This window comes from Heptranchias perlo, chromosome 2, assembly GCF_035084215.1.
Source record: "Heptranchias perlo isolate sHepPer1 chromosome 2, sHepPer1.hap1, whole genome shotgun sequence".
NCBI lineage: Eukaryota > Metazoa > Chordata > Chondrichthyes > Hexanchiformes > Hexanchidae > Heptranchias > Heptranchias perlo.
In genome coordinates, this window is record NC_090326.1 from 18909344 (window position 1) to 18981432 (window position 72089).

General features: G+C 43.4%; 3 protein-coding genes across 5 annotated transcripts in view; 1 reads left to right on the top strand and 2 right to left on the bottom strand.

Annotated features, from left to right (window-relative positions):
* Positions 1-5000: 5000 nt before the first annotated feature.
* On the bottom strand, positions 5001-35550 carry mturn (maturin, neural progenitor differentiation regulator homolog (Xenopus)). The gene is made up of 3 exons (XM_068000885.1): positions 35114-35550; positions 19626-19748; positions 5001-7215 (listed from the first exon to the last, which is right to left on the bottom strand). The coding sequence occupies exons 1-3, from the start codon at positions 35273-35275 to the stop codon at positions 7105-7107; spliced, it is 396 nt and encodes a 131-aa protein (XP_067856986.1). The 5' UTR covers positions 35276-35550; the 3' UTR covers positions 5001-7104.
* An 11602-nt stretch (positions 35551-47152) lies between these two features.
* eaf1 (ELL associated factor 1) lies at positions 47153-65173 on the bottom strand. The gene is made up of 6 exons (XM_068000915.1): positions 64926-65173; positions 62507-62601; positions 58599-58735; positions 56923-57089; positions 49410-49685; positions 47153-48544 (listed from the first exon to the last, which is right to left on the bottom strand). Exons 1-6 carry the CDS (start codon positions 65026-65028, stop codon positions 48498-48500), a joined length of 825 nt encoding a protein of 274 aa, XP_067857016.1. The 5' UTR covers positions 65029-65173; the 3' UTR covers positions 47153-48497.
* mettl6 (methyltransferase 6, methylcytidine) overlaps positions 64518-72089 on the top strand; it is a 9451-nt gene continuing 1879 nt past the window's right edge. Inside the window, exons 1-5 of one of the 3 annotated variants that reach the window (XM_068000893.1) lie at positions 64518-64683; positions 67187-67556; positions 68699-68833; positions 69470-69640; positions 72041-72089. The exon at positions 72041-72089 is cut by the window's right edge and continues 93 nt beyond it. In XM_068000893.1, coding sequence (XP_067856994.1) covers positions 64586-64683; positions 67187-67556; positions 68699-68833; positions 69470-69640; positions 72041-72089 — 823 coding nt within the window. In that variant the 5' untranslated portion in view covers positions 64518-64585. Of the gene's footprint in view, positions 65451-67186; positions 67557-68698; positions 68834-69469; positions 69641-72040 lie in introns of all 3 variants that reach the window. The other 2 variants (XM_068000899.1, XM_068000906.1) reach the window with 2 other exon arrangements.

Below are 72089 nucleotides of genomic sequence, written 5' to 3' on the forward strand. Positions count from 1 at the left end.
TCGAGGACATAGAAGGCATAGAACCAGTTATATATTCCCTAGAGGAGTTCAGAAAGGCAGTTGCAACTGTGTGAAGCTTCATAGTCATTGCCAGGAACTGAGGATCTTTTTGGCCTGCTTAACAAGATCGAAACAGCGTGCCTTGAGAAAAGCATGAATAATATGAAGCAGTCTACACTTTTTTTAAAAAACAGAATAAAACGTTCAATTCAAATTGTTTGTTTCTTCATTTTTCTGATGTAGCAAACCACCAAACCTGACAATAGCGAACACCCTGATACAACAATCGTTACTGCCGGTCCCAAGGGGGTTACTCATAGTGAATTTTGACTATAGCTTGTGCGGGCAGTATTTTTCATCAGATCACTATTTTGGCTGGTTGGACTGATTCCCTGGCCTGCCTCTTTCTGGAATTGCTGATCTGTACAGAATATGAATTAAAATAATTAACTTCAGCTAGCTGTTCTTAAAAAATATTTTCCTTTGTCTGTGCCAGGACAGAAAGGCAATACACAAATACAATCTGGAGACGACAATTAGTTTCAAAGGGAAACACCCCACAGCTGTTGGTGGGACTGCCTGATCAGAAACTAATGAGATCAAGTTTGTTGGTCAAGTACCTTCATTTTTGAAATAATAATTATGCAGGTTTGCTGTGATAGAAAGAAATTATGAGATTGTTGGAACTGTTTAAAAAAAAACTCATTGAAATTTCATTTTACATCCTGGGGAGGTTTCATGAACAAACAGCTAAAAGACAGACAAGAGACACCCTTCTACTTGAAGGGTGAAATAGATGAATAACATGATTTTGTGCATCATGCAAGAGAACCTGTTTGATGTGCAGTGGTGAAGCTATTCTTTGGAATGGAACAAGTATCTCAGTTTGCCAATTTCTAGGTTGGGGCAGTTGGAGAGGCTCAGTGTAGCTGAAGCACCAACAGTACATTCAAAGATTGAGTTAAAAAATTCCAATAAGATCACCAGGATTTTGAACTTATTATTTTCAGGACAGATTAAGTATTGTGTAAATCAAGCATTGTATTGCTGTATTTTGCTTCTGTGTAATTACAATTCCTGAATATAAATTCCACCACTGGTCTTAGCCAGAACAATATGGTCCAACAGTATGGTGTGTTTTACTTTCCGGAGTGGGTTGATGAGTGCCTATGCTCTCGTACATAAAATTGCCGGTTTCAGATCATAGAAGATATGGTCTGCTTAAAAAGTTTTTTTTTTGCTGAGAACACGAGGGGTAGGGGAATGGCGTGAACTGTAACACAAATTTTCCCAGACATTGGGATGGCTTCACCACCAGATTAACAACTGTGCAGTGATTCACATGTGTGCTGTTCTTGAACCTGCCCGGTAAAATGCACGGGACACAATGCAGCAGCAAGAGAACTAATACAACGGCAGAGGGTCAGTGATGGAACAGAGCCTAGTCTCTTATATTCAAGAGAATACGCAGGCTAGAATGTTTGCCCACAAAACAGCTTTTTACATTTTCAAAAGTAGTTAATTGATTGTGAAGTGCTTTGGGACATCCTAAATGCTAGTCCTCTCTGCTAAAGAAATAGTTCAGGAGTGAGATTGGTTGTAGGAACCTAGATATCAAAGAAGGTATTTGTGAGGCCATTGGGAGCTAGGATTCACCTACGAAAGAAGTCTAAAATATAGACACCAAAATATCTAGAGTAAGGCTAGGGAGGCCCAGAAATGCAAAATGGCACGTAGCGTGACTGTGATGCTCCCCATGGTTGAATAGCCCACTCCTTGACCAGACTCACGAAAGATTTCCTCTTAGACAAAGTTCTCCAGGATGGCTACTGCCTGTAGAACCTTTGAACTCATTTTAAAACCAATTTTACCTTTAATTTCCTTTTTGGTTAACAAGTCATTCCCAAATTTGCTCAGAACACCCACAAAATTGCTGGTTTTCCCTCTGAAAATCAGATCCAGAGACAGACGCTTCCATTGCTATCAGCAGGCGCATCTCAGCTCAATTTTCTGCATTAAAGAAACGGAGGCCTGGCTACTTCCTAGTCACTCTTCTAGCAGTTTCCATCTGATTTGCTACAAGTTACCCAGTCGCAGTTCAAATTGGATGGGGCAACGGAAAGAGGGGAAAATTCCCTCGCATTAACACAGGCAAAGGTGGGTTCTATTTGCTCCAGACGGTCACAGTTGAGAGCCAAACTGCAGGCGTATTTTGACTATAAGTCTATACAGAAATAAATTATAATCTATTTTCTATATAAAAAAACCTCCCAATATAGTATTTGCTTTTTAAGGTATCCCACACATCAATCAAGCCTACAGTTACTGATCCTAGAACTCTCTCATCAGTCATCACTCAAAATGGTCAGCAGATGCATCCATATCAATACCAACTGTGTCAACTGAGCAGGCGGGGGGGGGGCACGAGCAGTTAGCATTTAGCTTAACTGTGCCTTTTCCCCCCCACTGAGTTTTAGCAATGTGAGAGTAAAAGTCAGTTTTTATTTGGAATATACCTGTATCCTTTGGGGTCCAGTTAGCCCCTTAAGATTTCCTCCCTTTTTTTGGCATTAACAACAGAACCTGAAATGTATCCAAAAAGCCCAGGTTTTTAAAATTGCCAAAAAGAGCCCACTTTAGTGTTCCTTGACCCCCACTACGCAAGTCAATGCCTTCAAGGAAGGTGGTGGGGTGGGGGTGGGAAGGAAAGAGAGGGAAATGAGGAAATATGAACTTAGCAAGACTGTAAGATGGATCCCTCCTCACTGCTACATGCTATGTTTGATGCATCATTTTAAAGGGGCACCATCTTCATTAGGAAAAAAATTATTCAGCAAATTCTTAATCTGCAAACACACCCTGCAAGTTTATACACGGCACTACCTGCAGGTGGATTTGATGCAAAATATCATACATGGTTCTGTTTTTAAGACAGTTTGCCAAACACTTTTGATGAAGATAGAGCCCTATAAACAATTGCAATTAAAGGTTGAAAAGGCGGAAAAAAGGTGCAACTAATTTGGAATACTAAAACAAACAGACAGATGTTTGTTTTGCAAATGAAGGAGAGTGCAGAACACATTTGCAAGATTGACAAGAATAAACAGGCCAAAAAATATTTCTTCATCCTTGCATCCTTGCCAATGTTGAAGTGACCTGGCACTGGTGCCATTGTTTTGCCAGGGGAAAAAAAAAATCACAAGGGACATTTTGTTGTGGCAAAATCATGTCATAAAGAACATTGCCATACGACCTCTCCTGCTGCCAAGCAGTATGTTAAGGGGATCCTCGCTTCCAAGACATTAGTGCCACCGCCCCCCACCCTCCAATTGATAAAACATTCACGACGAAATAGTGTAGTGGTTGTTACTGGAGGATTGATTAATTCAGAGAACTCGAGTTCAAATCCCATCATGGCAGTTTGAGAATTTGAATTCAGTTTAAAAAAAAAATCTGTAAACAAAAATCTAGTAGCAGTAAAAGTGACCACGAAGCTGTTGGATGTTGTAAAAAAAACCTGGTTCACCAATGTCCTTTTGGGAAAGAAACCTGCCGTCCTTACCCGGTCTGGTCTATGTGACTCCAGACACACACCAAGGTGGTTAACTCTTAACTGCCATCTGAAGTGACTGAGCAAGCCACTCGGTTGTATCAAAAAGGCGGCAACCCACCACCACCTTCTCAGGGGCAACTAGGGATGGGCAATAAATGCCAGCCTTGCCACTAATGCCCAGATCCTGAGAGTGGATAAAAATAAAATAAAAAATTCACACTTATCTGTGCGAGATACTTTTTACTTTCAAAGTTCTCAATTTTCAGTATTTCAGTTGTGACCATTTAGCTCCTGTTTGTTGGTGTCCAGCTTCCTTATCCACTATCTTGGTACCATCTGTATCATCTTCATTTTTGCCAGCCATCCTTATTTTGTACTGATGGGTACTCTCGACTCATCATTCCATAAAGATTTGACTATTCATGCCAACTAGTCCTTCGCAACATTCAGTCTAGTCATACACTTTGCTAGCAGCAACAGATCCAGATTGGCTCCTTTGTTAGTCCAGAATCTGGACTTCCATTAAAACAGAACTGCTCTGGGATGCAAGTGGTTCCTTACCATTAGCTACATCACCAAGGCAGTTCGGAGGGAAGGAGACCAGGCATGACAGGTCTCCACTCAGGCAAGAAGTTTGATCTTTACATCCATCTTTTCCCAATGACTATGTAGAAGGAAGAGACAGCACTGACAGAAGTATTTTAAACAATGTAATGAAGGGAGCAGCCAACCATGGACCCAATCACATACCAGTGGCTTCAGGGCAGGGAAAACTTGGGGGTGGGGGTAGGATAAAGTCATTTCTTTTCGTATTTGAAGTAAAATCAGCAAAATTAAACATTAGAAGGAAATTTTCCAGCCTTCACAGCAGTAGATATGTAGGACAGCCTCCCAGCAAAAGCAGTTACCACAATGAAGTGTTGATTAATTCCTATTTTCCATATATATATATATATATATATATATATATATAATGTGAGTATCTGGCTAGGAATGAAATAGGGTTAGACAGGTAGGTACAGGCAGAATACATCGTGGAACATAACGGTTCCTGAGATTCTAGAACCACAGAAAGGTCAGGCAACTCTGGGTGAATAAGGTTAAGGAGTAAGGTTAGAGACATTCTTTTGTTTTGCTCAATGTACGTAGAGGGAAAGGAGATACTGAGCAGAACAGCTCGTCAGATAGGCTGGGTAAAGTCCGTGACTCTAATGCACATGCACTCAGTTAAATTGTTTCTAGATCAGTTTCTTTTTGCTGTCAATTCATTATGGCAGACAACGGACTTCTTCAGGTCACACAAAATTATAATAGGTGCCCTGAAAGTAAATCCTTCATTAAGTTTTGTCACTGTTTTACAGCTGTTCACTGAACAAGAAATTTTTAAAAAGTATTTCAGTTGACTCATTTGAATTAAAACTTTACATATTAAGGGTACCAAGATAGCAATGTTTGAATAATTTATTTTCAGCATGTTTAGTGTTGAGCATGTTAAAAGTACAGTATCCTTTTGTTCACCTATCCAAGTTACCTTTCCTAACTATTAAAAACAAATAAACACATTTGCTTTACAAATTTAGTCTAAATGCACAAAAGTAATATTTTAAATCAATCCAAAAGGAGAGATAACCAATTTCTGCAATACTATTATTTTATTAAATCTAATATAATTTCAAACAGTATTATGAGGCTAATTTATATTAGAGAAATCTGTCTGTCCAATTTGTTTTTAAACCATTTTTAAATCCAGACTGCTAGGTCAACAAAAGCATTGAGGTATCTATAAATGAAGTGTTGTAGGTTGTAACACATCAACTATAAAATAATTTTTATGAACTACCAAAATTAAAATAACACCTCCTGTATCAACCAGCCATGCATTTGAAAGAGAGAGGCAATTCAACAGCTGTTATCAGTAGGCTCCCTCCCTCCTTCAGGATAAACAAACAGATGCTCAACTGTCACGTAACACATTAAAACCACTGGGTACTGTTCACAAAGTACAGACCAAGCTTTTACTTTGAATATCTGTACAGTATATATACTGTAGAACAGAATATTTACATTAAACACCACTCGTCCATGGCCTTACTTACCCAAGTCAATAAAGGAACAGACTCTCTGACTGCAGGCAAAAGAATGCTCCGACCTGCTTCAAATAGTCAGCTCATTAGAAGGGTATTTTAAAACATTAAGTTTTTCTGCAATCTCAAATGTCCTAGCATACACAAGGCACTGTTTTACAGTATACACACAGATACAGTACAAGAGGTCCACATGCCAGGTACAGTACAATTTACAACTTACAACATATCGAATAACCCACCCATTATTCAATGAGCATTACATTTTTTTTTATTCTCTTCCATACACACATTACTAAAAAAAAATTCCACTAAAGGCATGTTTACAGCTCCTTCCATTAACACACATTAACGAAGAGCTAAAGTCTGTGCTATTTTTGATCTACAACAGGGAATGTTATAGCTGTAAATGTTTTGTCTAAGATGCATAGGAAGTAATCAGTAAAGTACCCAACAGACTGCAGTGCATTAAAAGCCAAGCAATAATTAATGCAGTACAGTATACAGTATCCGCAGTACATACAGCAGTAGCAGAAAACGGTATTGAATGCCCTCAAGCTTCTACACAACAGCACATTCTTTTGATTTTACAATGTAACAAGTTGCTGCAAGCAGATGTCAGTTCTAAGTCAGTGTTGCATTTTAATTAAAAAGTGTCCTCAAGGATATTTTAAGTGAAATAATCACTGTAAAACTACCTGATAGAACTTAAAAAGTGAAACCTGCACTAAACAATTACTCTCCAAATTCGCCACAATTGGCTGCTTAGGAACAATTTCATTGTTGGGCGACTTCAATTAAATACCCACAGTCACTATCCTTTAAAAAAAAATGCAATCAAGATGGGTATTTGAAATTCAAATTGTGCCAGAATAAATGGAAGGATATGCAGATAGGGTTAGGTGAAGAAGGGTGGGAGGAGGCTTGTGTGGAGCATAAACACCTGCACAGACCAGTTGGGCCAAATGGCCTGTTTCTGCACTGTAAATTCTATGAACCAACCTATTAATAAGAGTTTCCCAGTGAACAATCCTTATGGCAACGTGGGAGCATTTTAGCAGGACAATCACTGGGTATTGCTCGAAAGCCCTATTAATTGAAATGTGGATTCATCAATCCATTTTTTAAAAAATATCTTTTTTTTAAATAAAAGCCCAACTAAAAATCGGAAGCTGAAATTAAAGCAACTGTACATAACCAATGTATGTCCAAACAGCAGATTACTTTTACTCAAACCAATTTAGTATATTTACCTCAATGCCAAAATTTCATACCTCCTTATAGTTTGCTGTTTGATAAAATGAACAGTTAAATGAAGTAAAGAACAAACGAGATAAGATTTAGGAACACAGTTTCAACTTGATGCAAATAAAGGCTATTCAGGTGTCAGGGAGGGAAGGGTGAATGTGGGGCATCCATCAATAAAATGGCTGAACTTCACACAAGCTGACTTTTCTCTGCACATGTTTACTGTTGACTGACGCTCATATGCTGGCTGTCTGCTTCAGGCTCCTCCTCTTCGACATCAGCATTGTAATCTTCAAATGCATCATCATCTACATCGGGAAGACCCAGCAACTGCGTGAACGAAACACTCCCGAGTTAGTCAACCCAACCACCAAAAACAAATTGAACAAAGTAGAAAATTGAGCAAAGGTTGAGCCCCACCCCACCTCAAAACACACAACATATAAAAAGCAGCAGGAAGGAGTTACCAAGCCTTTAATACGTAGGAGCAGTTATCAAAAAGGGCACTTAATAAAAGCATGCGATGTACACTTAGAATCATAGAAAGTTACGGTACAGAAGGAAGACGTTCGGCCCATCATGTCCGTGCCGGCCGAAAAAGAGCTATCCATCTTAATCCCAATTTCCAGCACTTGGTCTGTAGCCCTGTAGGTTATGGCACATCAAGTGCACATCCAAGTACTTTTTAAATGAGTTGAGGATTTCTGCCTCTACCACTATCTTGGCAGTGAGTTCCAGACCCCCACCACCCTCGGTGAAAAAAAATTTCTCCTCACCTCCCCTCTAATCCTTCTACCAATTACTTTAAATCTATGCCCCCTGTTCACTGACCCCTATGCTAAGGGAAATAGGTCCTTCCTATCCACTCTATCTAGGCCCCTCATAATTTTATACACCTCAATTAAATCTCCCCCCCGCCCCGGCTCCTCTGTTCCAATGAAAATAACCCCAGCCTATCCAATCTTTTCTCATAGCTAAAATTTTCCAGTCCTGGCAACATCCTCATAATTCTCCTCTGTACCCTCTCTAGTGCAATCACATCTTTCCTGTAATGTGGTGACCAGAACTGTACGCAGTACTCAAGCTGTGGCCTAACTAGTGTTTTATACAGCTTTAGCATAACCTCCCTGCTCTTGTATTCTGTGCCTCGGCTAATAAAGGAAAGTATCCCGTATGCCTTTTTAACCACCTTATCTATCTGTCCTGCTACATTCAGGGATCTGTGGACATGCACTCCAAGGTCCCTCTGTTCCTCTACACCCCTCCGTATCTTCCCCTGTATTGCCCTCCCCAAATGCATTACCTCACACTTCTCTGGATTGAATTCCATTTGCCACTTTTCTGCCCACCTGACCAGTCCATAGATATCTTCCTGCAGTCTATAGCTTTCCTCCTCACTATCAACCACATGGCCAATTTTTGTATCATCTGCAAACTTCTTAATCATACCCCTTACATTTAGGTCTAAATCATTAATATATACCACAAAAAGCAAGGGACCTAGTACTGAGCCCTGCGGAACCCCACTGGAAACAGCCTTCCAGTCACAAAAATACCCGTCGACCATTTCCCTTTGCTTCCTGTCACTAAGCCAATTTTGGATCCAACTTGCCACTTTCCCTTGGATCCCATGGGCTTTTACTTTTCTGACCAGCCTGCCATGTGAAACCTTGTCAAAAGCCTTGCTAAAATCCATGTAGACTACACCCAACACATATAGGCAATAGCACATGATGGTCTCACGCACGTATGTGGGATGTGATTTATTGCACGAGAGAACCTACATGTTTTTTATGTGAGACATGAAATTTATGCCACTCGAGATAACCCATCCAGCAAGAACGATTTTCCCCACAAGCTAGCAGTCGTCAGTGGGAGGGAAAGGCTGCAGCTAGGCATCTGCTCTCGGCGCTAGCAAGAGTCAGCTGTAACAGTAGCAACTCACGCCACAGTTGCTGAGCTTTCTGCAGTGTCAGCATTGCAAACAAAGCACACTCACACTGAACAGCTGATACCAAATAAAAGGCAAACTCACCCAAGCATTCAGTGGACTACCCATCACCGTGGCAACCACCTCATACAACCCCTCCTCAGCACTACTGCTCATTTAGAAAGTGACCATTAAAATTATATTGCCGTTATGGAACAACTTTGAATCACAGCATTTATCCCATCAGGCCAGAGCTCTCCTAAACCAGTGTCAGTAAACTCTCAAATAACTAAAATTAAGCAGACTTCCCTACTACATTAACAATACACTGCACAAATCCTTCACTGTATCCCTTTTCTAGGATCACCCATCAACTGTACAGCCCTATAATAAGGCAAGCTACTTAGCATCCCAGGATGCAATGACATATTACAATACCCCATCACAGTGGATCAAATGCCAATGCTTTTAAAAAAGGTAAGTTTCATGTACAAACTGGGGGGGGGGGGGGAAAGAGAGAGTGTGTGTGTGTGTGTGTGTGTGTGTGTGTGTGTGTGTGTGTGTGGAGAAAATTAACTAGGGTTCCTGCTTCTAACCCAGTGATGCTGGGTTCAGCTGTCGAGTCTCCAGCAGAGATCAGCTTGCTCAACACAGCACAAGCAATGAAATTGGGGTCTTCCTGGGCTCACTGCACTGAGCCAGCAGGGGAGCTGTGAATTTTTTGGATCAAATATTCCATGAGGGAGCTAGAAACGTGGGTACTTTAAGATACAAACAAGATTTCAATCAGTAATTGAAGTCAGTCAGGTTAAGTACATTTTTTGACAAATTTTAGCCTGGCACTTATTCAGAACCTAGATCTTTTATACTTGTGTAGGTTGCCCAAATAAGAGTGTTTTGTTTAAAAATTTGACTATCAGTTCTCAGATGGGGGGCAGGGATATAATCAAGCATACCTTTTTTACAATGCAACTGAACCTGTAATGATTTTGTTTAACCTCACGACTCTACTTTAATTAGTTGGCCATCTCACAGCAATTGTGCCAAGTCAGCTCTCCTCCCTACTCTTACCCTGCTCTCCCAAAAAGAATATTCAGGATTCATCATTTAAAATATCAATTTGATGGAGATTCTCAAGTCTGTTTAGAATTGCTAAAAAGCGTTAATATTGTATTGGCTGTAAAAATTACAATAAAAAGCATGCTATAAGTGCATTTCAGCAAGAGTGGTGTTTAAGGCATTACGCAAATCACTGGTTCAGGCAAAGGCTCACTGTGCAATCATAACCACCTAGTTCAACCATAGCAATTATAAATACCAGGGGAGGGGTGGGGAGAATCTTCCACCACCTTGTGCTATCATAAACATGTTCATGATACAGCAAAAGAAATCTCCCTCTCCCCCTTCCTCCCACCGAAATCTACTGACAGCTCCTCCCATCCCTCCACCAAATCATTTTAAGTTAGCATACCCGACATCCATAACAACATGCCCAGACCAAAGCCTTCACCTTGCCCTAGCAACTGCCCTGATGTAACAGGGATATCCTGATTTTGTGGATAAATTTCAATCCTATCCCATTTACCCGACAGACAGTATTCCTGAATTTTAAAATCTATGTAATGGAGGAAGAGATCACGGAGGGGTTGTGAGTGGAAAGACAAATATAGCTGGGATCCACAAACATTCCATTAACATATTTTATCAGGAGAAAGTCAGTGGAATTAAGAAAGAAATTGTTGAGGGCGTAAACAGGTTCAGCAAGTGGAGGAGACTGGTAATAAATGGGGGCTGGTAGGAGTGCTGCTCAAGGAAGAAACAGGTTCTGTATCACCTTAAATTCTTTCCTGAACACCTCTCATTGATTTTCTGTCATTCTACCCATTAACAGATTTGCCCAGTTTACTGTGGACAGTCTCTGTCTCATCCCGGTGAAGTCGGCCTTACCTAAATTTAGAATCTTAGTAGCTGATACCGGTTTCTCCCTTTCAAACACAACACTGAACTCGATCATATTATGATCACTATTAAATAAATGTTCACGCACCGTTAGGCTATTAACTAAATCTGGCTCATTACTCATTATTAAATTTAATACGGCCTGTCCCCTTGTTGGTTCTAGGACATATTGTTGCAGAAAGTTGTCCCGAACACACAAGAAATTTGCTACCTTTCTGACATGAGCTCGTCCGCTTATCCCAATCTATATGAAAGTTAAAATCCCCCATTAAAACCACTCTGCCTTTGCTACATGTTTGTCTAATCTCTGCATTTATACATTCTGCCACTTCACAGCTGCTACCAGGGGGTCTATACACAACTCCCATTACAGTCTTACATTCAATTTCTTAATTCTACCCATAAAGTCTCCACTGCCTGCTTACCTCTCGTTATATCCTCTCTTATCATTGAAGTAAATTCATCCTTAATCACTAAGGCTACTCATCCCCTTCTACCAGTTTCCCTATCCTTCCTATATACCTTATAACCTGGTATATTCAGTTCCCAGTCCTGACCACCTTGCAGCCATGTCTCGGTAATGGCTACTATGTCGTACGCTCTAAGTTGAATTTGCACTTGCAATTTATTCCTTATACTCTGTACGTTTGTATAAACAATACTTATTTGGGCAACACACCGTAACTGATCATAAGAACATAAGAAACAGAAGCAGGAGTAGGTCATGCGGCCCCTCGAGCCTGCTCCGCCATTCAATCAGACCATAGCTGATCTTCAACCTCAACTCCACTTTCCCGCCCGATCCCCGTATCCCTCGATTCCCCTAGAGTCCAAAAATCCACCTATCTCAGCCTTGAATGTATGAGTGACTCAGCATCCACAGTCCTTTGGGGTACAGAATTCTAAAGATTCACAAACCTCCGCGGGAAGAAATTCCTCCCCAGTCTTAAATGGCTCACCCTTTATCCTGAGACTATGCCCTCTAGGTCTAGGCTCTCCAGCCAGGGGAAACAGCTTCTCCGCTTCTACTCTGTCAAGCCTCCTCAGAATCTTATATGTTTCGATGAGATCGCCTATCATTCTTCTGAACTCCAGAGAATATAGGCCTATTGTACTCAATCTCTCCTCATAGGACAACCCTCTGATCCCAGGAATTAATCTAATGAACCTTCATTGCAGCGCCTCTAAGGCAAGTATATCCTTCCTTGGGTAAGGAGACCAAAACTGTGCACAGTACTCCAGGTGTGGTCTCACCAAAGCCCTAAACAATTGTAGCAAGACTGCCTTACTCTTGTACTCCAACCCCATTGCAAAAAAGGCCAACATGCGATGTGCCTTCCTAACTGCTTGCTGTCCCTGCATTCTAACTTTCTGTGTTTCTTGTAAGAGGACACCCAGATCTCTCTGAACACCAACATTTAAATAGTTTCTCACCAATTAAAAAATATTCTGTTTTTCTATTCTTCCTACCAAAGTGAATCACCTCACATTTTCCCACATTATACTCCATCTGCCACCTTCTTGCCCACTCACTTAACCTGACTATATTCCTTTGCAGACTTTGTGTCCTCCTCACAGCTTACTTTTCCACCTAGCTTTGTACTGTCAGCAAACTTGGATACATTACACTCGGTCCCTTCATCTAAGTCATTAATATAGATTGTAAATAGCTGAGGGCCAAGCACTGATCCTTGCGGCACCCCACTAGTTACAGCCTGCCAACCTGAAAATGGCCCATTTATCCCTAGTCTCTGTTTACCAATCCTCTATCCATGCATATATTACCCCCAATCCCATGAGCCCTTATCTTGCTTAACAACCTTTTATGTGGCACCTTATCAAATGTCTTTTGGAAATCCAAATATACTAAATCCACTGGTTCCTTTTTATTTGCTCTGCTGGTTACATCCTCAAACAACTCTAAAAATTTGTTAAACACAATTTCCCTTTCATAAAACCATGTTTTATAGACAGACTGGGACTTCTATAGACAGACTGGGACTTTTTTCCCTGGAGAGTAGGAGGTTAAGGGGTGATCTTATAGAAGTCTATAAAATAATGAGGGGCATAGATAAGGTCGATAGTCAAAATCTTTTCCCAAAGGTAGGGGAGTCTATAACGAGGGGGCACAGATTTAAGGTGAGAGGGGAGAGATACAAAAGGATCCAGAGGGGCAATTTTTTCACTCAAAGGGTGGTGAGTGTCTGGAACGAGCTGCCAGAGGCAGTAGTAGAGGCGGGTACAATTTTGTCTTTTAAAAAGCATTTGGACAGTTACATGGGGAAGATGGGTATCGAGGGATATGGACCAAGTGCAGGCAATTGGGACTAGCTTAGTGGTATAAACTGGGCGACATGGACATGTTGGGCCGAAGGGCCTGTTTCCATGTTGTAACTTCTATGATTCTATGTTGACTCTGTCTAATCATATTATGATTTTCCAAGTGCCCAGTTACCACATCCTTAATAATGGATTCCAGCATTTTCCTGATGTCAGGCTAACTGGCCTGTAGTTCCCCATTTTCTCTCTCCCTCCATTCTTGAATACCAGGGTACGGTAGCATAGTGGTTACGTTACTGGGCTAGTAATCCAGAGGCCTGAACTAATAATCCAGAGTCATGAGTTCAAATTCCACCAAGGCAGCTGGGGAATTTAAATTCAATTAATTAAATAAAAAGTCTGGACTAAAAAAAAAACTAGTATCAGTAATGGTGGCCACGAAACTACCGGATTATCGTTAAAAACCCATCTGGTTCACTAAAGTCCTTTTAGGAAGGAAATCTGCCGTCCTTACCCGGTCTGGCCAAAATGTGACTCCAGAACCACAGCAATGTGGTTGATTCTTAATCGCCCTCTGAAAGCCACTCACTTGTACAATCTCGTTACAAAAAGTCATAATAAGAATACAACCAGACGGACCACTAGGCACCGGGACACAACAAAGGCAAACCAAGTCCAGTCAACCTGCAAAGTCCTCCTCACTAACATCTGGGGACTTGTGCCAAAATTGGGAGAGCTGTCCCACAGACTAGTCAAGCAACAGCCTAACATAGCCATACCCTCAGAATCATACCTTTCAGCCAATCCCAGACTCTTCCATCACCATCCCTGGGTATGTCCTGTCCCACCGGCAGGACAGACCGACCAGAGGTGGCGGTACAGTGATATACAGTCAGGGAGTGGCCCTGGGAGTCCTCAACATTGTCTCCGGACCCCAGGAAATCTCATGGCATCAGGTCAAACATGGGCAAGGAAATCTTCTGCTGATTACCACCTACCATCCTCCCTCAGCTGATACATCAGTCCTCCTCCATGTTGAGAAGCACTGAGGGTAACAAGGGCAAATAATGTACTCTGGGTTAGGGACTTCAATGTCCATCACCAAGAGTGGCTTGGTAGCATCACTAATGACCGAGCACTTAAGGATATAGCTGCCAGACTGGGCCTGCGGCAGGTAGTGAGAGAACCAACACGAGGGAAAAACCCACTTGACCTCGCTACCTGTTGTAGACGCATCTGTCCATGACATTATTGGTAGGAGTGACCACCGCACAGTCCTTGTGGAGACGAAATCCCGTCTTCACACTGAGGACACCATCCAACGTGTTGTGTGGCACTACCACCGTGCTAAATGGGATAGATTCAGAACAGATCTAGCAGCTCAAAACTGGACAGCCATGAGGTGCTGTGGGCCATCAGCAGCAGCAGAATTGTATTCCTGCACAATCTGTAACCTCATAGCCTGGCATTTTCCTCACTCCAGCATTACCAACAAGCCAGGGGATCAACGAGGAGTGTAGAAGGGCATGCCAGGAGCAGCATCAGGCATACCTAAAAATAAGCTGCCAACCTGGTGAAGCTAAACATGCTATAGACAGATGCTAAGCGATTCCATGACCAACAGATCAGATCAAAGCTCTGCAGTCCTGCCACATCCAGTCGCGAATGGTGGTGTACAATTAAACAACTAATGGGAGGAGGAGGCTCTGCAAGCATCCCCATCTTCTATGATGGCAGAATCCAGCATGAGTGCAAAAGACAAGGCTGAAGCATTTGCAACCATCTTCAGTCAGAAGTGCTGAGTGAATGATCCATCTCGGCCTCCTCCTCATATCCCCACCATCACAGAAGCCATTCTTCAGCCAATTCGATTCACTCCACGTGATATCAAGAAACGGCTGAGTGCACTGGATACAGCAAAGGCTATGGGCCCTGACAACACCCCGGCTGTAGTGCTGAAGACTTATGCTCCAGAACTAGCCACGCCTCTAGCCAAGCTGTTCCAGTACAGCTACAACACTGGCATCTACCAAACAACATGGAAAATTGCCCAGTATGTCCTGTCCTCAAAAAGCAGGACAAATCCAATCCAGCCAATTGTTGCCCCATCAGTCTATTCTCAATCATCAGCAAAGTGATGGAAGGTGTCGTTGACAGTGCTATCAAGCGGCACTTACTCACCAATGCTCAGTTTGGGTTCCGCCAGGACAACTCAGCTCCAGACCTCATTACAGCCTTGGTCCAAACATGGACAGAAGTGCTGAATTCCAGAGGTGAGGTGAGAGTGACTGCCCTTGACATCAAGGCAGCATTTGACCAAGTGTGGCACCAAGGAGCCCCAGTAAAATTGAAGTCAATGGGAATCAGGGGGAAAACTCTCCAGTGGCTGGAGTCATACCTAGCACAAAGGAAGATGGTAGTGGTTGTTGGAGGCCAATCATCTCAGCCCCAGGACAATGCTGCAGGAGTTACTCAGGGCAGCATCCTAGGCCCAAACATCTTCAGCTGCTTCATCAATGACCTTCCCTCCATCATAAGGTCAGAAATGGGGATGTTCGCTGATGATTGAACAGTGTTCAGTTCCATTCGCAACCCCTCAGATAACGAAGCAGTCCGTGCCCGCATGCAGCAAGACCCGGACAACATCCAGGCTTGGGCTGATAAGTGGCAAGTAACATTCGCGCCAGACAAGTGCCAGGCAATGACCATCTCCAACAAGAGAGAGTCTAACCACCTCGCCTTGACATTCAATGGCATTACCATCGCAGAATCTCCCACCATCAACATCCTGGGGATCACCATTGACCAGAAACTTAACTGGACCAGCCACATAAATACTGTGGCTACAAGAGCAGGTCAGAGGCTGGGTATTCTGCGTCGAGTGACTCAACTCCTAACGCCCCAAAGCCTTTCCACCATCGACAAGGCACAAGTCAGGAGTATGATGGAATACTCTCCACTTGCCTGGATGAGTGCAGCTCCAACAACACTCAAGAAGCTCGACAACATCCAGGACAAAACAGCCCGCTTGATTGGCACCCCATCCACCACCTTAAACATTCACTCCCTTCACCACCGCACACCATGGCTGCAGTGTGTGCCATCTACAGGATACACTGCAGCAACTCGCCACGGTTCCTTCGACAGCACCTCCCAAACCTGCGACCTCTACCACCTAGAAGGACAAGAGCAGCAGGTACATGGGAACAACACCACCTGCACGTTCCCCTCCAAGTCACACACCATCCTGACTTAGAAATATATCGCCGTTCCTTCATCATTGCTGGGTCAAAATCCTGGAACTCCCTACCTAATAGCACTGTGGGAGAACCTTCACCACACGGACTGCAGCGGTTCAAGAAGTTGGCTCACCACCACCTTCTCGAGGGCAATTAGGGATGGGCAATAAATGCTGGCCTTGCCAGCGACGCCCACATCCCATGAACAAATAAAAAAATGTCCTTGTGCTCTAATTTTGTTTTTCTCACAGATTTCTTATTTCTCTCTCCTGATTTGATTACTTTACATCTTTTGGTTTTCCCTTTAGTTGTAGTGCCTAAAGCATAATTTCTGACTATTACTCTACTCGCTTCCTTTTCATTAGTTTTAGGATTATTATTTATATTACCTTTTCCACCGAAGCCCTCCCTCACGTTTACTAGTTTAAAGTCCTTGTGACCGCACTATTTATCCTTTCCGCTGGGACCCTGGTCCAAGCAAGTCCAACTGACAGTGATTCACACTATTTGGATTGGATTGGAACCAAATCCTACAGGTGAAAGGCTGGTGTCTAATCCATTGCAGCAGCTAGGTTCCCCCTCCAAGCATCAACAGGTCATTCATTATTGTAATAAGTACTGTTTCGGTTCTGATAAACAATTGATGGTAACAGCAAGGAAGGGGATGGAAGGGATATTTGGCCTGAATACAATCAGATTCCTTTTAAAGGACGCAGAGCTGAAAACCCCAAATATATTTCAGTTCTGTACACATCATGTTTGAAAGAAGATGGACAATAAAATGCAGTGTTTGGCTCAAGTAGTTAATCCTACATATTTTAAAAAAAAGTAACAATGTAAGAAATAGGAGCAGGCCATACGGCCCCTCCAGTCTGCTCCGCCATTCAATCAGATCAGGGTTGATCTTCGACCTCAATTCCTGTATCCCTTGATTCCCCCTAGAGTCCAAAAATCTATCTATCTCAACCCTGAATATATTCAATGACTCTGCATCCACAGCCCTCTGGGGTAGAGAATTCCAAAGATTCACAACCCTCTGAGTGAAGAAATTCCTCCTCATCTGAGTCTCAAATGGCCGATCCCTTATCCTGAGACTATGCCCCCTAGTTCTAGACTCTAGCCAGGAGAAACAATCTGTCAGCATTTACCCTGTCAAGCCCCCTCAGAATCTTGTATGTTTCAATGAGATCACCTCTCATTCTTCTAAACTCCGAAGAGTATAGGCCCATTCTACTCAACCTCTCTTCAGAGGACAACCCTCTCATCCCAGGAATTAATATAGTGAACCTTTGTTGCACCGCCTCCAAGGCAAGCTTATCCTTCCTTAGATAACGAGACCAAAACTGTAGACAGTACTCCAGGTGAGGTTTCACCAAAGCCTGGTGCAATTGTAGTAAGACATCCTTACTCTTGTATTCCAACCCCCTTGCAATAAAGGCCAACATGCCATTTGCTTTCCTAATGGCCTACTGTACCTCCATGCTAACTTTTTGTGTTTCTTGTACGAGGACACCCAAGTCTCTCTGAACACCATTTAAAAAATATTCTGTTTTTCTATTCTTCCTCCCAAAGTGAATAACCTCACATTTCCCCACATTATACTCCATCTGCCACCTTCTTGCCCACTCACTCAATCTGTCTTTATCCCTTTGCAGACTTTGTGTCCTCCTCACAGCTTTCCTTCCCACCTAGCTTTGTATCATCAGCAAACTTGGATACATTACACTCGGTCCATTCATCAATATAGACTGTAAATAGCCGAGGCCCAAGCACCAATCCATGCGGTACCCCACTAGTTACATCCTGCCAACCTGAGAATGACCTGTTTATCCCGACACTCTGTTTTCTGTCTGTTAACCAATCCTCTATCCATGCTAATATATTACCCCCAATCCCATGAGCCCTTACCTTGTGTAACAACCTTTTATGTGGCACCTTATCAAATGCCTTTTGAAAATCCAAATATACTACATCCACTGGTTCCCCTTTATCTACTTTGCTAGTTACATCCTCAAAAAACTCTAATAAGTTTGCAAAGCATGATTTCTCTTTCATAAAACCATGTTGATTCTGCCTAATCATATTATGATTTTCTAAGTGCCCTCTTACCACTTCCTTAATAATGGATTCCAGCATTTTCCTAATGGCCGATGTCAAGCTAACTAGCCTGTATTTCCAGTTTTCTCTCTCCCTCCCTTCTTGAATAGCGGGATTACATTTGCTACCTTCCAGTCCACTCCAGAATCTAGGGAATTTTGGAAGATCATAACCAATGCATCCACTATCTCTGCAGCCACCTCTTTTAGAACCCTCGGATGTAGGCCATCAGGTCCAGAGAATTTGTCGGCTTTTAGTCCCATTAGTATCTTCAGTACTTTTTGCTCTAGTAAAATTAATTGTTTTAAGTTCCTCACTCTCATCTACCCCTTGGTTCCCCATTATTTCTGGTATGCTTTTTGTGTCTTCTAATGTGGAGACAGATACAAAATATTTGTTTAACACATCTGCCATTTCATGATTCCCCATTATAATTTCTCCTGTCTCAGCCTCTAAAGGACCAACGTTTACTTTTCCTACTCCCTTCCTTTTTACAATCTTGTAGAAGCTCTTACAATCCGTTTTTATATTTCTTGCTAGTTTACTTTCATATTCTATTTTCTCCCTTTTTATCAATTTTTTGGTCATCCTTTGTTGGTTTCTAAAACTCTCCCACTCCCCAGGCTTATTACCCTTCTTGGCAACATTATAGGCCTCTTCTTTCAATCTAATACTCTCCTTAACTTCTTTAGTTAGCCACAGGAAGATCACTCCTCCCATGGAGTTTTTATTTCTCAATGGAATGTATATTTGTTGAGAATATTGAAATATTTCTTTAAATGTTTGCCATTGCTTTTCAACTATGAAACCCTTTAATTTAATTTCCCAATCTACCTTTGACAACTTGCCCCTTATACCTATGTAATTTGCTTTACTTAAGTTTAAGACTCTAGTTTCTGATTTAAGTATGTTATTTTCAAACGCAATGTGAAATTCTATCATATTATGATCACTCTTCCCCAGAGGTTCTTTTACTGAGAGATTACTAATTAACCTTATCTCATTACATAATACAAGATCTAAAATAGCCTGTTCCCTGATTGGTTCCTAGAGCGCCATGGAACCAGTCTCAAATACATTCCACAAATTCGTCTTCCAAACCACCTTTGCCAATTTGATTTGCCCAGTCTATATGCAGATTGAAGTCCCCCATGATGACTGCATTTCCTCTTACAAACTCCAATTATTTCATGATTAATACTCTGTCCAACATGATTGTAACATTTGATACTTACAGGTTTGAATGACTTGAAGACTTTTTCCAGTACTTCAGAGAGGGTCTTCTTCCCACAGGATAAGATGTATTCTTGTACCAATTGTAGGAATGGCAGACAGTCTTCGCTTTCACTCCACACGTGCTGAAGAGATAAAGATAGGAGGGAAAAGCATGCATTATTTAAGTGAACAAAGCAATAACAACACAATCCCCAATTACATTTTTGACAAGAGTATCTAGTTCAATGACCATACAAGATTACTGTATCATGAATAATTTCAATAGATCATACTAAATTACCAATTGATGCATTTGAGTGTGTGAATTTGTTATATGTCGGTTATGTACTTCTCTTCATACTACTATTTTTGTTTGTCTCATTTCTAGTTACCCTGTCCTCACAGAAGCTTTTAAATAACAAGGGGATCTCCCCGTGATGTAGCTCACGTGTAGTCTGGAGCATGACTGTAATGTTTAGCAGTTAAACTGGCCAGTTAAGGCCAGTGCTCAATGTGGGAATCCAAGGAATTGTAGCTGCTTGTAAATTCCTATGGTGAATTAGAGGCTAGTACATTGCTTGTAAGTTTTGGGCTCCAGGTCAGAGCACAGAATGAAATGGTTGCCTTTCTTCCTCTCCCAAAAAAAAATTTTTTGTATTTGTAACAAAGTGCGATCTCTCGAGCGCAAAAGATGCAAAAATTTTGTTTAAAAACGTCGCTGCAGATCTCCTGTAGCATCTCTCACAATAATCAGTGAACGCACTGTTTTGTAAGAGCAAGAGCTTTTAATCTATGGAATGAACAATGCATTATTTTGTTGCTAAAGTGCAGGTGCATGTTACTTTAAGGCTACAACGCAAAATTGCTCTGCATTCTTGAAATCAATTGGTCTGGGTAAATGGTCAGGCTAATTAGAGGCCTGACTTTAGTGTGATTGCTTACGTCAATTAGAGGCTACAGCCATTTGGGATCCTGTTCCAATAAAGGTATCTTGTGTTTCTGGGGAGTTTATTTTTCTCTCTCCCTTTCCCCTCTTCCACCTGTGCACAAGTAACGGCAGAGGTCGGAGGACTATTCTTTACCCATATCTCTCAGCTGTTGAAGACTCCTTACTAGAGAAGGGCTGCAGGAGAGATTAAAAACACTCACAAAGGGACAAATTTTGTTGTAGCACGGTGTCTGCCGTTAGTTAGACTTGCCCTTGCAATTTTTCGCGTGGCAAGTTGCTGAAAGTGCTAGCTGATAACATCGCAGCGAGGGAAACCAGGCATCTGGGACCCGAGAACAAGAATGGCATTGCTTTGGGGACTGATGCTAAAGCACAAGTGGAAGGTTTTAAAATCAGAGAGGCACCACCAAGAGATGGAAGAATGATTTAATCTTCGCCATATCCCTTTCTGGATCTGAACCCCAAGATTCTGACAGCGATACTGAATGAGGAAGAATTATCAGATTGATTGGTGATTGAACAGGGCAAGCAACTGTGTACCTCCATAACTAATCAGATCAAAGGATTATGAAATTAACAGTGCAAGGACTGAGAAGGAGGGTGAATTAGAGTGGGTGAATTCAATGTCAAATCAAGTACAGAAAGAGAAATAAAGAGAGGGAAAGAAAGACTGGATTAAGAGACAGAGAGGGGGAAAAAAAGATAGAAATTGAAAGAAAAAACATAACAAGTGCACCTCAGTGCATGGCAGTGACAGAATGAGAACAAAGCAGATCATGTTTTGACAGGAGGAGCCATTTTCAAGAGTTTGGAAAGTAAACTTAACTTGAAGTTTTTGCAGGGGCTTAGAAGTCTAAGTATACGGATTATTTTACAGTTAACAGAATTATTTTGAAATTGGTAAATTCTATGGAATTTTCTGAAATCCAGAGATAACTTCATAGGACCCGTTAAGGTTACCCACTGTACCTGTACAGATACTGGCACTTCAGATGAAGAAAACCCCTGAAATACTTCCTACTTCCCCAACCCATCTCTTTTTTAACTTCAGAAACAATGCCTCATGCTCGGGTAGGGTTCAAGGGGTGCTAGTAGTCATCCAGCATCTCCTCTAAGTAGGCATTCTTCATGAGTTCAGAAAGTCAGCGAGCTATTTGACTGTGGAAGGGTCATTATATAGCCTGTTCCTGTCCTCACTCAACATACATATTTCCAGCAAGAGTCACTAGATTGCAATCATAACCAGCTAGCTGGCCGGTATTTTCCATTCCTTAGTGCAAGGTCAGTTATAGCCTCCTGATCACTGTCCCAGCCAATATCTCACCTGGGACCTGCCTAGTGGTTGGTATGGTTCACCACCACACATGCAGAGAATTTACCCAAAAGAACCATCAGGAGATTGTTTGCAGCTTCAGTGAAGACCCTTGGCTACCTGTTTTTTTAAAAAAATATTCCATAACCTTTCAGATTGCATTACCATCTGAATATGGTGTCATTAAGGGTAAAATTCAACTTTGATGGAGGTGCAAAACAGGCAGTATCGAATCAGCCGTGATACACCCTGCACGATCTTCCTTTCCATTGACTTCCCTGATCTTTTAAACTACCCTACACTGTTTTTAAAGAGAGTTACTTTTTGTCAGAGAAAGGGAATGATCTTAGTGCTGCTGGAGGCACACCAACATATCATCAATGAGAGCTCTGTGTTTACTTACAAAAAGCAAGACAAATGTTCTAGTGTGGCCCCTTGCAATGGTGTATTCATTTGTGACTCAGCAAGCCATGTACTGGCAACAGCAGGATTACATAATCAATAAAGAAAAATTGGACTGCCTGTCCAATTCTAGAAATGAGCCAGAAAATACAGCACAAGTAAAGTTTTACAAAATTGAGAGATCCACTCAACCCAGAGACTGGTTGCACAGTGGAATTACATTATACAAGGAAACAAAATGAACTTCAACAACCACTTGCATTTCTATAGCACTCATTGCGCGCTTTACAGGTTGGTGGATAGTGAGTGGACACTTTACAAGGATCTAGGATTTTGGGAAACATTTACGAGGTTACAGTCTTTAAGAACAGCCTTAACTCAGCTCCTACTCCCACCACCATTCTCTTACTTACAGACAGCTTTGTGTAGTCATGCCCCACTCCTCCTCTTCATCTACACTCTACCCTTTGGCAACATCATCCGCAGACATGAGGTCAGCTTCCACATGGACGATGAGTTCCAGCTTCAGCTCTCCACGGTGTCCGTGCGGTCAAACTGCTGTCCGATATCCAGTTGTGAATGAGATGTAATTTCTTCCAGTTAAACACTGGGAAGGCTGAAGCCATTATCTTTGGCCCCCGCCAAAAACTTAAGTTTAGAAGAATGAGAGGGGATCTCATTGAAACATAAAATTCTGACAAGGCTAGACAGACTGAATGGAGGGAGGGTGTTTCCCCTGGCTGGGGGGCCCAGAATAAGGGGTCACAATCTCAGGATACAGGGTAGGGCATTTAGGACTGAGATGAGGAGAAATTTCTTCACTCAGAGGGTGGTGAACCTGTGGAATTCTCTACCACAGAAGGCTGTGGAGACCAAGTCACTGAATATATTTAAGAAGGAGCTAGATAGATTTCTGGACACAAAAGGCATCAAGGGGATATCTAGAAATCTATCAATCTGTTTTGAATGTACTCAATGACTGAGCCTCCACAGCCCTCTGGGGTAGAGAATTCCACCCTGAGTGATCGTGATCGGTTCAGGACAGCAGAGCTCTGTGAAAGCACGTAAAGTTACTTCAAACAGCTCCGCTCCAGACAGCATAAAAATTAAATCCTCTGCTTTCTGGCCCGTGAGATTTTCGCATCACGAATAGAATAGACTCTAAATTTTCCCTGCCAGCAATGGCGCAACATAATGAGAGATTTCCAACCATCCAGTTTGCTAACTGCTGCCAACTAATGGTTTGAGCAAGTTATCTGTTCCCAAAGCAAAACAATCAATTGCCTGGATTGTCAAATACTCTTAATTCTATACACCACACACCTATGTAAATAAACAAGATGATTCAACAGGTGTAGCTAATTTTTCAAAGCTCACATCCAGGAAAATAGATCAGCAGCCAGCTGAATATTTTAAATATAATGGTAAGTGTACTAGTGCTCTCACTGAAGAGATGAGGACGTGTTTAATTTCAAGTGTTACTGAAAGTATTAAAATAAAAAAGGTAGAATTTTCAATAAGTATCCTTTTGCAATTACTGTTTACAATGTCAGAGGATATGGATTTTTGTAAGGAAGTGGGGATGTCCTGTGGCATTGTTTACAGCAAGCTGGAAAATACAGTATAATGCACTGGGAGGGAATCAGAATATGCAAGAGGAAGGCACAGGTCTGGAAGCAGTGGGGAATGAAGAGCATTCGGCAAGAATCATGGGATCCAAGAGAATGGGGAGATGGGTCCTAGGGTCTGGGACTGATCGTGATGGTGGAGGGGCATAAGATATTAAGTGGAAGCACTGCAGTTGTGTTCCGGGGGTCTAGTAGCAGTGGGAGGATGGTCCTGGTGTCAGAATACTGGGAAGGAGGGAGGTGCCAGGGTGTAGGAATATAAGATTAGTTGCCTGGAAGCACCGAGGAAGCCATGATAGCAACAGAGGGAGGGCCAGGATCTGGAAGCGTTGGGGATCGGAGTCTATGATCTGGGATTAATGAGATAAGTTTCCCCTCAACACACTTCTTTCTAGGCTTCAGCTTCTGTAATTTTTTCTCAGATTACATCCTCTTTGCAGCCTCCTTAAAGATCCCTTTTTTTGTGATATATGGAGACCAGAATTGACATGGTACTCTAAGTGTGGCCTGATCAGTGTAGTGCAGAGCCCAGCATAACCTCTGAAGACTTATATCCTCCTGTTCTGCCTATGGCGCTCTAAAAAAAATTGCTTTGTCACATTGCCTAGACACAGAAAGGAACCTGGCAGAGTTATCACTTTTAATGTTTCCCTCTACAGAATCCCATTTATTACGTAAAATGTTTGTATTTGTTCAGATCTCCAATGGCATTGCTCATGCCAAGCTAGAGGATATGCTATTTTATAATAGGCGCCAGCCTTGGCTCAGTGGGATCACTCCTGCCTCTGAAACTGAAGGGTGTGGGTTCAAGCCCCACTCCAGAAACTTGAGCATTATAACGAAGGCCGACACTTCTGTGCAGTTCTGAGGGAGTGCTGCACTGTTGGGGTGCCATCTTTCGGATGAGACTTTAACCCCAGACCCCCTCTGCTATCTCAGGTGGACGTAAAAGATCCCATAACACTATTCAAAGAGGAGCACGGGGTTGTCCTGGTGGCCTGGCTAATATTTATCCCTCAACATCACCAAAAACAGATTATCTGGTTACTTATCTCATTGCAATTTGTGGGATCTTGCTGTGCGCAAATTGGCTGCCACATTTTTCTGCATTACAACATTGATTACACTTCAAAAGTACTTCATTAGCTGTGAAGTGCTTTCTGACTTTCGAGGTTGTGAAACACAATATATAAACTCAAGTTTTTTATATAGAATGTAATGCACAATGCATTATGAAGGCCACTTATTTACGATGACTGAATAAGTCAAATTCTGGTTTTATTACATAGCACGCTGAGATTTTACTGGTGTTTTGGGGATTGATTCTGCAACTCTTCCCATTATTCTGTGAAAACTATAAAGGACTGCCTTGGTGATTGTATGTCTCTTTATCTATATATTTCATTATCATCTCACTTTGTTTAATGTCCAGTATGCTCAGCAAGATATACAGGTTGGAGATTGGCAACTTGGAGCTCCCAGGTTTTAAGTTTTTAAACAGCTTGAATTGTGTTTTGAGAATGGTTCTTAGAAAATAAATACTGATTTCCTTAAGATAAATAAATACCACAGCTGAATAAATATAAATTAACAAATCTCCCATGGTATGACTTACAATGAATTGCAGGTTTGATATAAATAGGGGTATTAGCAGGGAGAGTGAATTACCAGCATGGGGTAACCCTGGGAAGGGGCCCAGGGTTGGCAGTACTACAAAGGGGTCTAGGGGCCACAGTACTTTTTTTGGGGTGGGGGGTGTCCCAGGGTTCCACAAACACTGCAGCAGGCCCAGGAATCTGGGATCACTGGAGTGTGCGTTCTCAGGGCCTGGGAGCACTGGGATTATACTGGGAGCAGAGAGTACAGGGAATGTGGTCTCTAGGTTTTTAAGCACTGAGAAGCGTTCCTGGGGAGGGGGGGTAGATTCTGGGATCCAGCATGACTAGAGAGGGAGTGGGGCAGGAGTGCTAGAACCTGGCAGCATAGGGGCTTGTTGGGGGTGGGGGAGAAGGCCGAAGGGAAAGTGGAGAGGAAGTATGCACATACACAATTTTGAATGATACATATGTAAAGCATTGCCTATCCAAGTGGTATTAAATTTAATTAGCCATTTCTGTGCCCAACTGCATAACAACTATATCATGAGTCTTTTGCTGCCCTCCTTATTTATGTGTCAGGTTTCAATATCTAAGTCATTAATGCAGATTAGAAACATGAGTGGGAGGATGACAACAACTCTCAAGTTGCTATTTTAAAAAAAAAAGTCAACTTCTTACCTCGTCCTGTGGCTTTTAATTTGATTAGTAGACATTCATGTAGGATTTTGCCAAAAGCTTTCTAGAAGCCCAGATAAACCATCATCATAGATCTACTTTACATGTAATGTTCTTGAAGCCAGAGGACATTTGTTGGACAACTATCCTTTGTAAATCCACGCTGTCTGTTTCTCATTAAATTACTACTACACGGGTACTCTATCCAGCCTGCTTCTCGGAATTGTACCCATTATTTTACTCATTGTTTTGCCTATCTTATATACACAGTATCTGCACAGTAAATAAGATAACGTGGCTCTACGGCTAAAGTGTGTATGCAGAAATAAATACCAACAGTGAATGGCTTTCACTGTATGCAAGTCCAAGGCCAGTTGTGGGGCAAACTCTCAGAATCCACAATTGAAGATAAAATCGGTAAGCGTTCAGAAATGCGTGGGTTAATCGAGGACAGTCACCACAGATCTGTTAACGGCAAATTATGTTTGATAAATTTAAGAGTTTTTTGAAGAAATGACTGATTAGAAAAAGGGAATGCAGCAGATGTCGCACACACAGTTTTTCAGTAGGCATTGTATAAAGATGTCTCACAAGAGGCTTGTTAGAAATGTTATAGGACAGATCCAAATGGACAGAAAGTTGGTTGACAGACAGGTAGCAAGGTGAGGGTAAATGGGTGTTGCTCAGACTGGAGAAGGATTAGAAGTGGGGTACCCCAGGGGCCAGTGCAGGTCCACATTTGTTCTTGGTATATACATGTAATTTGGACTTTGGCACAAGGAACACAATCTTAAAATTTGCTGATAAAACAACAAAGGAGGATTATAAAAGATGAGAAAGTGTTTATACCTGAAAATGTCAACTGTTTTCCCAAAGGATGCTACCTGACCTGCTGAGTGTCTCGAGCACTTTCTGTTTTTGTTTCAGATTTCCAGCACCTGCACTATTTTGTTTTTTGTTCAGGAAGACAGACAGGTGGCAGGCGCAATTTAATATGGATAATTGTATGCCTATACATTCTGTGAGGAAAAATAAGGAATAAGAGATTCACACAATGGAAAGATATTGAAGGGTGTAGATGAAGAGACACCTAGGGTCTCAAATGCATAATTCCATGAAAGTGCAGGTAGATAAAGCCATAAAAAAGGCCAATAGAATTTTGAGTTTCATAAATAGGGGCACAGAAAGCAGAGCAAAGTACTGATGAATTTATTTAAAACAGTTGGCCACAACTAGAGTAACGTATGGGTTTTAGGCTGTATCATTATAGAAAGGACATTTGCCCCTCAACCAACACCATCAAAAACAGATGAAAAGGTCATTTACCTCATTGCCGTTTGTAGGATTTTGCTGTGCTCAAATTGGCTGCTACGTTTGCCTACAAAAACAGCGACTACATTTCAATAGCAATTCATTGGTTGTGAAGCACTTTGGGACTTCCTGAGGACATGAAAGGCGCTATATAAACGCAAGTTCTTTGTTTTAATATGCATGTATAAACTGTTCATTCAGGATGTCTTTAGAACATTTGTACAAACGGATCCAAGTATTTCACAATAAAGCCTGCACTTGATTATCAGCAGCCGTTACATATTTTCAATGAGATGTGATCGAGCTGTGAAAATTTCCCTATAGATTTATGTAAAAGAAAACACATTTCCTGACTATATGTGCATCACGCCATAACAAACAGTGGTCACAAAACAGAAAACAAGCCAGACAATCCTTAAGTCGTAGCCTGGGTGATAGCTCGTTTCTTACTGATACATTACAATTTTAAACACGGCTTTTAAAATTTGTGATTGCCTAAAATGAGGACATATTTGTTAAGTGACCAAATATCCAACTGACTAAACGTGAACAGATAAAAGAGTGAAATTTCACTGGCAGATATCAAGTGAGGGGAAACAATCAAATTGCTCAATTTTGTTTTGGAAGCCACCAATCTCGAATTGGCAAATAGCAGGAAGCGTCTAATTGTATTGATCCAAAAATTGTGAATTTGGTTTGAGCTGCTGTTCCATAAATTTTTTTAACCCAGAATAAAATGGCGATTCTCACTCAGAGTTGTTTGTAGTGTTGTAAATTCCTGGACATTTTCCTGGAACAGATTACTCCTGTGTTGGGAGCCTGAGGCTCAATTTGGAGTATGGGGCCAGAGCTCAAATTACTAGATTGAGTTTTTACTCCATTTTTTCTGCAAATGTATTAGTTGCTCAGACTAAGCTGCAGTCAGTACCAATTACAGCAAACCCCTTCCACCCACTGTCTGTCAAAGTTCAGATGACCTGATCTGTTCCCCATGCACATTTCCTCATTCATTTCACCCTCATTCTCCTCAGAAACACCCTCAGCCCTACCTGGTACCTGTTTGTCCTCCACTATTTGCCTATACACACCCTGTTGGTTCACTCATTTATCTCCCCTACTGAGTTCAACACTAGAAGGACATCATTAATGAACTATTCATCCTCACTGACCTCCCTGTGCACATCAACCCAAGAAACACTACATTCCATTTGGTCAGAATGTTAATTAGCAAAGAATGCACTGTCTGGCTTCCACAGCTCTGAGTACACTAAACATGAGGAAGCTCATGACCAGAAAAGACTCAGGTCCAATACGGTGACCCCAAAACTAATGTCTCTCAAATCACGCACACCCTCAAATAGTTATTCCACTCTCGCTTGAAATTTTCTTTTCCACATAATGTTTCCCTTGGCAGTTTGTTTCACATGTTCATTACATAGGAACAGGAGTAGGCCATTCAGCCCCTCGAGCCCGCTCCGCCATTTGATAAGATCATGGCTGGTCTGTGATCTAACTCCATATACCTGCCTTTGGCCCATATCCCTTTGGTTGGCAAAAAGCTATCTATTATTACCCTCAAGTAGTTGAATTTAAACTGTGTACCTTCTTTCTTTTAAGCTCGAGCCATGTCCTCTGTTTCTAGAGCATGCCACATCAAACAGCTGAAGGGACTCTTCAGGTGGCATCTCCCCAGGTCACTAAAGCTCAAAGAGTAGTTACAATTACAAACCTGTAATAGATTTTTGGGCCTTTCATGGTTTACACCAGAATGCATAAAGTTAATGCTTTCTGCAGAGAATAAACTTGTCCTGGATTGTGCTTAGATTCAAAACATCTGCAAATTGGAATTAAAATATAAAAGCAGAAGTGGAAACTTACATCTGAAAATCAGGCCCACGGTTTGTAAATGAATTAAAAATCCAACAATTCAGAAATACCTTGCAGGAGATCATTCCGAATGTCTACAGACTAGTGAAAGGACACATGGAATGAATCTCAATAACGAGACATTTTGACTGGCAAAAAGTGTATAATTATACAACTTCTTGTCAAAAAGCATATCCCAAATTCCACTCCCCATCAAAAAAAAATCTAGTTCTGTGCGTCTGCCATGGGAGCAAAAAAGAACCATCAAGGTGGGTGCATCTAACATATAATTTGGAGTGTAGAAAATGTTGCGTTATATCATGTCCCTGTATTGTTGAATAATATAAACATGCTAGAAAATAGAATGCAACCTTCTTTTTCAAGTGATATCTTTCCCCATTCTCCATTGTTTCATTGGCATTAGTAAAACAAAATCATACTCTAGTGAATCTCCTGTGACATTGCATACGGGGAGTCGAGACCAGGATGGAGCAGCGTTAGAGGGTCAGGGATAATTGGACCAGGCGCACAGACATAGTTCAGTCAACCCTTTTTTGAAGTCATCAGCAGAGAGAGTTGAACAAATGAAAGTTTTTCCTCGTTGTTACTTGTACCATCCAGGCTGTTCCTGAAACCAAGAGGTTGTGGCAATTATCATTTGCCACATCAACTAGCCCAAAATCCAAATTTCATTGCATCAACTCCTCATTCAGAAAAAGGAGGCATGCCTAGCCACCTTTCAAAGGTTTTCTTTAATGTCCCGGGATCAGAATCTAGTTCCTCAGTTCCTTGTTTGTGCACCATTAGTGCAAAAGCATGTCAGGTTATGCTCAGCATTTGCAGATCACTCAAAGTACCTTGAACTAGTAAACACCTACAGCAGATGGCCAAATCATCAATTTTCTCCTTACCCACAAACAGAATTCTTTCCTACAGCAGAAAATGATCCACAACATATAGATTAATCATTATGTGCACAACTAATGGATTATAGCAATCAAATTTCTTCTGATCCCTCTAAATTCATCAATCCCAGGTGACAAAGGGCCCATAAAACCTGACGTATACGATGACACAGATGTTCATGTTTAAAATAGAGATTAAGCTGACTTTAGTCCTATATTATATCTTCATTAGTCACACAGGACAGGAAAAATATAACAAATATGGACCTAGACAGCCACCGTTTAAAAAAAATGTTTACAACAGAAATATTTTGGCACAGGGCGTGGTAGAGGTAGAGCACTGCATCTTTGAAGAGAAAATTGGATAAATATTTCAAGCAGAGGAAGACACAGAGCTCTGGGGAGAGCAGGGCAATGGGATTAATTTTAGAGTAGCACTGACTCAGTGAACCAAATGGCCTCCTTTTGTTTTGTTAAACTTTTATGGTTCTATGAGCTCACCTTTGCATGTGCCAACAATCTTTTGGATGATTGATTCCCAATGTGTCATTCTGTGACTTGTGCTCCATGACCCTTGGCTAAATCTTTTCAGCAACTCCATTACCCCAGAAAGAGTTTTTGAAAAAACACACACTCTCTCAAGAAGGCTTCAGCTTCCTACTGCATGGACGTTGCCCATAATTATGTTGTATGGACCAGCTGTACACTATTTTTTTGTGTTTTAGGCCCCCCTTTTATAAGGGGGGAGCTGTACACTATTAAAGTGCCCTTTTGTCATTGTATAAATGAAACGGATAACTAAAACAAGCAAGAACATCTGTATTACAACAGGGCTCTTTGAATAAATGTCACAAATCCCACCCAGGGAGAAAAGGACAATTTTTCTCTGAACACACGTTCAATATAGCTTTGCTGTATTGTCAGCTGTTCTCCTTCAGTTGGAAAGACACATTGAGGACTTCAACGGATAGCATGTGCTTCCACTAAATGGACAGAACTAATTAATGATTCTTCTCCCTCCCTCTCCCCACAATCACTGATTAGTGAGATTCCCATCTCAGTAGAATTTTAATTCTGGCTTCCATGCTTGACCAATGAGAACTGAAGACTTAGAAACCAAACAAAGAACTTCGATTCAGGCCCTCAGGTATCTTATTTTTCTGCCTTTTGTAAGCTCAGCTATGCAACAGTACAGCTGTTTCTAACTGAGGAAACAAACAGCCACTTACATCTACTTTAACATAAAATATCCCACTGTGCTTTACAGAATGCGTATGGGAAATGGACACCAAGTCAGGAAAGGAAGATTAGGAGCGTTAACCATTGGTCAAAAAGATTGATTTTGGGGAGGATTTTAAAGGAGTGTGGGGAGAGGTTTAAGGAGGAAATTCTGGAGAGTAGGGCCCAGACAACTGAAGTATTTGCTGCTAATTATGGGGACGAGTGGGAGGAAAGCTAGAGTCACAGGAACAGAAAGTTTGGGGGAAGTCATAGGACCCCAAAGCGGATGCAAAGATATGATGGGATGAGGCCATGGAGGGATGGAAAATGAGGATTTTATATTTGAGACACTGAGGGACAGGGAGCCAATGTGGGTCAGTGAGGAGTGGGGCACACAGGTCTTTGTGCCTTATAGGTACATACGGCACTGTTGCGAGTTTACGAAGGGTGGAAGATGGGAGGCCAACGAAAGCACTGAAGTAGTCAAGTCTGGAGGTGACAAAGACATGTATAACTGTTTCAAGCATGAAACAGTTATACATGTAAGAGCTCCTGAAACATTTACCTGAGGAAGGAGGAAGTCTCCGAAAGCTTGTGAATTTAAAATAAAATTGCTGGACTATAACTTGGTGTTGTAAAATTGTTTACAAATGTTTCAAGCAGTGGAGGGGCTGAGGTGGCTGATGTTGCAAACGTGGACATAAGTGGTCTTAAGGATGGGGAGGATTTGGAATTGAAGCTCAGGTCAGTCAGTCCAGCATTTCAATTTATTCTACAAGTCCAACAGGCAAGTGCCAACAGCCCTCCTCCCAGAAAACTAAAGTGCAAACATGGACCTGTGAAATCTTCCACCTCTGCACAAACAGGGACACAATACAAAGGGAATGGAAATAGCAAGTATATTTTCACTAGAGGACTGACCAAATAAACAGCTCCCAGTGAATTTAAGTCAGCCACTCGTTTTACATTTCAAAGTCTGGTGTATTGTTCTGTTAAACATTAATGGTTAACATGAGTAGAGCTTTTCTTTAAAACCAGATCTGACATCCAGATATAACCAGAATCATTTTTTTTAAAAAGCTTTCAGCAATTTCTTTCTCCAACACTAGGAACCACCATTTGTAAGCAAGAACCCAAACAGCTAGGCTATCCTAATATAATTTGGTGATCTGATTATTTTTTTAAAATTACTGGAGGGAAAAAGTCCTGCTGTTAAGAAAATCATCAGAGCGTCCATTCCAGTGACTCCTTCAATTACAAAGGGCTTAGTTAGGCCATGGTTCCTTCAAAAAAAAGTATGCTATTGTATGTTTTCTACAGCGACATCAATAGTTTGCTGAGTCATAAGATGCAGATAATAAATGTCACCTTATGTGAATAAAAAAAATTCCAGATCCTAGTACAACATAATGTTTCTTCATAAACTAGATGAGTGGTTGCCAGGAATTAGAATGATGGGAGAGGTTAGTAGGATGTTTTTATGCAGTGGGTTGTTTGGACATGGAATGACCCACCAGAAACAATTGTAAACAATTTTACAACACCAAGTTATAGTCCAGCAATTTTATTTTAAATTCACAAGCTTTCGGAGGCTTCCTCCTTCCTCAGGTAGGAGGAAGCCTCCGAAAGCTTGTGAATTTAAAATAAAATTGCTGGACTATAACTTGGTGTTGTAAAATTGTTTACAATTGTCAACCCCAGTCCATCACCGGCATCTCCACATCATGACCACCAGAAACAGTGATGGAAGCAGAATCCAAATTTGTAACTTTTAAAAGGGACGTGGATAAATATTTGAAAATTAAAAATTTAAAAGTGCAAGAAAATGGAACCAAGTAGACAGATCTTTCAGAGGGGCTTTGGGTCAAATGGTTCCGTTTACAGTGCAAAATTTTATGATTCTAGGTGTGGAGCAAAATGTGTCTCCGTATATGTAGCTAGAAAGTTGAAGAGTGAACAAACAAAATTAAACAAATGCTATTATTCTTCAGAATAGTCCATTTGCATGATTTCATAGCCAACCCCCAAAACCATAAACAAATCACAAGCAAGATGAGATATTTGAAAAACTAAATTTAATACATCAAGTCCTCTTGTGACTGATCAAATCTCAGTGACTGAATTTATACACCATTTCTACCCCCTCACCCCAACCCCTGACGATTCCATCCCCATCACTCCTGAAGGCACTAACTTTTATCGGAGCATTGTTCTCTAGGTGCTGGGCACCTTATCCAAGTGCCATTCTTCATGAACCCAGTGAGTGCTGATGGACTATCCAGCTGTGGAGGGCATCACAACCAAGCCCAACATCCACACCCATGTTCACTTTCCATCAGGAGCAGGGGGCCCTAAGCAATTTCCTCCTCCCTAATCCAGAGGTGCTGAGGCAAACTTTAGTACCCCAAGCTGCTGCCCTACCAGAATTTAAACCTGGGATATTCCTGATCTGTACAGCTCAGCTCCTCACTGGACCACTGGGGGAGGGAGGGAGGGGAATCTGAAAAACAGATGATATATAAAATAATTAAATCATTAAAAACTGCCAAGCTATATGCCTTCAAGAGATCAAAATTCTTTTCTCCCCCTCCCAAAAAAAACTGGTTTCCTACAGAAATGTTAGAAGCAACAAATATCCTTAAATAATGGATGTTTAATTGAGATGGATATGCATGTGGAGGCAATGCACTGAATGAGGCAAGTCGTCTCATTTGTCATACCGATAAGGGCATAGCAATTAAATAATTTGTTGTAGGCAGCGATTATACTGCTCCTTGATATTGTGCAGGATCCATACTCAGTTTTCCAGGGAAAATAAATTCAGCTCTTTCAACACTGGCTTTTTTAGGGTGGCGAGAGAGAGTGGGGGAAGAGAAGGAGACAGAAATTGGACATGAATTCAGATTCCCGATTTAAGCTGCAAAATGGGTTCTCCAGCTGTTGCTAAGTTTGACGCATTAGAAACTTGCAATAAAAAATGGTTACCTGTGAACACGAAAAAAAATTAAAATTATATAAGCGTGCAACTTTCCAAACACGGTCTGTCTGAACAACCTGTTCAGTATACAGTAAACGCGAAGAGAAGCTCAGGGAGGGACATCAGCTGCAGCATTATATAACTGCGCCTGTACTCTTGAGTGGGGACTCAGCCCTCGGCTCCCCAGGTAATTCAATAACCAGATGTCCGCATTCACCGATCACAAATTAGAAAGTGACATTATTGACAAGGAAAATGCAGTGAAGTCTGACACTTGGTCTTTGTTTTTGGAGCATTAGCGAGGGGCGAGGGCAATAGCAGACCATCCCCACCCACCTATATGGACATGATGAGGCAAAACCGCTTGGGAAGGTTGGGGGCGGGGGGGGGGGGAAGAGAGGAAAGAAAGGTTTGGGCTGATGGGGCGGGGACCCTCTGGGTGGGTTTCTGCCATTAACCACGGCTGACCCGGGGGGAGAGAGAGAGAGAAGCGGCTGTTTCCAACCGGAGGCGAGCGTGAAATCGATGCGGATAAGGTGGTCGCGGGCCCGGGCGAGGGGATGCGGCAAGACCGAACCGGGTCAAACACGGAGGCGCCGTGGAGGAGGAGGGGGGAGGGGAGGATCAACCGGGCCCGCCCGGGTTCGTCCCCTCGTTAACTCACGAAATTATCCCTGAAGTCGCTGTCCGGGCACAGGACGTAGAAGGAGACGCCGGGGTCCGCGTAGAAATCCAGGCGGCTCTCGGCCTCCTCGGTGGCGATCAGCTCGAACGGGGTGTTGTAGCACCATTTGTCCGCGATGTCGACGAACTGCTGGAAATCCATGGCCGCCGACTCTACGGTGCGGGTGCGCGTCGTCCGTTACCTCAGCCGCGACCTCTCCCGCCGCATCGGCCTAGAAGGGAGCGCAGCCCATTACGCGCGCCGCTCTTTGTTTTATTTATCTATCTCGGGCCGCCGCCGCCGCTCCCCTTGTGGTGCAGTTCTGCAGCTCGGCTCCGACCGCGTCCTCCGCTCCTCGCTCCGGTTTCCAGGCTGACGGGCTCCTCCACAGCCGACGGCGCAAACGTACGAGCGAGCGCCAAGTGAGGAGGGAGGGAGGGGGGGGGGGGGGGGCGGGTCCACGCGGCGCGCGCCAGAGTTTGAGGGTGGGCGGGTCCACGCGGCGCGCGCCGGATTGAGGGGGGCGGGTCCACGCGGCGCGCGCCGGATTGAGGGGGGGGCGGGTCCACGCGGCGCGCGCCGGATTGAGGGGGGGGGGGGGGGGGTGGGTCCACGCGGCGCGCGCCGGATTGAGGGGGGCGGGTCCACGCATGCCGGAGCAAGTTAGTTTTAAGGATGAGTGACTCCGCTCGGCCCTTTCCAACGGCATGAAACATGAAACAATCCTTCGATTGCCCCATCCAGTTGTTTCCAGCTGATGCTAGGGTTTTGCCTCCATCGGCAGTCCATTCCCTGGGCCAATCACTCTTAGTGGTACTAAGGGTTCCTTAATACCTTTCGTAAATTTACCTTTTACTGTTTTTTTTTAAAAAAGGGTAAAGAAAGAATTTGCATTTATATACCGCCTTTAACAACCGTGGGCCCTCCCAAGGCGCTTTGCAGCCAATGAAGTACTTCTGGAGTGTAGTCACTGGTATAATGCAAGAAAGTTGTTTATGTTACTGCACTAATTATCTAGAGAAGACAAGTTCGAATCCAACCATCACAGTTCAAGAACTTGAATTCAGTTTAAAAATATATGAAAAGCTGCTATCATAGAAACATCGAAAACTGGAGCAAGAGTAGGCCATTCGGCCCTTCTCTGCCATTCAAAATGATCATGGCTGATCGTCTAACTCAGTACTCTGTTCCCGCTTTTTCCCTTGATCCCTTCAGCATTAAGAAATATATCTATCTCCTTCTTGAATACATCTAATGACTTGGCCTCCACTGCCTTCTGTGGTAGAGAATTCCACAGCTTCACCACCCTCTGAGTGAAGAAATTTCTCCTCATCTCGGTTCTAAATGGCATATCCCGTATCCTGAAACCGTGACCCCTGGTTCTGGACTCCCCAGCCATCGGGAACATCCTCCCTGCATCTAGTCTGTCTAGTCCTGTTAGAATTTTATATGTTTCGATGAGATCACCTCTCATTTTTCTAAACTCTAGTGAATATAGGCCTAGTCGGCCCAATCTCTCCTCGTCAGTCCTGCCATCCCAGGAATCAGTCTGGTAAACCTTCGTTGCACTCCCTCCATGGCAAGGACATCCTTCCTCAGATAAGGAGACCAAAACTGCACACAATACTCCAGATGTGGTCTCACCAAGGCCCTGTATAACTGCAGAAAGACATCCCTGCTCCTGTACTCAAATCCTCTTGCAATGAACGCCAACATACCATTCGCCTTCCTAACTGCTTGCTGCACCTGAATGCTCGCTTTCAGTGACTGGTTTACAAGGACACCCAGGTCTCATTGCACCTCCCCTTTTCCCAATCTATCACCATTCAGATAATAATCTGCCTTTCTGTTTTTACAACCAAAATGGATAACCTCACATTTATCCACGTTATACTGCATCTGCCATGTTCTTGCCCACTCACCCAGCTTGTCTAAATCACATTGGAGCCTCTTTGCGTCCTCCTCACAGCTCACATTCCACCCCAGCTTTCTGTCGTTCTGCAAACTTGGAAATGTTACATTTAGTTCCCTCATCCAAATCATTGATATACATTGTGAATAGCTGGGGCCTAAGCACTGATCCCTGCGGTACCCCACTAGTCACTGCCTGCCACCCGCAAAAAGACCCATTTATTCCTATTCTCTGTTTCCTGTCTGTCAACCAATTCTCAATCCATGCCAGTATATTCCCCCCAATCCCATGTGCTTTAATTTTGCACACTAACCTCTAGTGTGGGACCTTATCAAAAGCCTTCTGAAAATCCAAGTACACCACATCCACTGATTCTCCCCTATCTATTCTGCTAGTTACATCCTCAAAAAACTCCAGTAGATTTGTTGAACATGATTTCCCTTTCATAAACCCATGCTGACTTTGTCGAATCCCGTTAATGCCTTCCAAGTGTTCTGTTATAACATCTTTTATAATAGACTCTAGCATTTTCCATACTACTGATGTTAGGCTAACTGGTCTGTAATTCCCTGTTTTTTCTCCCTCCTTTTTTAAATAGTGGGGTTACATTTGCCATCCTCCAATCTGTAGGAATTGTTCCAGAATCTATAGAATTTTGGAAGATGATCACCAATGCATCCACTATTTCCAGGGCCACTTCCTTTAGTACTCTGGGATGTAGATTATCAGGCCCTGGGGATCTGTCAGCCTTTAGCCCCATTAATTTCCCTAGCACTATTTTTTTTACTAATATTGGTTTCTAATTTTTTACTAATATTGGTTACTAATATTCAGTTCCTCCCTCTCACTAGACCCTTGGTTCCCTAACATTTCCAGGTTATTTGTGTCCTCCTTTATGAAGACAGAACCAAAGTATGTGTTTAATTGTTCTGCCATTTCTTTGCTCCCCATTATAATTTCCCCCATTTCTGACTGTAAGGAACCTACATTTGTCTTCATTAATCTTTTTCTCTTGACATATTTATAGAAGCTTTCACAGTCAGTTTTTATGTTCCCTGCTAGTTCACTCTCATACTCTATTTTTCCCCTCTTAATCTATCTATTTGTCCTCCTTTGCTGAATTCTAAACTGCTCCCAATCCTCAGGCTTGCCGCTTTTTCTGGCAATTTTATATGTCTCCTCTTTGGATCTAATATTATCCCTAATTTCTTTTGTAAGCCACGGTTAAGCCACCTTTCATGTTTTATTTTTGCACCAGACAGGAATGAATAATTGTTGTAATTCCTGCACACGTTCTTTAAATATTAGCCATTGCCTATCCACCGTCATCCCTTTTAGTAAAGTTCCCCAATCTTTCATAGCCAACTCGCAACCTCATACTTTCATAATTTCCTTTATTTAGATTCAGGACCCTAGTTTCGGATTCAACTACTTCACTCTCCATCTTAATGAGGAATTCTATCATGTTATGGTCGCTCTTCCCTAAGGGACCCCGCACAATACGATTGTTAATTAATCCTTTCTCATTGCACAATACCCAGTTTAGGATCGCCTGTTCTCTAGTTGATTCCTCAACGTATTGGTCTAGAAAACCATCATGTACACACTCCAGGAATTCCTTCCCCACAGTATTATTGCTAATTTGGTTTGACCAATCTAAATGTAGATTAAAGTCACCCATGATTATAGTTGTACCCTTCTTGCATACGTCTCTAATTTCCTGTTTAATGCCCTCCCCTACATCTCCACTACTGTTTGGGAGCCTATAGACAACCCCCATCAACGTTTTCTGCCCCTTGGTGTTTCTTAGCTCCACCCATACAGATTCCACATCGTGATTTTCCGTGCCAATATCCTTCCTCATTATTGCATTGATTTCCCCCTTTACTAACAACGCTACCCTGCCTCTCTTCCCTTTTTGCCTGTCCTTCCTAAATATTGAATACCCCTGGATGTTCAGTTCCCATCCTTGGTCACCCTGCAGCCATGTCTCCGTAATCGCAACTATATCATAACCGTTAATACATCTAGCTTATTGTGAATGCTCTGCGCATTAAGACACAATGTCTTTAGACTTGTCTTTTTAAGATTGCTAGTCATCTTAGTTTTATTTTGCACTATGGCACTATCAAAGTGATCATGAAGCTGTCAGATTGTCGTAAAAACCCAACTGGTTCAATATGCTCTTTAGGGAAGGAAACCCTCCATCCTTACCCAATCTGGCCTATATGTGATTCCAGTCCCGCACCAACTAGGGTGTCAATATGCTATAAAATCATAGAATGATACAGCACAGGAGGAGGCCATTCAGCCCATTGTGCCTATACCAGCTCTTTGAAAGAGCTATCCAAATAGTCCCATTCCCCTACCCTTTCCTCATAGCCCTTCAAGTACTTATCTAATTCCCTTTTGAAAGTTATTATTGAATCTGCTTCCACCAGCCTTTCAGGCAGTGCATTCCAGATCATAACTCACAGCGTTAAAAAAAAGTCTCCTCATCTTGCGTCTGGTTATTTTGCCATTACCTTAAATCTGTGTGTCCCCTGGTTACTGACCCTTCTGCCACTGGAAACAGTTACTCCTTATTTACTCTATCAAAATCCCTATGGTACATATATAGAATCACAGAATGGGTGCAGCACAGGAGGTCATGCAGCCCATCGAGCCCATGCCGGCTCTTTGAAGAGCAATCCAGTTAGTCCCATTCCCCCGTAGCCCTGCAAATTTTTTTCCTTTCAAGTATTTATCCAGTTCCTTTTTGAAAGCCACAGATTAATCTGCTTCCACCACCCTTTCAGGCAGTGCATTCCAGATCATAACTACTCACTGCGTAAAAAAGATTTTCCTCATGTCACCTTTGGTTCTTTTGCCAATCACCTTAAATCTGTGTCCTCTGGTTCTCGACCCTTCCCCCAATGGGAACAGTTTCTCTATTTACTTTATCTAAACCAGTCATGATTTTGAACACTTCTATCAAATCTCCTCTTAACCTTCTCTGCTCTAAGGAGAACAACCCCAGCTTCTCCAGTCAATCCACGTAACTAAAGTCCCTGATCCTTGGAACCATTTTAGTAAATCTTTTCTGCACTCTCTCTACGACCTTCACATCCTTCCTAAAATGGGGGGCCCAGAAATGGACACAATACTCCAGCTGTGGCCGAACCAGTGTTTTATAAAGGTTCAACATAACTTCCTTCCTTTTGCACTCTATGCCTCTATTTATAAAGCCCATATATGCTATTTAATTTACTCAGTGATATATTCTGTTAACAACAAATGTAGTGAGCTACCAGATGAGGGGCTCGATGTTACCAGGGCTGCGGGTTCGCGGCGGGGGGCTATTGGGCGTGTGGGTAACGCGCCCGGCGAAATCAGTCTGCCCCCCGCGCGATCGCAGCCTAATTGGATCCACTTACCTGGTCTTCCGGGTTCCCCACTGCTGATCTGCGCGTCGGGCGGACTGCGCATGCGCAGTAAGGTCTGTCAGCTGGAGGAACTCTATTTAAAGGGGGAAGGCTGCTCCCAGTTTAATGATGCCTCACTCCAGGTATCAATACATGGGGTGAGGAGGAGGGGGAGGACAGAGATCTTCCCCCCGGCGGGCGGGAGGAAGCGGCCTGCCTCTGCCACCAGGAAGGCCTGGCTTGAGGTGGCAGAGGAGGTCACCTGCACCACCAACATATCGCCCACCTGCATACAGTGCAGGAGTCGCTCCAATGACCTAAGTAGGTCATCCAAAGTGAGTACACTTACTCATTCCCCTACACTCCATCTGTCACATCACCACCCCCACCCCACATCGCCTTCTGCTCTGCCAACACTACTCTGTCACATCACCCCTCATACCCACTCAAAGCTCATCCTCATCTTACCTGCACTTACTCACCTCGCCAGTACTCATCCCGCCACTAGCACTCAACCCAATCGTCATACAATCTCATGGCTCTATCCCATACTCACCCTCTCGTGCATCTCTCTCACGGCCAGCCTCACTCAACCTGCCACTACCTGTGCTGCAGCTACAGGGCATGCATCACATATGTGCAGTAGGCAGCGTAAGGCAAACGTGTCGTGAGCATGAAGGGGATGCACAAGGGTGTTTGAGGTTTGTCATGGTTTTTACTTATATTGAATTTCTGACCAACTCACATTACATATTATATTGGCACCACTACTGCCATGTCTTTGCGAATCTTGTCTGGTTTGTGCAATAATGCCCTTTCCTGAGGATCACAATGAAGACCCACAACTGATGACACCCATTGTGTCACTGCAGAGTGGTGTAGGTGTATTTGCAGGGCTCTTTTGTGTAGACGACTGAGGGACGTCGGCGATGTCCCCGGTGGCACCTTGAAAGGATGCGGAGAAGTTGTTGAGGGCAGTGGTGACTTTGACAGCGACAGGTAAGAAGATGGTGCTCGGGACAACCGGGAGCAGCTCGGCATGAAGGAGGCTGCAGATGTCCACGACTACATGTCGAGTGACTCTGAGCCTCCGTGTGCACTGCTGCTCAGAGAGGTCCAGGAAGCTGAGCCTCACTCTGTGGACCTTGTGGCGAGGGTAGTGCCCTCCGGGACGAATCTCTCTCTGCGGTTGCCCTCCCTCCTGCTGTGCAGATGGATGTGTCACAGCACTGTGTTGTGGAGCTCCACGTGTCAGAGGTGGACGGCGTGGCTGTTCGCCCTCCGAGGAGGTCATGACTGCAGCTACGGTGGCCCCCATCCGGAAGATGTACATCTGTGGGGGTCCGCAAGGTAGGTACATGTCTCTGGACCCTGGGGTAAGTGTGCAAGTTGGTGAATTTTCTTGTCAGGAGGAGGGTGGTGGAGGCCAAACTTTGTCCCAAGTGACAGAGTGGCCTCCTGCAATGAGTGAGGGTCTCCCCCACCCCACCACCTGTCAAATGGACTTATGCAGATGCCACAGGCTGATGGCTGCAACACGTCCATTTCAACTGGGAGTGTTTCCCCCAGTATGGGAAACAGTCCCAGTTGTTTGTAAAATCCCACCCCTCCTCACATAATCCCTTAATCAGGTCTGTTAATGACCTGAAATAGCTAGATAAATATTCTCAAGTGGCATCCCGCTGGCTTTAATTGCCTGCGGGATTCCCACATGCGGGGGCTGTGCGCGCACGTCGGCGCGTCTGTGGGGAACCCGGAAGTGGGCGGGTTGGAGCCGGGCTCCCGACCTGCTCTGGGATTCCCCGATTTTCGGAGCCCCCCCCACCGCCAGGAACGCACCCGATATCGGGTGCTAAAATGAAGCCCCAGGTGTTTATAGATAAATTATACAATAACCATAATAAAATGTCTCCCATCTACTTACTTAGATGGGAGGACAAAGATCACAAAACTACAATTGAGCAATGGCATAAAATGGCTCAACCATCATCAACAAACGAGTGTATATTCTGGATACATGGGAGGTAATTTTAACCCCAAAGGACGGGTGGGTTGGGGGTGGGTGGGAAGGGAAAAAATGTAAAACCCGAACTCACTTCCGGTTTTAACGGTTGTAGGCGACCAATCTGCTCTCAGGAGGCAGGTCAGTTAGTAAAATCTTTTAAGGAGGCTGCGGGCCTCCATTTACTAGCTATTTTATTATTAACTCCTGGGGGCCGGGATATCCGGGCCCTCTGATTTTCGCCATGTAAGAGGCGAGAAGGGCTGGATCAAAAGATAAGTGCCTTTATTGCATTGCTTGTGAGACTGGAGGAGCAGGAGTGTTTCCTCCAGGCCCAACAAGCCTACCTACCGCGATCTGACACATGCGGTCAGCCGACTCCCATCCCCCCCCTCCACCATGTCTCCGACCCCCCGATCTATCCATGCGCCTTCCTCCAACGATCTTTCCGACCCCCTAACGATGTTCCAACCTCCCCCCACCCCAACAGTGGTTCCGACACTAACACAAAGATGGAGTTGGATGAAGAGCCTATTTGATCTCATCTTGAAAGAGTAAAGAAAGAATGACTTGCATTTATATAGCACCTTTCACAACTTCAGGATCTCCCAAAGAGCTTTACAACCAATGAAGAACTTTTGAAATGTAGTCACTGTTGTAATGTTGAAAATGTGGCAGCCAATTTGCGCTTAGCAAGCTCACACAAACAGCAATGGGATAATGACCAAATTATCTTTTTTTTTAGTGATGCTGGTTCAGGGATAAATATTGGCCAGGAAAACTCCCCCGCTCTTCTTCGAAATCGTGCTATGGGATCTTTTACCTCCACATGAGAGGGCAGACAGGGCCTCGGTTTAATGTTTCATCAGTATTCACTCAGCACTGCACTGAAGTGTCAGCATAGGTTTTATGCTCATGTGGAGTGGGACTTGAACCTACAATCTTCTGACTCAAAGACAAGAGTGCTACCAACTGAGCCAAGGCTGACACCTTACTTTAATACTTTAAATACTAGTCCTGAGTAACTGAAGTTCTTTCTTTAACATTGATTATTGATACTAGTTATACAAAAATTTAAATTGTGATGAACAAAATATATATCAAGCTGCTGCATTAAGCTACACTGTCACACGGTAAAGCAGAAAAGGGGCAGGGGTGTATGAGTTCAAATGCAACAGTCCTACAGCATGCTGATCATGAAAGAAATCTGGGATAAATTTATGAATCCATCAGCCCAGTGTGTGGCCAGGGCAAAAATGGTACAGGGTTACATTGGGAGAGGGACCAGATAAATCAAAATAAGTTGTCGATCAGACCCATCAGCAGTACTAGTACAGTACTGGTTATCTAATCACTGGAAGAATATTACCACCCTTTAGAGGGTATGGAGACAAGAGTTATCAGAAATTTAAATTAGTAAAGGAAGTTGAGTTTATTTTCTTTGGAAAAGGGAAGACTGCAAATGCCAGGGGACAGAAAGGAAGTGAGGCAGAATTTTCCCCCCAAAGGGTAATAGAATTGTGGAATGGGTTACAAGAAAAAGGACATTAAATCTATTTACAGTGACCATTTCAAAGAACAATCAGATGTGGAGAGAGAGGGGAAAGAGAAAGAGGAAAGAAAAGGGGGGGGGGGGGGGAGGTGAGAGGAAAGAAAGCGGGGGGGAGGTGAGAGGAAAGAAAGCTGGGGGGGAGGTGAGAGGAAAGAAAGCGGGGGGGGAGGTGAGAGGAAAGAAAGCGGGGGGGGGAGGTGAGAGGAAAGAAAGCGGGGGGGGAGGTGAGAGGAAAGAAAGCGGGGGGGGGAGGTGAGAGGAAAGAAAGCGGGGGGGGGAGGTGAGAGGAAAGAAAGCGGGGGGGGGAGGTGAGAGGAAAGAAAGCGGGGGGGGGGAGGTGAGAGGAAAGAAAGCGGGGGGGGGAGGTGAGAGGAAAGAAAGCGGGGGGGGGAGGTGAGAGGAAAGAAAGCGGGGGGGGAGGTGAGAGGAAAGAAAGCGGGGGGGGAGGTGAGAGGAAAGAAAGCGGGGGGGGAGGTGAGAGGAAAGAAAGCGGGGGGGGGAGGTGAGAGGAAAGAAAGCGGGGGGGGAGGTGAGAGGAAAGAAAGCGGGGGGGAGGTGAGAGGAAAGAAAGCGGGGGGGGAGGTGAGAGGAAAGAAAGCGGGGGGGGAGGTGAGAGGAAAGAAAGCGGGGGGGGAGGTGAGAGGAAAGAAAGCGGGGGGGGGGAGAGGTGAGAGGAAAGAAAGCGGGGGGGGGAGGTGAGAGGAAAGAAAGCGGGGGGGGGAGGTGAGAGGAAAGAAAGCGGGGGGGGAGGTGAGAGGAAAGAAAGCGGGGGGGGGGGAGGTGAGAGGAAAGAAAGCGGGGGGGGAGGTGAGAGGAAAGAAAGCGGGGGGGGAGGTGAGAGGAAAGAAAGCGGGGGGGGGGAGGTGAGAGGAAAGAAAGCGGGGGGGGGAGGTGAGAGGAAAGAAAGCGGGGGGGGGGGGAGGTGAGAGGAAAGAAAGCGGGGGGGGGAGGTGAGAGGAAAGAAAGCGGGGGGGGGAGGTGAGAGGAAAGAAAGCGGGGGGGGAGGCGAGAGGAAAGAAAGCGGGGGGGGGGGGAGGTGAGAGGAAAGAAAGCGGGGGGGGGGGGGGGTGAGAGGAAAGAAAGCGGGGGGGGGGGGGAGGTGAGAGGAAAGAAAGCGGGGGGGGGGGGGAGGTGAGAGGAAAGAAAGCGGGGGGGGGAGGTGAGAGGAAAGAAAGCGGGGGGGGGGGGGGAGGTGAGAGGAAAGAAAGCGGGGGGGGAGGTGAGAGGAAAGAAAGCGGGGGGGGGAGGTGAGAGGAAAGAAAGCGGGGGGGGGGAGGTGAGAGGAAAGAAAGCGGGGGGGGGGAGGTGAGAGGAAAGAAAGCGGGGGGGGGAGGTGAGAGGAAAGAAAGCGGGGGGGGGGAGGTGAGAGGAAAGAAAGCGGGGGGGGGAGGTGAGAGGAAAGAAAGCGGGGGGGGGGGGGGGGAGGTGAGAGGAAAGAAAGCGGGGGGGGAGGTGAGAGGAAAGAAAGCGGGGGGGGGAGGTGAGAGGAAAGAAAGCGGGGGGGGGGAGGTGAGAGGAAAGAAAAGGGGGGGGGAGGTGAGAGGAAAGAAAAGGGGGGGGGAGGTGAGAGGAAAGAAAGAGAGGGGGTGAGAGGAAAGAGAGGGGGGGGTGAGAGGAAAGAAAGAGAGGGGGTGAGAGGAAAGAAAGAGAGGGGGTGAGAGGAAAGAAAGAGAGGGGGTGAGAGGAAAGAAAGAGAGGGGGTGAGAGGAAAGAAAGAGAGGGGGTGAGAGGAAAGAAAGAGAGGGGGTGAGAGGTAAGAGAGGGGGGGGTGAGAGGAAAGAGAGAGGGGGGTGAGAGGAAAGAGAGAGGGGGGTGAGAGGAAAGAGAGAGGGGGGTGAGAGGAAAGAGAGAGGGGGGGTGAGAGGAAAGAGAGAGGGGGGGTGAGAGGAAAGAGAGAGGGGGGGTGAGAGGAAAGAGAGAGGGGGGGTGAGAGGAAAGAGAGAGGGGGGGTGAGAGGAAAGAGAGAGGGGGGGTGAGAGGAAAGAGAGAGGGGGGGTGAGAGGAAAGAGAGAGGGGGGTGAGAGGAAAGAGAGAGGGGGGTGAGAGGAAAGAGAGAGGGGGGTGAGAGGAAAGAGAGAGGGGGGTGAGAGGAAAGAGAGAGGGGGGTGAGAGGAAAGAGAGAGGGGGGTGAGAGGAAAGAGAGAGGGGGGTGAGAGGAAAGAGAGAGGGGGGTGAGAGGAAAGAGAGAGGGGGGTGAGAGGAAAGAGAGAGGGGGGTGAGAGGAAAGAGAGAGGGGGGTGAGAGGAAAGAGAGAGGGGGGTGAGAGGAAAGAGAGAGGGGGGTGAGAGGAAAGAGAGAGGGGGGTGAGAGGAAAGAGAGAGGGGGGGTGAGAGGAAAGAGAGAGGGGGGGTGAGAGGAAAGAGAGAGGGGGGGGTGAGAGGAAAGAGAGAGGGGGGGGTGAGAGGAAAGAGAGATGGGGGGTGAGAGGAAAGAGAGAGGGGGGGTGAGAGGAAAGAGAGAGGGGGGGTGAGAGGAAAGAGAGAGGGGGGGTGAGAGGAAAGAGAGAGGGGGGGTGAGAGGAAAGAGAGAGGGGGGGTGAGAGGAAAGAGAGAGGGGGGGTGAGAGGAAAGAGAGAGGGGGGGTGAGAGGAAAGAGAGAGGGGGGGTGAGAGGAAAGAGAGAGGGGGGGTGAGAGGAAAGAGAGAGGGGGGGTGAGAGGAAAGAGAGAGGGGGGGTGAGAGGAAAGAGAGAGGGGGGGTGAGAGGAAAGAGAGAGGGGGGGTGAGAGGAAAGAGAGAGGGGGGGTGAGAGGAAAGAGAGAGGGGGGGTGAGAGGAAAGAGAGAGGGGGGGTGAGAGGAAAGAGAGAGGGGGGGTGAGAGGAAAGAGAGAGGGGGGGTGAGAGGAAAGAGAGAGGGGTGGTGAGAGGAAAGAGAGAGGGGGGGTGAGAGGAAAGAGAGAGGTGGGGTGAGAGGAAAGTGAGTGGAGAGACAAAAGAAACCTGCTCCCAACCTCCTCCAATATTATGGGGAAATCAGGTTATTCCTCCCAATTAGTCATTTTATTTCTCAACTTACTATTTAGCAGGGGATAACAAATTCTTAATGCATCCAGTGACATCTCGATAATATGTACACTACTCAAACGTCTTGGTTTGACAGGCTGATGTGTTCAGTATCTGGCTTACAGTCTTACACATCAATCCTGTTAGAACACATTAAATATTAATTCCCTGAATGTACAAAAATCTTGCTGCATGCTTTATTTTGATATGAAAATCCTCCCATATTTAAAATGGAGACATGTGGTTTGGCACCTCATTTCTGTTTCAATTGGAAATCCTGAGTGATATTTCACAGACATAGGCAGATACAAAACACATGATGAGGTCCTTACCTTGGCTGAGTTGCTAGGGGGAGGTGCTGGAAGGTCATGCAAAAATAGAAAGATGAGTCACCCTAAGCGGCTCTCACACACCTCCCAGTGACTGGTTACCGAGTGGTCCTGGCAGAGGTCTGGGAGCAGATCACCAGCCCACTCACTAGGGCTAGAATTGATATACAGCGATTGGGAGTAGGGAGAAGACAGAATTGCATCAGACATAAACAGTAATGCATTCTCTATTTTATACACACATATATCAAATTCAAAAAGATATCATGAATCAAATGAAAGAAATTTTAAAAAAATTATTCTGGACATAGATTACAGCATTTTTCACTGAATTGCTGAAACAGTAAGAAATGCCAGCTTTGTATGAAACATTAACATTGCAATATAAAGAAAAAGATGCTAATGCTGCTCAAGATGCACTTCATCCACATTGTACATTTGTATGTTCAGATCACTGTGCCCCAAAATGTTTTTTTGGAAATTAAAACTCATTCTAGCAACTTTGTTTCACAAAGAAAAGTCAAAAGCTTAGGAAACAATCCTGCTGAGGAAAGAGTCCTCAGTGCACCTATAATCCTTACTAAAGACTTCAGTGACAGAGTTCAGGTTTGTATCCACTGAAGACTCTACCACTAGCCATCATAAACCACCCAGCTCAATACCGCAGTCACTTCACAGACATCTCGATATTTGAGGGATATTGGCTCTCCCAAGGAATTAATCTGTTTCCACGTTGTGTGATATCTGTTCTGATATATAAACTTACTGTATGATTCATATTAATATGTAAGGTAACAATGCTTTTATACATGATTGAGCATTGAAGTCTATTTCTATTTGTCTGTCAGTCCAATTCTGAATATGTAAGCTTGCCATTCAGTCCATTTAAAATATATTTGATCAATAAGCCTTCAGATAATTAATTAGAATACCTGACAAAATATACAAGTAAAACAAATTTTTCTAGTTTAACTTTAAAAAAGCAGTTAAATATATTTTTTAAATAAAACATACTGCATTAATTACCCAACACCCCACATGTGATATTAAAACTGCAGTAAGGACACACAATAAATGAGTTTTCACATTAAATCACTAATCTAGTTAATGCATCAGCAAACTTCTACACCAATGTCATCTCCATGTTAGGTCATTGTGGAGGTAGTGGTCCATTTTCTTAAGACTTCAATCATCACTGTCGCTTCCAGATTCACTCAATTGCAAGTCATTTCCTGAAAATAAAGATTCATGTTATTATATACAGAAAGCAACCTTTATGTAGCTATTCGCACCTATTTTCATTTTGTAGCCAATCATCTTATATAGGGGGAATTTTAACTCCTGGGCAGGGAGCCGGCAAGATGCGCAGGTCACCTGCCCGGGAGCTGCAGTGGGAGACCAGGTCCATTTTACTGGCAGGCCACATTAGCATTCCACCAGCCAGCTGCCCACTTGAAATGGGCATCTAGAGGCAGATAGCTGGATTTGGGCCTACTAAGATCAGATAGCCCGGAGGCCGCCCGGCTCAGGAGAGTTTCACCGGTAGGAAGGGGAGCCCGGGGCGGCAGAAGCCCAAATTTTCTTTGTGAGGCTCAGAAGAGCACTCCCATAATAAGCTATTTACATGACTAGAAAAAAAGCTTACGGTAATTGATTATTCGTTATCGTATACATTTCATGTACAATGCTGTCTACGAATGGGTAGACTGTCCTATTGTTCAACAATGTTAGAGGACATCAAAAATAAGGCTATTTGATATAAGTTCACTTTCAATGCTGATATTCTCAAACAGGAGAGAAAAAGTTGCTTTTGGATAGGAGTTGGGGATATCTGCAGTCCTTCAAGGCATTAAGTACATTTTTGAAAACTATGTAATCACAGCAGACAGTAGGTAATATTCTGAACAATAACCAACAGGTTTAAGGCCTCCTGGGATTTGCCATAAACAATCATGCTCAGGAGGGGGTCAGAAACTTTTACTTTAGCTTGATATTGAATAATTCAGTGCCTTTTTTTTGCATAGAAGGAAAATGGAACATAAACTTGGTATTTTGCACAACTGCAAGTAATAACGCAGCAAAACATTGCATACTTACTCAATGTGCTCATAAGCTGATTGCTTCCTGGTCTGCTGGTGCCATTTGTAGCAGCATTTCTGTTACTGTACTGCTGGTGTTGCAGCTGCTGTTGCTGTTGGAGTTGGGGTTGGGATTGGGATTGAGGTTGCAGCTGTGGCGGTGTAGAGGAGGGGTGAGCCTCATTTTCCACATCACTGCTGGAACTGTCGTCACTGCCAGAGGAACTTCCTGAAGCTGAGGAGCTACTGCTGCTGCTGCTCATCTGTTCAATAATATCAACTTCAGCTCTGAGTTCTTAAAGAGTGGGAAAAAAACAATTAACATAAGATATCAGCTTACTATTCACTGGCTTTCTTTAAAGTAACATAGCTCAATCTTTAGAAGACTTTGTGTGTGGAAAGCTGTGCTCCTCTACAATCCTCCACCCCCTTGTTTTTGCAATAAATTTTTTGGGTTGGGAGGGCTGGAAGGATGGAATACAGTAAAAGAAAATAAAGGCAACAATTCAAAACTATATCACTGATCAAGTTAATTTAAAAATCTGTCCTCTTCCCCCTTCAATGCCCCGCACCATAAAGCACACGCTACTGATATCCATGGACAGTAAGCTTGCAACCTTATCATCGCTGCGTAATTCTGATCACCAGTAGTGTAAATAGAACAAGGTAATACTTTTTAAAGAAAATATGCCTGTGGTCGATACAGTCATCAATAGGAGGAAAAAAATAATTAACTCCTTTTGAGAAAAGAAATTGAGATTCAAGCATGCTCAGAGATAGCTCATTACCTTCTTGTTGAATGTAAGGGGATTCACTACTTCTGCTACTGGAGAAATTGTAATCAGACACACAGACCTCCACGATTGTACTGAGAACAAGACTTCATTTGTAAATGACACTACAGTTGGCAGAAGCATAATGAGGACCAGTAAAAGTAGATTCAGAAAGATTTGGATCTTTTGGGAAATTGGCAAATAGATGGCACATGCAGCTGAACACTGACAATTATTAAAATTAGTATGGAAGCAAGGAATTAAAATATGGAATATGTATTGAATAGAATCATGATGGAGCACACAGATTAGAAAACAGATTTACAGTTGTTATGGAAAAATAATTGAAACTGAGTATCTAGTTGTGGTAAAAGAAGGCAAAACAAACTACTGAGTTACATAAGCAAGAATAAAGAATACAAGTCAAAAGAGCCATGTTACTGTATAAAGAACTGGTTAGACTTCATGTTCACAACAATAACTTGCATTTATATAGCACCTCTAACGTAGTAAAACGTCCTAGGGCGCTTCACAGGAGCGCTAGCAAACAAAATTTGACACTGAGCCACATAAGGCAATATTAGGACAGGAGACCAAAAGCTTAGTCAAAGAGGTAGCTTTTAAGGAGCATCATAAAGGAGGAGAGGGGTAGAGAGGCGGAGAGATTCAGGGAGGGAATTCCAGAGTTGAGGGTCTAGAAATCTGAAGGCACGGCCGCCAATGATGGAGCGAAGAAAATCGGTGATGTGCAAGATGCCAGAATTGGAAGAGCGCAGAGATCTCGGAGGGTTGTAGGGCTGGAGGAGGTTACAGAGATACGGAGGAACGAGGCCATGGAGAGATTTGAAAACAAGGATGAGAATTTTAAAATCGAGGCGTTGCCGGACCAGGACTCAATGTAGGTCAGCAAGCACAGGGGTAATGGGGGAATGGAAGTTGGTGCGAGTTAGGATATGGGCAGCAGAGTCTTGGATGAGCTCAAGTTTATGGAGGGTGCAATTAGATTAAAAGAAGAGACCTATAATGTTGCCAAGAAGAGTAGTAAGCCTGAGGATTGGGAATTTTAGAAACCAGCAAAGGATAACCAAAAAATTGATAAAAAGGGGGAAAATAGAATATGAAAGTAAACTAGCAAGAAATACAAAAACGGATTGTAAAAGCTTCTACAAGTATGTAAAAAGGAAGAGAGTAGCAAAAGTAAACGTTGGTCCCTTAGAAGCTGAAACAGGAGAACTTATAATGGGGAATATGGAAATGGCAGAGACATTAAACAAATATTTTCTATCTGTCTTCATAGTCGAAGACACAAAAGCATAACAGAAATAGTGGGGAACCAAGGGACTAATGAGCATGAGGAACTTAAAATAATGAATATCAGTAGAGGAAAAGTTCTGGAGAAACTAATGGGACTAAAAGCCGATAAATCCCCTGGGCCTGATGGCCTACATCTGAGGGTTCTAAAAGAGGTGGCTACAGAGATTGTGGATGCATAGATTCTAGAATGGTCCCAGGGGTTTGGAAGGTAGTAAATGTAACCTCGCTATTCAAGAAAGGAGAGAGAGAGAAAACAGGGAACTACAGGCCAGTTAGCCTGACATCAGTTGTCAGGAAAATGCTGGAATCCATTATTAAGGAAGTAGTAACAGGACACTTAGAAAATCGTGTTTTGATTAGGCAGAGGCAACATGGTTTTATGAGAGGAAAATTATGTTTAACAAATTTATTGGAGTTCTTTGAGGATGTAACTAGTAGGGTAGATAAAGGGGAACCAGTGGATGTAGTATATTTGGATTTTCAAAAGGCATTCGATAAGGTGCCACATAAAAGGCTGTTGCTCAAGAGAAGGGCTCATGGGGTTGGGGGTAATATATTCGCATGGATAGAGGATTGGTTAAAGGACAGAAAACAGAGAGTAGGGATAAACGGGTCATTTTCAGGTTGGCAGGCTGAAAGGATCAGCACTAGGGCCTGAGCTATTTACAATCTATATTAATGACTTAGATGAAGGGACCGAGTGTAATGTATCCAAGTTTGCTGACGATACAAAGGTAGATGGGAAACTAAGCTGCGAGGAGGACACAAAGTCTGCAAAGGGATAAAGACAGGTTAAGTGAGTGGGCAAGGTGGCAGATGGAGTATAATGTGGGGAAATGTGAGATTATCCACTTTGGTACAAAGAATAAAAAAGCAGAATATTTTTTAAATGGTGAGAAACTATTAAATGTTGGTGTTCAGAGATCTGAGTGTCCTCGTACAAGAAACACAGAAAGTTAGCATGCAGGTACAGCAAGCAATTAGGAAGGCAAATGGCATGTTGGCCTTTATTGCAAGGGGTTAGAGTACAAGAATAAGGAAGTCTTAATACAATTATATAGGGCTTTGGTACACCTGGAGTACTGTGTACAATTTTGGTCTCCTTACCTAAGGAAGGATATACTTGCCTTGGAGGCGGTGCAACGAAAGTTCACTAGATTCTTCATAGACGGACTACAGCGGTTCAAGAAGGTGGCTCACCACCACCTTCTCAAGGGCAATTAGGGATGGGCAATAAATGCTGGCCTTGCCAGCGACACCCACATCCCGTGAACGAATACAAAAAAGATTGTGTAGAATGGGCCTATACTTTCTGGCGTTTAGAAGAATGAGAGGTGATCTCATTGAAATATATAAGGTTCTGAGGGGGCTTGGGTAGATGCTGAGAGATTGTTTCCCCTGGCTGGCGACTCTAGAACTAGGGGGTATAGTCTAAGGGTAAGGGGTCAGCCATTTAAGACTGAGATGTGGAGGAATTACTTCACGCAGAGGGTTGTGACTCTTTGGAATTCTCTAACCCAGAGGGCTGTGGATGCCTAGTCATTGAGTATATTCAAGGCTGAGATAGATAGATTTTTGAACTCTAGGGGAATTAACGGATGTGTGGATCGGCAGGAAAGTGGAGTTGAAGCCAAAGATCAGCCATGATCTTACTGAATGGCGGAGCAGGCTCGAGGGACCGTACGGCCTGCTCCTGCTCCTATTTCTTATGTTCTTATGCAAGGTGGGAAGCTGGCCAGTAGAGCATTTAAATAGTTGAGTCTAGAAGTAACAAAGGCATGGATGAGGGTTTCAGCAGCAGTTGAACTGAGGCAGGGGCAGAGACGGGCGATGTTACGGAGGTGGAAGTAGGCAGTCTTGGTGATGGAGCGGATATGGGACCAGAAGCTTATCTCAGGGTCAAATGGGACGCCAAGGTTGCGAACAGTCTGGTTCAGCCTCGGTCAGTGGCCAGGGAGAGGGATGGAGTCAGTGGCTAGGGAATGGAGTTTGTGGCGGGGACTGAAGACAATGGCTTCCATCTTCCCCATATTGGGAGGAAATTTCTGCTCATCCAATACTGGATGTCGGACAAGTAGCGTGACAAATCAGAGGCAGTGGAGGGGTTGAGATAGGTGGTGGTGAGATAGAGCTGGGTGTCATCAGCATACATGTGGAACCTGATATTGTGTTTTTGGATGATGTCGCCGAGGCGCAGCATATAGATGAGAAATAGGGAGGGGGTCAAGGACAGATCCTTGGGGAACTCCAGAGGTAATGGTATACTGAGGAGGATATTATTGGTCTTAAAAGGTTGCATTGTAGATTGTAAGAGCTTCTACAAGTATGTAAAAAGGAGATTAGTGAAAGTAAACGTGGGTCCCTTAGAGGCTGAAACAAGAGAAATTATAATAGGAAATAAGGAAATGGCAGAGGCATTAAACAAATATTTTGTATCTGGCTTCACAGTAGAAGACACATAAAACATACTGGAAATAGTGGGGAACCAAAGGGCTAATGAGAGTGAGGAACTTAAAGTAATTAAGATTTGTAAAGAAAAAGTACTGCACAAATTAATGGGAGTAAAAGCCAACAAATCCCCTGGACCCGATAGCCTACATCTTAGGGTTTTAAGAGGTGGCTGCAGAGATAGTAGATTCATTGATTTTGATCTTTCAGAATTCCCTAGATTCTAGAACAGTGCCTGTAGATTGGAAGGAAGCAAATGTAACCCCGTTATTCAAGAAAGGAGGGAGAGAGAAAACAGGGAACTATAGGCCAGTTAGCCTGACATCAGTGGTAGGGAAAATGCTAGAATCTATTATTAAGGACGTAGTAATAGGGCACTTAGAAAATCATAATATGATTAGACAGAGGCAACACGGTTTTATGAAAGGGAAACAGTATTTGACAAATCTATTCAAGTTTTTCTGAGGGTGTAACTAGCAGGGTAGATAAAGGGGAACCAGTGGGTGTAGTATATTTGGATTTTCAAAAGGCATTCGATAAGGTGCCACACAAGAGGTTGTTACACAAGATTAGGGCTCATGGGATTGAGGATTGGCTAACAGACAGAAAATAGAGCGTCGGAATAAACGGGTCATTTTCAGGATAGTAGGTTGTAACTAGTGGGGCGCCGCAGCTATTTACAATATATATCAATGACTTATGAGGAGACTGAGTGTAATGTATCTAAGTTTGCTTTTGATACAAAGCTAGGCAGAAAAGTAAGCTGTGAGGAGAACACAAAGGGGCTGCAAAGGGATATAGACAGGTTAAGTGATTGGGCAAGAAGGTGGCAGATGGAGTATAATATGGGGAAATGTGAAATTATCCACTTTGGTAGGAAGAATAGAAAAGCAAAATATTTTTTTAAAAGGTGAGAGACTAGTAAATGTTGGTATTTAGAGGGATTTGGGTGTCCTTGTACACGAATCACAGAAAATTAACATGCAGTTACAGCAAGCAATTAGGAAGGCAAATGGTATGTTAACCTTTATTGCAAGGGGGTTGGAGCATAAGAGTAAAGAGTTCTTCCTGCAATTATATAGGGCTCTGGTGAGACACCTGGAGTAGTGTACAGTTTTGGTCTCCTTACCTAAAAGGATATAGTTGCCTTAGAGGGGATGCAACAAAGGTTCGCTAGATTGATTCCTGGGATGAGAAGGTTGTCCTATGAGGAGAGATTGTGTAGAATGGGCCTGTATTCACTGGACTTTAGAAGAATGAGAGGTGATCTCATTGAAACTTAGAAAATTCTTTGAGGGTTTGACAGGATGGGTGCTGAGAGGCTGTTTCCCCTGGCTGGAGAATCTAGAACTAGGGGTCATAGTCTCAAGATAAAGAGTCAAGCCATTTTGGACCGAGGTGAGGAAAAATTTCTTCACTCAGAGGGTTGTGAATCTTTGGAAGTCTCTATCCCACAGGGCTGTGGATGCTCAGTCGTTGAATATATTCAAAACGGAGATTGATAGATTTTTGGACCCTAGGGAGTCAAGGAATATTGGGATAGGGCGGGAAAGTGGAGTTGAGGTTGAAGATCAGCCATGATTTTATTGAATGGCAGAGCAGGCTCGAGGGGCTGTATGGCCTACTCCTGTTGCTATTTCTTATGTTCTTAAAAAAGGTAATATCAGGTTCACACAAGGGGTAGTGGAAATCTGGAACTCTCTTCCCCAAAAAGCTGTTGAGGATAGGTCAATTGAAAATTTCAAAAATGAGATTAATAGATTTTTGTTAGGTAGTGGTATTAAGGGATATGGAACTAAGACAGGTAAATGGAGTTAAGATACAGATCAACCATGATCCAACTGAATGGTGGAACAGGCTCGAGGGGCTGAATGACCTACTCCTGTCCCCATGTTTATTATGGGAATTTAAATTATGAGGAATAGTGAAAAAAGGAATAGGAAGTTGGCTAAAAGACAAAAACAGAGTAGTGGCTAATAGATGCTTTTTGAGCTAGAGAAATGTAAATGGTGGTGTCCCACCAGGTTCAGTGTTCGAGCCATTGCAGTTTACAGCCTAGAAAGAGGTTCATCATATCTGTGCAGGCTCTTTGCATGAGCAATCCAGAAATAACCCCACTGCCCTGCTCTCTTCCCATTGCCATGTATCTTACTCTGCTTCAAATATTTATCCACTTTCTCTCAAAAGATACAATGGTCTCTGCCACTCCCTGTGGTAAAGCACACTTCTCCACTATAACTGAATCTGCCAATTGCCTGTCCATTTCCCATGTCTGTCTATGTCCTCCTGAAGTCTTTTACAACCCCGCTTGTCAAACCCCCTACTTGCACTGACTCTTGGGGAACACCACTTCTTCAAGCCTTCTCTCATCCAAGCAACACCCATTTATCCTAACCCTCTTTCCTGTCAGTCAATCAACTTTCTATCTAAGCTGCTTCATTCTCCTTTTATACCATACACCTAAATTTTTGTAACAAGCCTCTTATGGGAATTCCTTATCAAACACCGTCTGAAATTTTATCTACACATTTACTGCATTTCTTTATCTATCCAAATTGGTCACTTCTTCAACAAACTTGAGGCGGCGGATCACCACCACCTTCTCAAGGGCAATTCGGGATGTGCAATAAATGCTGGCCTTGCCAGCGATGCCCACATCCCATGAATGAATGAAAAAAAAGAAAAATGATCAAACATGTGTATGAATGACCTGGGCTTGCGTCTCTCAAAATCTGCAGATGACACAGAAATAGACAGCTTGGTTAACTTTGAAAAGGAGTGTAAATAACTTCAGAAGGACAAACGGGTTAGTAGACAGGGCATAAAGATAAATTGTAGAGAAATGTGAGGTCACATATTTTTGGAGAATGAATAAAGATAGAAAATATACACTAAATGACAAAACTTTAAAAGAAGCATTGGGGGCTTGTTGCATCAAATGGCTTTTCCTATTCCTAAAATTTTCCATGTTCTTATTTCCATAGACCCTATGCATACCTCTTTTTATGTCATCGAGTTGTGGTTCAGGTGAGGGATTGTCCTTTGAAGGAGATGTTTTGGGTCCAGCGCATGGCTTATTAGGAGCTCTAAACTGTGAGGAAGGCTGGGATCTTCGCACCAACTGCGACTCCAATTGAGCCTGGATTTTACTGCTCCCTTCAGCTCTGAAATTATTAATAATTAAACATTAAGGTGTATTCAGACATCAACCACATCATAGCAGTAAGAAATCCTTTAACATCACCATCTCAAAAATAGCTTTAATAGAATATAGAATTCATTTATCTAAATTATTGTGTAAAATTTAAAAAGAGCAAGTAGATCTGGGTGGGAAATAAAATGCTCCCGTTTCCTATTTATTTTGCCCATTGTCTCGCTTCCTCTCCTGAAGACACCAACTCTTGCTGGGGGATAGCTCCATGGGCATCACCAGCCCTCAAAGTGGCCATTCTACATGTCTGAGCCTAAGCATCGTGTGTCAGGAGGCTATTTATCCGTGGGGAGCCTCACAACTAAGCCTGTTCCTGTCCTCACCCAATATCCACGATCACATTTTTCAGGAGTCACTGGATAGTAGTGACAAGTAATGTGACAGTACATCATTGAGAAAAACTCGCCTCCCATCAGCAGTCATCAGAATGCTTATCTACCGTAAAACACCTCATGATACAGCCACATTATCAGCTGTTAGAAAAAAGCGGTGGCAGTAACAGAAGACATAAACTTCAACCAGAAAAGATTCAAGGATTTATAGTGTGTTGAAGTGTGTAACTTTGTCCAGACTCAAGACATTTACACACCATTTCAGATTTGTTCTTATGAATTGCACATTTACAATTCAAATCACCTGTTAAGTCTCCATTTATTTTTTATCTGCAAAGACCTTAACTGCAATGCTGGAGCACTGAACTCTCACTTAGATGGTCCAATTTGAATTAATTTCAACTGTGTTACTATCTCCAACAAAAATCTTCAACTTACATCACCAAAAGAGGGGGAAACACTCACTACAACCACATTGAATTACTTTCTATAATCAATCTGGGCTAAAAAAGAAACAAGATTATCTGGGAGACTAGGACACCAGCAGAACACAATTGGATAACCTAAAATGCTGCCATAAAATTGAATTGGCTGGTGAGCATTAAGTGCTTCTCAGCCTTCTCTGATAAAAATCAGATATGGTAATCTGCCTGATAGCTGTATGTCTTCTTCATCAATGCAGGAATCTTGAACATTGAGAAATTCAAAGAATCATTGAATTTATAGTGCAGGAGACGGTCATTCAGCCCATTGTGCCTGTGATGACCAAAGGAACAAAGGGAAGAGATTAGGAGAATTATATAAAAACATTTAAAGGTTTTGGGGACAGAACAGAAGAATGCGATAGCTCTTCGAGAGCTGGCACAAGTACGATGGGTTAAATGGCATCCTTCTCTGCGGTAAAATTCTATGACTCCATAAATACCAATGTATTTTTATATTTAGACATTATAGTCGGATTATAAAATTTAATATAGATGTAAAATCAGAAAAAAATAGAATAACCAACACGATGTCTTTACAAGTTCTAGTATGTGTACAATATTGACAGAAATGCTGTATTCTTATTAGTCACACAATTAATTGTTATTACTTAAGGATTCAATTAAAAACCACATATGTATTCTCACCTGGTTTTCTTCACCTGTATACTGCTACTGAGTTTTTCAAGCACAAACTCCCCTGTATCATGGTTAATGATAAGTACACAATCCTTCTGATATGGTCTTTTATTACCTTTGAACACAGTCATTGGTGGAGTAGAGCCCTGGTGACCAACAAACCAGATATTATTGTAGTTTTGCTTTACTTTGCCTTGTGTCAGATAGTTCAATTCTAACAAAGCTCCGACATAATTCCTCCTTCAGTAAATATATGACATGGAAAGATAAAGGCATATTAAAATACAAACTTTATGCATTAAAAGTTGGTTTGAGTAAGTGAACTAGTCTATTCCCGATAATTAAGAAGTCGTTTGTTGGACTAAAAGGTGTTGAATTATCCAATAATTTGAATCAAGCAATGTCCATAACACAGCAAAGTGGGAACTTAGTGCAAAAAAGCTGATAATTCCAAGTAGCTTAATTCAAATTAAGGGTGGACAGTACTGATGCAAAAAAAAATCTATCTTTTGAGTATTTATATACAGTAGAATGAAAAGGCTGTGCAAAAGTACATTGGATGGCTGACAAAAGTCATTTTTTTTTAATGTCATCTCTTTAATGCAAAGCCAAGTGGCTGTGCAGATAGGAGCTGGAGAATTCAGAAAGCAGAACGTTTACTTCAAATTAAAAAAAATCTTATCTGAAATAGCACTAAATAATAACGGTAAAGGTTAATGGGATTATTAATTTAATACAAATGAAGAAGTTTGTGGTAAATAACTAGGATGGACATATTGAAACTGACAAATTTGTAAAACAAAGTCATACATAAATATCCCCTTTCTTCCCTCTCTACCAATTATTTTCTCTACACAAATTCACCCGTAGTCCAGTGTCACTTGCTCATGCTCAAGAGCCACTCTCACTAATGCTTCTGCATGCTGCTCCAAGAAGTGAAAGGACCACAGTCCCCATGTGTTAAATTCCCAATTTCAAATATGCCAGCCTGGGCAGTTGCCAGATGGAGGCTAGGCATTTTCCCACATTAAGTTATGGATCTGATGGTTTCCAATAAAACACTGACCCTACAGTTTCAGCAGGGACCTTTAACTTGCTCTATGATACCGTGATTACCCAGTGCACCAATTAAAATTCTAGCTTTTTCTAATTGGATAGCAAGAATTATGCTGAATCCCAGCTCTGGTCACATCCCACAGCAGAGTAAATAAAAGCTTAGAGGTACACAAGGCAAGCCTACCATGGGCCACAGGTGAAAGTGAGGCTGTCCACAAGTTGCCTTCAAGCCACATAAGTATCACTGCCCTAGCCCATTCCTCATATTATTGCTAGTATTTATTCCAACATAACCAGCACATCTCCAGTGCTATAACTGAATAGCCTGGTGGTGAAGGATAGAATACTAGAACCTAGTCTTCAGTTGCTTTCAAGCCTTTATTCACAGAGCTCCACATTACACCCACACCACATCCTAGATCAGTTATCTTATAAAAGGATACAAGAGCCTTCCCAATTGATACACACCACCTGAATACAATTTTTTTTATTATTCGTTCATGGGATGTGGGCGTCGCTGACAAGGCCAGCATTTATTGCCCATCCCTAATTGCCCTTGACAAGGTGGTGGTGAGCCACCTTCTTGAACCGCTGCAGTCCGAGTGGTGAAGGTTCTCCCACAGTGCTGTTAGGAAGGGAGTTCCAGGATTTTGACCCAGCAACGATGAAGGAACGGCGATATATTTCCAAGTCAGGATGGTGTGTGATTTGGAGGGGACGGTGTAGGTGGTGTTGTTCCCATGTACCTGCTGCTCTTGTCCTTCTAGGTGGTAGAGGTCGCGGGTTTGGGAGGTGCTGTCGAAGAAGCCTTGGCGAGTTGCTGCAGTAGCATCCTGTGGATGGTACACATTGCAGCCACTGTGCGCCAGTGGTGAAGGGAGTGAATGTTTAGGGTGGTGGATGGGGTGCCTGGATGTTGTCCAGGTCTTGCTGCATGCGGGCTCGGACTGCTTCATTATTTGAGGGTGCCAATCAATTAACCCAAATTGATATAAATCACCAAGGATACAATTAACATTCAGCAGTGGCTTCTTGACTTCAGCACATAATCGAGGCTGACACTCCAGTGCAGTACTGATGGAGTGCTGCACTGTCGGAGGTGCCATCTTTCGGGTGGGATGTTAAACCAAGGCCTTGCTCCATCTGCACTCTCCGGTGGATGTAAAATATCTCATGGTACTATTAAGAGCAGGGGAGTTCTCCCCAGTGTCCTGGCCAATATTTATCCCATCACCAATATTTATAAACAGATTATCTGGTGATTATTATATTGCTATTTGTGGGATCTATCTGTGTGAAAATTGGCCTCCACGTTTCCCACATTATAACAATGCCTACACTTCAAAAAGTACTTCGTTGGCCGTAAAGTGCTTTGGGATGTCCTGAGGTCATGAAAAGCGCTATATAAATGCAAGTCTTCTTTTTTTTCCTACCCCTGACAGTCACCTCCGGAGTATCCCAAGGTTTCATTCTTGGTCTTGCCCTTTTCACATTTACCAGATGAGACATCATCCATAGGTATGGGATCAGTTTCCACATGTATTCTGATAATGCCAGCTCTACCTCTTCAACACCATCCATGACTCCATGCCCACCTGCGTGCTGTCAGATTGCTTGTCCAATGTCAGAAGCTCCACAATTGAACATCGCACAAAGACACCCTATTAGGCTTCCGGTTAAAAATTCCATACTTTTACCGTTTATTCCATTCTACTCCCTGGCTGCTAAACTCAGACTGAACTTTGGTGTCTTATTTGAGCCAGAGCTGAGCATCAAACCATTCATCCAATCCATCACTATGTCCACATACTTCCATCTCCATCAATACTGTCCGGCTCCACCTTTACCTATCTACCACTGACGAGACCCTCATCAATAGTTCTGTTATCCCCATTCTCAAGTTCTCCAGCACTCCCCTCGCTGACCTACCAAGCTCCAGTCTTCACAATTCCAACCTGTCCAGGATCCTGGCACTCACATCCTGTCCCGCACCAAGTTCTGCTCATTCATACCCTGTCATTGCTCGTCTCCATTGGCTCCCTGTTGTCCAGAATCCTCATCGTTACTTGCAAATACTTCAGTGGTGTTGCCCCTCCTTACCTCTGTACCTGTATCCAGCCCTACATATCTCTTTGAATCCTTCAACAACAATTTGCATTTATATAGCACTTTTAACATAGAAAAACATCTCAAGGGGTGATCAACAGCTTGGTCAAAGAGGTGGGTTTTAAGGAAGGTCTTAAAGGAGGACAGAGAGATGGTGAGGCGGAGAGATTTAGGGAGGGAATTCCGGAGAGCAGAGCCAAAAATACTTTGTTCACCTTTCCCAATTTCTCTTTTACTGCTCAGCATCTGTCTCCTCCTCTAAAGCACTTCAGGGTATTTTATTACACAAAAGGTTCTTCATAAACCAGGTGAAAATTGCTGTTCACACACAATTGGGAGGCATATTTCTCCCGAATAACCTGGCTGAAACTGACCCTCTAGAGGAAGCCTCATTATAAACTTCAGGCAGGATCGGGATACTACTGAACTATCTAGCCAATGCACAAACCCAGCACACGCTCACATTGATTTCTTTCCGAAATCATTAGGGAAGTTTTATTTTCAGGAGATGTTGCTTTGGACACCTGATTTGACAATACCCTTTTTAGGATTGCATGTGTGGAATCTGACACTTATTTGTGTAGCATCTTAAGGTGTGTATAGTCAAAAGAGAGCAGCAAGGATTTGGTGCTAGAGGGATTGTCAGAGAGCTGGTTGAATATATTGGTTTTGCAGAACAAGTCTCACTTGGGGTGAAAACAGTTTTGGTTTCACAAGAAAAAAAACTGCATTAATGAAAAAGATTGCAAACTTACTGGGATGTGCGGCAAAGTTATGGTGACTTGGTCACCTTTGCCAACCTGTAGCTCACCCTCACAAGAGGTATCGATGGATGCTGGTTTAAAGTCATCTGAAAGAAGAGATGCACAGATCAGTTACCAAAAAAAGATATGGGCATCCTACCAGACCAAATGTGGCGACATCTATCCATTAACGTCCCACTTGTTTTGTAGCTGGTTGCTTCTTATTTCATGCTGCTATTTCTTTCCAGAAAAATTGGCAAACATACTTGCCTTAACCAATACGACTGTAACTCTGTTTAAACTCCTGTAGAAAATATTGCAACGAGTGCAGAATGGTGCAACTAAACTTTTAATGAAAAGCCCAAACTAGTACTTTTGTAAATCCTTGCATTAAACAGTTGGGACGGTTTAAGTATCCATCGGCTATTGAAACACTTCAAGTCCTCAAGGTTAGTTGAGGGTGTGGAGATTCATGGGACTAGACCTGTTTTTAGGAAGTTAAAACCACAAATGCAGTCAGTTGTGTCAGCACTCCTGCAGAGGGATAGCTGGCACTATAACTTACTCACTTGATTACGTTCTTATGAAATAATCTGTCAAGAGTAGTAAACATATTGGATTTGTTCAGAGCATTCGGATGCAATGAAGGGAGAGTTAGAGTACTAGGAGATAAGCTTTGATGGGCCAAGTGGCTTTTTCTCATCCCTGAATTATTACATTCTTAAAACATTTTTACTATTCCTACTTCTTCATGTTTGAATGTGGGCAGTGAGTGTCCATGAGTGATTTGACCATGGCAGAATAACAAACAAGCCCGAACCCTGTACTTATTTTAAGTATTTTCTTTGTTCCTTCCAAAATAGTTTTGTCTATTAAACCTGAAAGTTCTCTGATAAGCATTCAATTTCATTTTTGACCTACAGTGCTCACACTAATTTTCCTGATTTTATTTATGTAAATAAAATTTGAAAATCAGCCTACTTAACTCTTGGCTCGGTATAATGCAAACAGTAGAGCTGGTTATGTGCTTCTGGGTGATTATATATGTATGCTGCAATACAGATGGTTGGCAATACAAATGGCAAAGGCAGTACTTTTGACCCTTACAATTAGTGAATGATTCGTACAAGTTTTATGATCATTCTGCACAAGTGTCAGTGGGTTTATTAACAACAGCATGTTTATACACACATACCTAATGTGCAGTTAGGTGGCACAGAATTACTATATTTGTGGTGCAGATATTTGGCACGTTATCTACATAGGAACAGGAGGAAGCCATTCAGACCCTTGAGCCTGCGCCACCATTCAATCAGATCATGGCTGATCTGTACCTCAACTCCATTTACCCTCCTTTGTTCCATATCCCTTGATACTCTTACTTAACAAAAATCTCAGTCTTGAAAACTTCAATTGACCCAGCATGCACAGCCTTGTGGGGATGCAAGTTCCAGATTTCGACTACCCTTGTGAAAAAGTGCTTCCTGATTTCACTCCAAAATATCCTAGTTCTAATTTTAAGATTGTGTCCCCTTGTTTCTATCCTTCTGAATTCCTTAATCATTTTAAACATCTCGATCAGATCAAAGTGTCAGCCTTGGCTCAGTGGTTAAATAGAGGACCTTTCTTCCCTCTCAGGCATATCCCATGGCACTATTCGAAGAAAAGCAGGAGGGTTCTCCCCCGTGTCCTGGCCAATATTCATCCCTCAACCAACATCACTAAAAAAAGATAGTCGGTCATTATCCCATTGCTGTTTGTGGGAGCTTGCTGTGAGCAAATTGGCTGCCACGTTTTGCACATTGCAACAGTGGCTAAATTGCAAAAAGTTTTTCATCGCTTGTAAAGCGCTCTGGGAGGTCCTAAGGTCGTGAAAGGCGCTATATAATTACAAGTCTTTCTTTCCATCACTCCTCAACCATCTAAACTCAAGTTTGTACAACCTGTCCCTCATCAATTAACCCTTTATCCCCCGCGATCATACCTGACCTGTGAGCTAGTGGGAGGAGGCGGTGCTGGAGGCTGTGTTCGGATTGGTAGGAATGGAACCACAGCCCGGGGGCAGCCCCGCGTAACCGGGGCAACGAGAGGATGGCGAGACGATGGGATGGGCAGCGTTTCCACGGTCACGGGAGCAACGGTCGGGCCCGCGATTCGGGCGGGGACAATAAACCCTCACTGGGGCCTTTGTGCGTAAACGCTGTAGCGGGGCGGGCTCGCTTTATTTTTAATACAGGAACTCTCTCCTTCCTCCCCGCCCCGTGTCGGCGGATGCGGCTCGAGGCCCCAAGAGAGACTCAGGCTCCGAGACGACAGGTGGTCGTCGCCGTCGCCGTCGCCGTCCCCCCCCACCCACCCACCCTCCGGTCTCTTTTCCCACCTCCCCCCACCCACCCTCCGGTCTCTTTTCCCACCTCCCCCCTCCACTCACAGCGGATGGTGTGGAACGAGCTCTTGGGCCGTTTCTCGAAGCTCTCGCCCAGTTTCAGCACGTGCTCCTCCTTGCCCAGCGCCGGCTGCGCGGTGCCGTTCATCGCCGAACGCTTCAATCATCAACCGACTGGCTGCTTTTTTTTTTCAAATAATGTTTTTTTTTAAAAAAAACGCGACCGACCGACCGAGCGCGCGGCGGCGGCGGCCGTTAAACTCAAACAGTAAACATCCCTCCCCCGGCGAACCGCGCATGCGCCGGGGCGGGGGAGGCGCATGCGCAGGCGGGGGTGCGTCGCTTTGTTTTTCTTTCATTCTGTTTTTTCCAGGTAGGCGGGACATTTGGTTAACGAGTGATGTCCCGGCCCAGGGTTTAGTTAGTATTTTTGTGTTTTGTTTTACGAGTGAGCGGTTCCGCATATGACGGAGTTCTGTGTCTGGGGCTGTTACTCGGTAAAACGACGTCACCGTTTCCGACGCTACTGAGAGTCGCTGAGTTAGTGCGTCAGAGGAGTTGGGTTACCAGGTAAATGATAACTCAACTTCTGGGACATGCGGACTGATAACTGGCTCTCTCTCAGATACGGACTGATAACTGGTGCTGTCTGATACACTGACTGATAACTGGTGCTGTCTGATACACTGACTGATAACTGTCTCTCTGAGGTACACTGACTGATAACTGTCTCTCTCTGAGGTACACGGACTGATAACTGTCTCTCTCTGAGGTACACGGACTGATAACTGGCTCTCTCTGAGGTACACGGACTGATAACTGGCTCTCTCTGAGGTACACGGACTGATAACTGGCTCTCTCTGAGGTACACTGACTGATAACTGTCTCTCTGAGGTACACTGACTGATAACTGGCTCTCTCTGAGGTACACTGACTGATAACTGTCTCTCTCTGAGGTACACGGACTGATAACTGTCTCTCTCTGAGGTACACTGACTGATAACTGGCTCTCTCTGAGGTACACGGACTGATAACTGGCTCTCTCTGAGGTACACTGACTGATAACTGTCTCTCTCTGAGGTACACTGACTGATAACTGTCTCTCTCTGAGGTACACGGACTGATAACTGTCTCTCTCTGAGGTACACGGACTGATAACTGTCTCTCTCTGAGGTACACTGACTGATAACTGTCTCTCTGAGGTACACTGACTGATAACTGGCTCTCTCTGAGGTACACTGACTGATAACTGTCTCTCTCTGAGGTACACTGACTGATAACTGTCTCTCTGAGGTACACTGACTGATAACTGGCTCTCTCTGAGGTACACTGACTGATAACTGTCTCTCTCTGAGGTACACTGACTGATAACTGTCTCTCTCTGAGGTACACTGACTGATAACTGGCTCTCTCTGAGGTACACTGACTGATAACTGTCTCTGAGGTACGCGGACTGATAACTGGCTCTCTCTGAGGTACGCGGACTGATATCTGGGTCTCTGAGGCACGCGGACTGATATCTGGGTCTCTCTGAGGCACGCGGACTGATATCTGGGTCTCTGTGAGGCACGCAGACTGATATCTGGGTCTCTGAGGCACGCGGACTGATATCTGGGTCTCTGTGAGGCACGCGGACTGATATCTGGGTCTCTCTGAGGCACGCGGACTGATATCTGGGTCTCTGTGAGGCACGTGGACTGATATCTGGGTCTCTGAGGCACGCGGACTGATGTCTGGGTCTCTCTGAGGCACGCGGACTGATGTCTGGGTCTCTCTGAGGCACGCGGACTGATGTCTGGGTCTCTCTGAGGCACGCGGACTGATGTCTGGGTCTCTCTGAGGCACGCGGACTGATGTCTGGGTCTCTCTGAGGCACGCGGACTGATGTCTGGGTCTCTCTGAGGCACGCGGACTGATATCTGGGTCTCTGTGAGGCACGCGGACTGATATCTGGGTCTCTGAAACACACACTGAGCTATATGGGCTGATAAATGGGACTCTCAGACACATATCGCCCGACACAGTGATAACAGGCACTCACTGAGATACCTGCGATAAAAGGTTGTGTAACATTTGCACCACAAAGGCTCATTTTAAGTATTTACCAACTTTAAAAAAAATCTTATCTTGTCCTTAAATGCAGAGCTGACCTGCATAGAGGAATCTTTTGATTGCACTGTACTGCCGGCATTGTGCATTGCCGGCATGGGCTCGATGGGTCGAATGGCCTCCTGTGCTGTAACCATTCTATGATACTGTTGAGAGTTTTAACCCACAATCTAAAGTTTGCTTTTCTCTTCAAAAAGCATTAAGACCCTCTGGAGTATTGCAAACACAATGGGGGATGTTATGGAAGCAAATGATTCTTGTGCTACCCAAACGTACAGAACAGAAGGAGTAAACAATTGCACTTTAAGCAGTAAGGTAGTAAGCATAACGCCTTCCAGATCAGAAGCAACCTTTAAAGCAACAGGACACACGGGAAGGATCCTTACGACTGAAGAAGCAGACAAGCTCATAAAAGACCAGAGCTTAGTGTCGGATTTTAAACAACAGAAGCTCGAAAAAGAGGCGCAGAAGAACTGGGATTTATTTTACAAAAGGAACAGCACCAACTTTTTCAAAGATAGGCATTGGACAACCAGGGAGTTTGAAGAGCTGAAAGCATGTAGAGAAGTAAGTGATGTTGAATAATGAAAACCCAGATAAGTGGTGAGTTACTTAGCTGCTATTTCAGCCCAGTGAAAACCTGCAGACAACATACTGATTTAAAAAAACTACAAAATCTTGGGGTGTAAATGTGGTAAGCCAGTCCATACACCTCGCCTCCATCATCCACCTCCAGGGAGGTGCTCCCACTTGGTTCCTTTCCTACTTGTCCCATTGTAGCCAACACAGGTCCCACAATGGCTTCTCCTCCTGCCCCCCCCCCCCCTAGTATAGTCACCTCCAGCGTATTCTGAGGTTCCATCCTTGCCCTGCCCATCCCCTCGCAAGCCCCCCCCCCATCCTTTTCCTTGCTGTCCCCGGAGACATTATACACAGGCATGGGGTCAGTGTAAATATTTATGCTAGCAACACCCAGCTTTTACCTCCACCACCACCATCAGTTCCATCAGCATCTTGTGCTAGAGTGCCTACTGTAGATGCGCCTACATTTTCTCCAATTCTACATTGGGAAAACTGAATCCATCATTTGTGGCTTCTGCCACAAACTCCGGACCCTTGCCTGCAACTCCATCACCCTCCCAACCACTCACTCAGGTTGAACCACATGGCACGCAAGCTCATCGTCCCACCGAGTAGCTAAGCTTCAAGCTCCACACCCTGTCCACCAAGACTGCTCACTTCCACCTCCGGAGCATTGCCTACCTCAGCCCCTACTGCCACTGCAAACCTTGTCCATGCTTTTGTGACTCCAAGACTTGACTCCTCTAATGCTCCACAAAACGCAACTCATCCAAAACTCCACTCCCCGCATGTCCTGCATTGAGTTCCACTTGCTTGTCACCCCTGTCCTTGCTGACCTCCACTGGCTCCCTGTCCCCGTTGGATTCAAAACAGCTTTTAAATTCCCTCCACAGCCTTGCCCCACCCTTCCTTTCCAACCCTGTGTACCATTCCATGTCCCTTGGTCTTCTGATTCTGACTTCCAGTGCATTTCCCCAACCTGTCTTTTCAACCCTGCTCCTAGTTATCTCTCCCACCACTGCTGGACTGTCCATTTTTTCTTGCGTGAACCACAGTGGATCATTTTACTATATTAAAGGTGCTATAAAAATTTATTTTGTTGTCATTACTGTTTATTTTTCTCGCAGTTTGAGAATCAAAAGCTGATTTTGTTGGAAGCTGGCTGTGGGGTTGGGAACTGTTTATTCCCCCTTTTAGAAGACGATCTGAATGTCTTCATTTATGCTTGTGACTTCTCTCCCCGAGCTATAGAATTTGTGAAGGTAAGTGCAAGAAATGTTTATAATTGCTTTTGATCATTTTTTTAAAATTGATGTAGTAGTTTTTTCTTTACATCTTTTGTGCTGAAGAGCTTCGAGGTGGAACAGATATTAAATGTACAATAGAGGTACGCCATTTGCACATACAACAGATGATACAGGCAGGCAGGCTTTCGGGTGATAGAATTCTCGATGGCTTAGATTTGAATGTAAAACCCTTGAAAGAAAGAAAGAAAGAAAGGAAGGAAAAGAAACAGTTGCAATTAAATCATGCCTTTCATGACTTCAGGACATCCCAAAGCGCTTTATAGCCAGTGAAGTATTTTTGAAGTGTAGTCACTGTTTTAAAGCAGGAAACATGGCAGCCAATTTGCGCACAGCATGATTCTACAAACAGCAATGAAGCAGAACATGCACAGTTGATATTTAGTGATATTAAGTACTTGGATTGTCAAGTTTAGCAACATTTCTAAATTCCCCAGATAATCCATCAGCTGTTTTAGACATCAGTGGAAATAGCTTTAAAAAAACAATAGTGTTAAAGCTAACCATAGTTTAATTGTATCTGACAAAGTGCTATTGATAGGAGTATCTTGTACAGATTCCTTCTCACCCACTCCTATGTTTGTTTTTATAAAGCAAAACCGCCTGTATAACGCTGAGCGATGTAAAGCCTTTCAGTGCGACCTAACGAGAGATGATTTACTGGAGAACGTGCCAGCTGCCTCTGTGGACGTTGTAACACTGATCTTCGTGCTCTCTGCCATTCATCCGGACAAGATGCAGCTTGCCGTAGAAAATATCTATAAAGTTAGTATTTAACGGTACACAAGTGGCCGTCTTGTTCATAGTGACGTAAATGGGAGACATTTAAAAAGATTTGGCAATCATTTTCTGTCAAAGTCAAAATGGTGAATTTGAAATGAAAGTAAATTAGATATCTATTGTACTGGTTATGTTACCTTTTCTCAATTAGTTGTACATTTTATAGTATTTTATACTATTATAGTTTAGCATGATATCTGTTTAAAAATATCAAAAAAATTGTTTTTTTTCGTTAATTGGACTACTTTGTACAAGAATTTGGAACAGATGCCTTTGAAGAAACCAGCGGGGAAGCACTGCTGTCGTGTTATCTCAAAAATGATCTTCCCCATAAATGAATAAATATAAGAATTAGAAAAGAGACAATTGAACACTTGGTTACTGTAGATAGTTTTACTTCTAAAGCTTTAGGCATTCTGTATTTTCTGAGTTTATTGTTTTGCCTTTTCTTTATTCTAGAATCATAGAAAATTGGAGTAAGAGTAGACCATTCGGCCCTTTGGGCCTGCTCCGCCATTCAAAATGATCATAGCTGATCACCTAACTCAGTACCCTGTTCCCGCTTTTTCCCCATATCCCTTGATCCCTTTAGCATTAAGAAATATATCTATCTCCTTGACTACATCTAATGACTTGGCCTCCATTGCCTTTTGTGGTAGAGAATTCTACAGGTTCTCCTCATCTCGGTTCTAAATGGCATACCCCGTATCCTGAGACTGTGACCCCTGGTTATGGATTCCCCATCCACTGGGAACATCCCTGCATCTGGCCTGTCTAGTCCTGTTAGAATTTTATATGGTTCGATGAGATCACCTCTCATTCTTCTAAACTCTAGTGAATATAGGCAGAGTCGACCCAATCTCTCCTCATATGACAGTCCTGCCATCCCAGGAATCAGTCTGGTAAACCTTCGTTGCACTCCCTCCATGACAAGGACATCCTTCCTCAGATAAGGAGACCAAAACTGCATACAATACTCCAGATGTGGTCTCACCAAGGCCCTGTATAACTGCAGTAAGATATCCCTGTTGCCTGTACTCAAATCCTCTTGCAATGAATGCCAACATACCATTCGCCTTCCTAACTGCTTGCTGCACCTGAATGCTCGCTTTCAGCGACTGGTGTACAAGGACATCCAGGTCTCATTGCACCTTCCCCTTTTCCCAATCTATCACCATTCAGACAATAATCTGCCTTTCTGTTTTTACAACCAAAGTGGATAACCACGTTATACTGCATCTGCCATGTTCTTGCCCACTCACCCAACTTGTCTAAATCACATTGGAGCCTCTTTGCATCCTCCTCACAGCTCACATTCCACCCCAGCTTTCTGTCGTCTGCAAACTTGGAAATGTTACATTCAGTTCCCTCATCCAAATCATTGATATGTATTGTGAATAGCTGGGGCCCAAGCACTGATCCCTGTGGTACCCCAATAGTCACTGCCTGCCACCCGGAAAAAGACCCGTTTATTCCTACTCTCTGTTTCCTGTCTGTCAACCAATTCTCAATCCATGCCAGTATATTCCCCCCAATCCTATGTGCTTTAATTTTGCACACTAACCTCTTGTGTTGGACCTTATCAAAAGCCTTCTGAAAATCCAAGTACACCACATGCACTGGTTCTCCCCTATCTATTCTACTAGTTACATCCTCAAAAAACTCCAGTAGATTTGTTAAGCATGATTTCCCTTTCATAAATCCATGCTGACTTTGTCCAATCCCGTTAATGTCTTCCAAGTGTTCTGTTATCACATCCTTTATAATAGCATTTTCCCAGCTACTGATATTAGGCTAACTGGTCTGTAATTCCCTGTTTTTTCTCTCCTTTTTTAAATAGTGGGGTTACATTTGCCACCCTCAATCTGTAGGAACTGTTCCAGAGCCTATAGAATTTTGGAAGATGATCACCAATGCATCCGCTATTTCCAGGGCCACTTCCTTTAGTACTCTGGGATGTAGATTATCAGGCCCTGAGGATCTGTCAGCCTTTAGCCCCATTAATTTCCCTAGCACTTTTTTTTAACTAATACTGATTTCCTTCAGTTCCTCGCTCCTACTAGACCCTTGGTTCCCTAACATTTTCGGGAGGTTATTTGTGTCCTCCTTTGTGCAGACAGAACCAAAGTATGTGTTTAATTGTTCTGCCATTTCTTTGTTCCCCATTATAATTTCCCCCATTTCTGACTGTAAGGGACCAACATTTGTCTTCACTAATCTTTTTCTCTTGACATATTTATGGAAGCTTTTACAGTCAGTTTTCTTTGAGAATGTGCCCACTAAACTAATACAGGTAAATTACTACTGTAGCTCCACTTTGTTCATTTGGCAGTGCATCATTGTGAAAGACCTGCTGACTGTGACTTTGATTCTTGTGTGTGACAGATACTGAAACCAGGTGGATGCATCTTATTCAGAGATTATGGACTGTATG

Coding starts and splice junctions, on each gene's coding strand:
- mturn (XM_068000885.1), bottom strand. CDS start 35,275: ATGGATTTCCAGCAGTTCGTCGACATCGCGGACAAATGGTGCTACAAC. Junction 19,749..35,113: donor GCGACTTCAGGGATAATTTC/GTGAGTTAACGA, acceptor TTATCTCTTCAG/CACGTGTGGAGTGAAAGCGA. Junction 7,216..19,625: donor TCTTCAAGTCATTCAAACCT/GTAAGTATCAAA, acceptor TCGTTCACGCAG/TTGCTGGGTCTTCCCGATGT.
- eaf1 (XM_068000915.1), bottom strand. CDS start 65,028: ATGAACGGCACCGCGCAGCCGGCGCTGGGCAAGGAGGAGCACGTGCTG. Junction 57,090..58,598: donor ATACAGGTGAAGAAAACCAG/GTGAGAATACAT, acceptor TAATAATTTCAG/AGCTGAAGGGAGCAGTAAAA. Junction 49,686..56,922: donor ACTCGATGACATAAAAAGAG/GTATGCATAGGG, acceptor CCACTCTTTAAG/AACTCAGAGCTGAAGTTGAT.